At 41.8% G+C, this 72089-nt stretch overlaps 1 protein-coding gene across 1 annotated transcript; it reads right to left on the reverse strand.

Moving 5' to 3' along the window:
* Nucleotides 1-33191: 33191 nt before the first annotated feature.
* Nucleotides 33192-47759, reverse strand: SLC10A2 (solute carrier family 10 member 2). Its single transcript, XM_020795578.3, has 6 exons — nucleotides 44304-47759; nucleotides 41831-41949; nucleotides 38188-38276; nucleotides 37331-37506; nucleotides 34428-34585; nucleotides 33192-33615 (listed from the first exon to the last, which is right to left on the reverse strand). The coding sequence occupies exons 1-6, from the start codon at nucleotides 44744-44746 to the stop codon at nucleotides 33446-33448; spliced, it is 1155 nt and encodes a 384-aa protein (XP_020651237.3). The 5' UTR covers nucleotides 44747-47759; the 3' UTR covers nucleotides 33192-33445.
* Between the last annotated feature and the right edge of the window lie 24330 nt (nucleotides 47760-72089).

Below are 72089 nucleotides of genomic sequence, written 5' to 3' on the forward strand. Positions count from 1 at the left end.
GCAAAAACCATTGGCTGTTCTTGTCTGGCAGTGCCCATTTCTGCCGCAGGGAACAGAACAGAACTGAAAGGGCTATTCTGTTATCCTTCTATGAGCAGGGGAACTTGAATTATCCAGGTGCTTATCTCCTGGAGAATTTGCTTTCCATCTCAGGCAAGCAAGAAAGCAAAGCACCTCTTCAAAGTGTAAAAAAGCAAATCAAATGCAAATAGTGTAAACTGGGTGATTAAATGGTTGAGTCCAATTGATTGCACAGGCTTTTCACAGCCCCTACATCACTCTCTGTGCATTGAGGTCAACTTCCAGGAAGTTATTTTCAGGTCCATCATTATGAAAAGTTAAATGGGTAGGTACAAAGAACAGGGCAATACTAGTGGTGGTCTCAGATAAACTACTTCTGGATCATGCGGCTTTATTCTTATTACTTTCTAAGACATTTTATTTTACTTCAGTCTGCATTTTATTAATTTCTAATACTATTAATTTTAGGGATGTTAACTGAAATATTCTAAGGGTGGTAATTTATATTTCTTTTATTAGTGTGATCTTATATTTGTACTATATTGTTAGAGTTATTTTATTTATTTAGAATATTTTTACCCCGCTTTTCTCCTTGAAAAGGACCTAAGGTGGCTTACAACAATATTTAAAGTTGAAAACAACGAGTATACAATAGTGGTTAATGCCATTAAAAGACAATATTTGAAGCTAAGAACAACGAGTATAAAGAGGCATCCTAAATATTAAAAGGTAATATTAAAGCTAAGAACAATAAGTGTGTGTGTGTGTGTGTGTGTGTGTGTGTGTGTGTGTGTGTGTGTGTGTGTGTGTGTGTGTGTGTGTGTAAAATAAATGAAAAACACAAATAGTACTTAAAATCCTGTCAAAGCAGTAATGCATAGCAATCTATCTAAAAATCATGCACAGGTAGCTGGTTACTGAGGGAAGGCTTGCCTGAAGAGAAAGGTCTTTGCCTGCTTGCAGAAGGTACTGCTTTATGTTGCAGACTACTTATTATTATTTTTATTTCATGTACATTATCTCTTGAGGGCTAGACATTCTGAAAGGTAGCTTAGAAATCTATCTATCTATCTATCTATCTATCTATCTATCTATCTATCTATCTATCTATCTATCTATCTATCTATCTATCTATCTATCTATCTATCTATCTATCTATCTATTTATTTATTTGATTGATTGATTGATTGATTGATTGATTGATTGATTGATTGATTGATTGATTGATTGATTGATTGATTGATTGATTTTTACCCCGCCCCTCTAGACAACGTCTACTCGCGGCAGCTTACATCAGTTAAAACAAGTTAAAAAACATATAAAATGCATTTATACTAATTAGTTCTAAATAAAAGGTTTCCAAGATGGTGGTATACAAAAAAAAAAAAAAAGATAGAGAAAGAGAAAAGGAAAATGACTTAATTGATTGGGGGGGTAGGCCTGTTTAAACAACCAAGTTTTTAATTGGCTTTTGAAAACCCCCAGCGAGGGTGCCAGCCTGATTTCAGTGGGGAGTTTGTTCCACAGCCGAGGGGCAACCGCCGAGAAGGCCCGGTTTCTTGTTTTCTCCTTCCGGGCCTCCCTCGGCGTCAGTCCCCTCAGCCGTCCCTGCTGGCTATGTCGGGTGACTTGGGTAGATCTGGGTGGGAGGAGGCGATCTGCCAAATATTGAGGTCTCAAACCATTTAGGGCTTTATATGTAATCATTAATACTTTGAAGTCAATGCGGAAACGAATAGGTAACCAGTGCAGCGCAGCCAGAGTGGGGGAGATATGTTGGTATTTTCTCACCCTACTAATAAGCCTGGCTGCTGCATTCTGGACCATCTGGAGTTTCCGCATGAGCCTCAAAGGCAGCCCCACGTAGAGTGCGTTACAATGGTCTAGTCTCGAGATTATGAGCGCGTGGACTAGAGTAGTGAGGGCCCCCCGATCAAGATATGGCTGCAGCTGGGCAATCCGCCATAGATGAAAATAGGCAGAACGGACCACGGACGCCACCTGGGTTTCCATGGTTAGCGCCGGGTCCAGATGTATCCCCAAGCTGCGGACCTCACTCTTTGTGGCAAGGGTCGTCCCTCCAAAAGAAAGGGAGTCACCTATGCCACTGACGGGAGGGCCACCCACCCTCAAGACCTCCGTCTTGTCCGGGTTCAGCCTCAATCCATTTGACTGCATCCATTCCAGTACAGTGTCCGGGCAGCGCTGGAGGGACTGGACGGCATCCACTGAAGATGGAGTAAAAGAGATGTAGAGCTGTGTGTCATCAGCGTACTGGTGACACGATGCCCCACACCCTCTGATGACCCCGCCCAGCGGCCTCATGAAGATGTTAAACAGCATTGGGGAGATGATCGACCCCTGTGGAACCCCACAATTGAGACTCCACTGGGCCGAGTCATTCTCCCCAATCTGCACTCTCTGGGGGCGGTCCTCCAGGAAGGAGCGGAGCCAGGCAAGTGCCAGGCCACCAACTCCCAACTCGGAGAGCCTCCCCAGGAGGATACCGTGGTCGACGGTATCAAAGGCAGCTGAGATGTCGAGGAGGACCAACAAGGACACATTGCCCCCATCGGCCTCCCTCAACAGGTCATCCAGCAGTGCGACCAGTGCCGTCTCTGTACCATAGCGCGGCCTAAAGCCCGACTGAAATGGGTCCAGAGCATTGGTTTCGTCTAAGAGCGCCTGAAGCTGGTCTGCCACCACCCTCTCAACTACTTTGCTGAGGAAGGACACACTGGCGACGGGCCTATAATTGCCAATTTCATCCGCCGCCAGATTTGGTTTCTTCCTAATGGGCCTAATGAGTGTCTCCTTGAGGGCAAGGGGTACCTTGCCCTCCTGGAGAGACCCATTAATTATTGCAGTGGCCCATTCAGTTGTTACCGGCCTGGCTGCTTTGATTAGCCAGGCCGGGCAAGGGTCGAGAGAAGAAGTGGTGGCCCGACAGCGATCAAGCGCCTTGTCTACCAGCTCTGATGAAATCTATGAACAGGTAAGTAATATCTGGATATTTTGCAAAGTTCACTACCTGAAATTAGTTACTTGCACGGTTAGAAAGAAATCGTTGTTGTTTTTTTGGTTACCTATGAGAAATGATTTGTGCTCAGTCACTTGCACAGTAATAGTAAAAAGTAAACTCTCTTCATAGTCCTTCTGGATCTGTCCTGCTGTCTAACATCATATAGACTAGGATGAAGGCTGGTGGACCAAGGCCCTCATCAGTTTCAGCTAGCAGCATCAATGGTGAGGACGTTCTAGTTGCAGTCTGGATACATAGACAAGCCACAGATTCCCTTTTCCTTGTAGAGAGGCAGACATGATCCAAAGGCTGAATGAATGGAAACCAGGAGAGGTATAAGAGCGGGATGTGCACTTATGAGAGGAGACAAGCTTCCTTCCATACATAGAAGATGATGGTTCTTATTGACTTCAACAAACTTTCAGCCTCTCATAGTATCCCCCGCCCAAGTATTCGAAAGGTTGTAAAAAAATTCAGGGTGATAAAGCCATGTGGCCGAGGAAAATGTGTGCATTTGGGAATGGGAAAACTGTCAGTCTTCACTGTCTGTGAGCATTGGTTCTGAGCTCAAATAATTTCGCTCATGGGAACCTCATAAAGCTAATGTCTACAGAAAAGCGCCAAAGCTTGGCTCATGAATTATATGTCTGTCCTGACCCAGAGGCCAGGAAATAAATTCTGCCCCCTCTCCTCAGTGATTGCCCACTGCCACTTTTAAGAGCTAGCCAGGTAATACTGTCACATTCTGCACAGATCAAGGGGCAGGGCCATCTGGAAAAATGTTGTTTCATGCATTGTTCAGAAGTGAGGCCAAATAGAACTGAGAGGTTTCAGGTTTGGTTTTATTTTTATTTTCCTTTTTTTTTTTTTTTTTAAATAACTTTAATACCATGGAAATGGTACTGGCTGACCTAGTTCTTGAAAGTTACAGGGTGTGCTATCAAAGGGATTGCCTCTATTTAAGTGCTGAGGCCTTGAGCACTTCTTGGGGTGACCTTCTAAATTCCAATAAACGGTAGCACTCGGGAGTGGTTTATTGCATGCTTTGGTGCTCACAGCCCTCATTGATTCTTTTGAACTTTGGTCCCTTTCGTGTTTTTAGTAGATAATTGAAGTTGATGAACTCAGAAGGAAAGACTCTCTCAGGAACATTGCAGTAACATGGTCGTGAAGTCATTACCTTCACACAATTTCCTGGATATCAACAGTGAAACATAAATATCCCTACAGAACCTCTGTTTTGGATGTTTCACAATTGTTCTACCAAGTGAGATAAGTAAAATCATTTTTGCAAGTCTTGTTTATAACAGACTCTGAGTAGGGTGTTTTAAGAAATACACGTGAAGGCTCTACATTACCTTTGTATGGTCACCATGTAAATTTGGGGTAGATCACTGGTGTCCAGTGGCTGGACCTGGCTCCTCAAGGAACACAGTCTGCTTTCAGTGGCCCCAGGAATCAGATTTTAACCAAAAATCAGTAAAACAATTTATTCAAAAGTTAATTTGTGATGGGGAAAAGGCATTAGGTTTTGTGTACATTTATCATAATCTTTTCTCAGAACAATGTTAAGTGGCCAGTGGCAGACAAAATAAGGACGAGAAACTGCTGAAATTTAGTTGTTCTTCTATGTAAGAAAAAGTAAAGCCATTCCTTAATTTACACAGAAGTGGTTCTTGTCCACTCTGGAGCAGCTCAGGGAAAGAAGCTTCACCAGACATGAGCACTTATTTGATCTTGGGTGGGTCAAACGCATGGCCTTCTTAAAGGTTTAAAAATGCTTCCCTGAAGTTTATACACATTGAAATCATTGTATACTTTGGAAACTGGCTTCTGAGATTCTGGTGTTATTATGTTTGCCCAGATCTGCTTTCCAGACTAATGTATATTCTGGCATTCACTATGACATATCATAAGTAATCTGTTCTTGATGTATTGTAGAAGTAGGTTTCTTACTATTATTGCTTTCCTTTAGGGACACACAAGCTTTCTTCCAACCAATCTATGAGACAATTGATTCACGCACAGTTTGCATGTTATTTAGAAGCTCTACTGTGAAAATGTCTTTTTATTTATATTTGTTTTAGACGAAAGGAAACAGAAAAACTGTCTATGTCCCAGTGTGTATTCACAAGAAAGCATGATAGATTTGAAAATAAATGGGATTTGGAGGAGATACATACCAATGACCTTTCCCAGGTATTCTGCATTTTAGTGGTCATTTGTGACTGAATATAATCAAATCTGGAATGACCACTGAGCAGGAATCATATAGGAATTTGGGACAGCTGTCCATGCCTTCACAACAAATCACACCTGGGGAGCGGGTTCTTCTCAGTGATCTTGCTCTGGAGGACACCCATTTCCAGTCATCTCATGGACTACCTAGCAAGTGGGTTGAGGTATTATTGGCTGGCAAACAGGTGATCCAAAGTTTGGATCTGGTTCTTTGTGATCTGCAAAGGCTCTCCTGCTGTAATCAATAAAGTTGTGGCCATTATTCTGTGCCTCCTTCAGCAGACCTAGAAGTGTCCTTTCCCCCAAGGCTTGTTATCCTCCTGGTCATTCCTCCTAAGACACAAATACACTTACTGTATTATCATTTAATAGTGTTACCCTGTTTTGTTGTAGCAGGAAGCCTAATAGTGAAATCGAGGGGGCCATGCTGGGCAGGGCAGGCCAAATCAAGATGATCAGCTCAAGGCAAGCCAAGGCAAGCCATAGAGGTCTGAGGACAAGCCAGGGCAATGGCTAACTCTTTGTGAGTTCTTCCAGCTGACATGTGAAGCAGTGTTGTGTCAGCAGGTAGCTGGAGCCTTTTGTAAGCTGACCTAGGCTGTAGTGCAATTGGTTCAACCTCTCTGCAAGGCCAGCTGTGGTTTTCTAAGGACTATTTTTGTGTGTGTTTCTTCGCTCTTGTTAGGGCTGTAAATAAGGTGGAGAAACTACAAATGTGCCCCAAGGCATGATTTTTTTTCATGGTGTCCCTTCTTTAGCTATCCATGGTGAAAGCATCCCTAACTGGACCTATGGCATGGTCTATCGCCACAGGAAAAGATATCAGTACACCATGCTTTGCTCAAGATGTGGAGAACCCAGGGGAATGGCTGGTCTACCTGGGGCACAATAGACTAGGCCTCTCTTGTCAAGCAGTAGCCTAGCTGGGCCTTGGTAGGCAAGGCCTGTAAAGTAGATGGAGGATCAGGCATTGTTGTTCTGAAGGAGTATTGGTCTACTTGGATTATAATTGCACCAAGTGAAGAGCTGATCTACCCAAGACTCTGTAGATTGCACAGGAAGACATCTTTTTAATATATGTAGAATGCTAACTATGGAAAGTGACCAGCATGGAGAGACCCCGTGGCAGGAGGCAGGAGCCCAGTGGGGAGGCCATTTGAATTTCCTGGGCTTTGTCTGCCGGGAGCGCAGGGCAGTGGGGCAAGGCAAGGAGGGCTCCGTGCAGCCCTGACAGCCCCCCCCACTCTCCCTTGCGAGCCTGCCTCCCTCCCCCCCTGGGCTCATCCAAGAGGTGGGCGTGTCACACACGAGTGTGAGGGGTGTGCCACCCATGCGCACAAGCTTGACACACCCACCTGCAGGGGTGCCACGCCCACCCATGAGCGCAGGGGGTGCTCTGCCTCTGAACCGTTCCGCACATGGGGTCTGTACCCCTCAACTGGTCCGTGGTCCGAAAAAGGTTGGGGAACGCTGATCTAGAGGACACAATCCATTCACAAACTACAAATGTATTAGGCCAAAATCTGCCGGATATATTGCACCTTTATATGATGCCTTTGAGAACTTTTCACTGGGAGTTGCAATGAATGTTAATCAACTCAGTAGCAGCCAAGAACTGTAAGTGAACAGAAATATTTTATTCTTTTTAATTTACCAGAGTCTCTATCGAAACAAAGTACCAGTTGAGGTAAACTAACAAATAAGGGGTGGTCTACTAAGATTCAATCGGCTCTGTAGGTTCCTGACTGAAACATTTTATCCAGCTATAATCACAGGAAGTTTATTATTTTTCTTTAATTAAAGCAAGCACTCAATTTCCCCACAGTAACTCTGTCAAACAAATCTAACTGAATATTGTGGATGTGTTTAGCATGGAGTAAGTGGTTTGTCAATGACAGAGACTGTGTATAGAGTTGTCCGTCATCCTTACACAAGTGGCAAAGCTACTGGCATACATGTGTGATTTCTGCAATCTCCACTGGATTCTTCAAGATTACATGGACGCTCCGTAGGTGGACCTTTATGATGTATTACAGCGGAGGTTTCTGCCCTAGGCCTTATCTTAGCCTTGCTTCAGCTCAGGGTATCTTAGAACACATCCAGCATACCAAGACCATCCTGTGGCTTCACATTGCATAGGAAGATCAATTTTGGTAGGCAATCAATTTTTTTTTACAGAATCTCAGTTACTATTACTGCCTTTTTTTCAGAGAAAAATGTCCAATAATTTTTTAGTGCCACAATGGGGTAAACTGTAAACCTCTGTCCTACAGAGCTAGTGGTAAATAGTATTGATGTGAGATAGAATGCCTGTCCAGGTATTAATCTGCTTTTAAGGAAAGGACATGAGCAAGTAGGACCCATCCCTTCTGTTTTTTGTTTCTACACATGCAGAGTGATGGGCTAAAGAAGCGAATCTTCTCCATATCTCCATGAAGATTTCCATAATCTTCTTCAGAATGTCCATTCAGCAGGGGGATTTATGCATGATTTAGTATAATTAAGAAGAGACACACACAGAGAAAAGCCTGAATTCCAGTGCAATTCCATGCCAAAAGACTAGGTGCAGGATACCTCTTTGTAAAAAGCAAGAAAAACCTGTGCACAGACTTGGACCTTGTCATTCCCCCCACGTTTTGGCCGTATTTATTTTCAGAAGGTCAGCTCAGAAAGGTAAATTTCATTTCCACACCACCATTTGAAACAAATTCCAGGGATCAAAAGAAAGTAGCCAGACTAAACCAAAGCTCACTTCCTTATACCATTCAACAGAATAAGCCCCACATAACTTTACAGAAGTTCAGAAAAAAAAATATTGAAGATAGATAAATAAATAAATGAATATCAGAAGTAATACCGGTGAAAGTTTTTGTTAACTAGGCCACAGATTTTTCTGATTAAATAGTGACCACTGTTTTTCTTGTTACAGAACCAGAAAACAGATGAATGCATATTGCCATATTTGTTGTTGTCATGTGCTGTCAAGTTGGAACTGACTTATAGTGACACTAATAAGGCTTTCAAGGTAGGTGAGGTAAATTAGGGAGCTGTTTTACCACTCCCACACCCTCATGGGTGAGTTTCCATGGCTCTGTGGGGATTAAAACTCAGGCCTCCTGAGCGCTAGTCAGTCATTCTACCCAGGGCCGCAGCTACCACTAGGCAAACTAGGCGACCGCCTAGAGCGCAGACCTGAGAGGGGTGCAAAACTTACCTCAGGGGGTCGCACAACTGACCTGAGACAGGCACATTTTTTATACAGACTAGTTTCTTGAAAAAAATGCAACTGAATATTTATATTTTAAAAATTTAAGATAAAGACCACAACAGTGCTATGGAATATAATTATTTATAAAGTCTTATAAGATGTTTCTATATACTGCAACCCAGGGGTCATTTCATAGAAAAAGGGCTGCTGGTGCTCTCATTAGCATAACTCATTTGCATCTATCACCCCTGGCATCAATGGAAGTAAGCAAAAAACCACTGGGTAAGTAAAAATAAATAAATAAATAAATAAATAAGCACTTTCTTTTTTCAAAAAATTTATTTTAACTATAACATAAACATAAAATACATAAACCAAAATGCAAATTGACTGTTCCCCACCACCACAGATGGGACCTCTTGGAATAATCTTCTTTTTCCTCCATCTATTCTTCTTCTTTTATTGTCCTCTTCTCCAGAACTGCATTGATTCTTGATTTGGAGCTTTCCCCTTTCCTCTTGTTAACACATAGGGAAATAAACACTTTCAGAGTTGCCAATACTGCATACCCTTGACTCCCCCACACCTGAGGTGACACTTGCTGCAACCCCTATTTCTTACAAATGTCCCATTGTCACCAGGCACTGTGATCTACTTCCTGGGGTTATAAGTCATCAAACAGGACTAATGGACAGGCAGCATTGGGGGAGAAAATGTTGGTGAAGATCCTGCAGCTTCCTTCTCTCACTTAGCTTTTGGTTTCTTTTAAGCTGCATTCCCACAGTTATAACTGGAGACAGATTTCTAGTTTGAGAGGGGCTCCACCAGTGTTCCCTCTAAGCCAAGTCAGTTTGTGAGCAGAAATTCTTGTGACATCTCACCTGGAAGATCTACTAATCTCTTGCTCCTGCCTCTTCTTAAAAAAATCGCAGACCAACACCCCCTAGTGCAAGTTAGAGGGTACTATGGTTTCACTTTCAATGTGACAACTCTTACACTGCAACTGCAAGGCCTCTATTGAGCTGTACATACTCACTTGGATGGTGTTCCCAATGACATTTGGGGAAAAGTGAGTTTCTGTCTTCTTTTACTCAGTTTTTACTTTTCAGTTACTTACGTTATCATTACATTGTATTTGGGAAATGGAACACTGGGGGAGAGGTTATGATAGTGGGAGTAACATGAAAGGCAAAGAAAATGGCATACAAAAGAGATTCCTAGACATAAATCCATGTGCATTTTTTGTGCCCTGCAATGCACACTATTTAAATTTGGTAGTCAATGATACCACTAAATGTTATTTGGAAGCAACAAGTTTCTTCAGTTTGATCCAACAGATCTATAATTTTGCGAAGGCTTTCACGGCCGGGATCTAATGGTTATTCTGGGTTTTTCGGGCTCTCTGGCCGTGTCAGAGGACAGCAACCTGACAGCAACAGCCAACTACAGCAGAGTACAGGTTGCTGTTCTCTGAAGATGCTGGCCACAGAGACTGGGAAAACGTCAGGAAGAACAACCTTCAGAACACGGCCAAAGAGCCCGAAAAACCCAGAACAACCATTAGATCTATAATTATTTCTCTGCATCGACTTAGCATTGGCAAATTCTAACTAGCCATGTATCAGGCATAACTGTTAAGCCACTGAGTCAAACGAGATGGGAGAGTCGGATTGATGCTTTAATACCCATGACATATTTATCTGGAAGTACTTATCAAATTGAAGTTAAGGCCCTTGCTGATGCAATTTGTAAGTTCTAATTTGTGGTATCCCTTGTTACATGATACAACATTCCTTTTGAAATTATTCTTACAAGCAAGCTGTTACAAAATAAGGAAAATGATTTAAATTCAGCTACAAGTCATTTGCAAGTGACTTAGAATTACCTTGTGGGCTGTAGGTGTGATGTGGGTTTTCAACAAGTTTTGATGGATGCTACTGAGATTACAAAGGAGCTAGAAATACTACCAAACTTTGAGACAGAACAGGTTAGAAAAAGGAGAACACAAAAGCAGTTTGAATATGAAGCACGAGAGGAGGCACCACAAGATCCAAAGCAGAAATTCAAAATAAGTTTCTATTATGCTGTCTTAGACATGGCCATACAATCAGTTGAAGAGAGATTCCAACAGCTACAACATTATAATTCCTTGTTTGGCTTCCTGTATGATATATACAATATCAACAAAAATGTACTTAAAACCTGCAAGAATTTGGAAAAATAATTGATGCACAATAGAAACAAAGATATTGATGCTGAAGATCTGTGCTGTGAACTTATAGCAATAGCTCGAAGACTTCCAAAGTCTATGCCAACACAAGGAGTACTTCTGTTCATAGTGCAACAAAAACTCCTGGATAGTGTGTCTAATGGTTCTGTTGCTCTAAGGATCCTTCTCACTCTTCCAGTGTCAGTGGCTAGTGGTGAACAGTTTCTCAAAGCTCAAGCTTATAAAAACATATTTACGTTCAACAATGCATCAAAGTAGACTGGCTGATTTGGCAACTATATCAACTGAATGTGCCGAAGCATCAGCCATTGACCTGAAGGAATCAGTGACAAAATTTGCAAAAGAAAAGGCACACAAAATGAGATTTTGATGGGGCAAAAATAGAAACATTTAAGATACATTACAGTTCATACGATTATTCAAAATGATTTGTGTGCTAAAACTGTTTTGTATTTGAGAAAGAAAATTGAAGACTGTTCTATTACTTGTTCTCTCAGATTTTTAAAATAAAATGTTCACAATTTCAACTTTTGTACTTCCTGTTTTTCGTACAATTTGTCTGTTTTTGAAAATTGGTTGGGTGTGCGCGCAAGTAGTTAGTCTTGCCTAGGGTGCAAAATTTTTTTTGGCCCTGGTGCTGATTCTACCCATTACACCACACCAGATATCCATTGCTGTATCTGCTATGAATAAACCAAAAATATTAACCTGGCTATTTTGAGAATGTACTTGGGTGCTTTAAGTACTACTTCTGTTCCAAGTGACAATAATTTACTTAGCATGTGGCAGGCATTAATGATAGCACATGTGGCAAGTTTAGACATTGCAGCTTTTATTGTTTTTAATAATAATTGCATGCTGTCAAGTCAATTCTGCCTTATGGTGATACATTTCAGGGGTTTCTAGGTAGAGAATATTCAGAAGTGGTTTACCATTCCTTTCTTCTGGGACCATCCTTGGATTGTGCAGCTTGCCCAAAGCCACATAAGCTGGCTCTACTCACAGGAGGCGCAGTGGGGAATTGAACTCCCAACCCCTGGCTTCATAGCACCCAGCCAGCTGTTGTTGTTGTTGTTGTTGTTTTTATTGGTATGTAAACCTACAGAAAAGATTAAGAATAAAAATTGCAGCTATCCAGTAAAAACCTTGATAAGTAATAGAGACCATGCTAGAACTGAGTGCAGGGATTCTGAAAGTGCTTCCAGGCTGTAATTCTTCTAAAACATTGTGTCAGAATATAGAAATTTTGTAGGCCTGAACCTGAATAAATGTATCATTAACGAGCTGCCATTGTGCACAGATGTGAGAATGCTGAATCATTCTGAAGATGATGCAATGCCTGGAAATAAGAAGACCAGGTGCAAAGGATGAAGTCATCTGTCTTCTGATTGGGCTAGAAATGCCATGTACATGTATATAAGTGAACAGTGTCTGTGTATCTTTCTCTTACTTCTTCATCATTTGCTGCTGTGCACTATGTCCGTTTGTATAAAGAGCTCCTGCCATGCTGATGAGATGCCTGCCTGTAAATATCTGTAAATACTTGTAAATACAACCGTCTTGCAACAAAAGAAGAACTTGTAAGTGTCTTCAATAACTCTGCCTTTTTCCTGTCGCCAAAATCCGTGACACATTGAATCCATAGTGGAAACAGAATTGAAACCAGAGTTCCAGTTGCACTTCAAATAGTATTTTATCTCCTTTATCGCAGTGCTTTGCCCCATGGTGAAGACAAAAGAGGATGGCCATTTACTCAGCTGGAATTAGCTACCTCAAAGCTAGAATTTCAGTGTGTTTATTGAGAAGCTCACTCTGCCCAGGAGGACATACATGTTGGAAAGGGAATGAGCAAAGTCTCCCCTTTAACATATGCCAGAGGTGCTGGTAAGCACATTCAGGTGGCCACACTGCCAGCATTTGTGTTACTGGGGTTGGGTGAGGTGATAAAGCAAGGCTCCTGATCCCAGAAACTCTGTAAGCAAGCACGTTCAATATTTATAAGTGCCTCTGTTATACCTTCACAGCAGCTGGCGTGACCCGAGTGGGGTGAAGAGGTGTAGGACAGGCTTAACACCTGAACAGGCCTAGGTCATGAAGCAGGGAGTTGAGCAGAAGGGGAACAGAGGCAGGGTCCTGACTCTTGGGCAACAGGCAAGCGGAAGTGAACTGGTACAGAGATATGCTAACCTGAGAAGTTAGGCTATCTGCACCACTTTCCCCTAATACCCTAATAGACAAGACTCTACTCCTCCCGTCTTTTTTTTTCTGTTTCTATTTTTTTTAAAAAACCATCTAGCCTTATGGAACATTCTAGAGAATGTGAAAGCTTACACAGTTTGCGCATTCACACAGTTGATCCTAATAAATGTACAGCCTCCCTGTAAATTTTGGGGTTTATTTCATTTCTCTTCGTCTAACGTTTTTAAAAACTGCCAGACTCATCTGACCTACCAGGTTCTCCTTCCCCGTCTTCCAAGCTGAGAAAAATGCCAGCCAGCTTCCCTTTTTCTCTTCTTCTGTCTCCTCACTTTCTCTGCCTGGATCGGCACTATGTGTGTGTGTGTGTGTGTGTTTATTTCAGTGTTTGGAAGAATTCTGTTTTGGATTACAGCTCCCAGAATTCTTCCCTGACCATGCTACTTGAGGAATTCTGGGAGTTGCCAAAAAAGTAACTTTCTTAACCATGAGTTTAGTTACATTTCGGAACTAACTGGGTTGTGCCGACAAGTCCATTCCCTACTTCCCTCCTACAAGCAGATTTGCTTCTCTTCTATGACAATGAGACTGGAATTTAAATGGTGGTTCTGGCTGGGATTAAGTATTTTTATTCCAGTGTTGGAGCTGTTTCGAAAATGTTTGGGGTCGGTGAGAGGAGAAGAGTCACAGGCCGAGAGTCTTATTGTGAGAGCTGTACTCCTTTGCACTACTGCTTTCTCACTAAGGAAGCAAATAAAGGCTCCTCCACAGTCTTTTCTTCAGCCCGACTCAAGCCAGTTGTGCAAGCCAGAGGCACAGCACATATGGCCTGTTTGTTTTTATGATGGCTGTATTTGTTTTTTTTTTAAAATCCAAAATGTAGGGGAAGAAGTTAAAACAAGATTTAAGAGTCTGGCAGGGCTGGACTTTCTCATAATGGGCAGACCTCTCTTCTCCCTCAGCTGCCTTTTCACCAAACTGCAAAACGGAATTTGAAAACCAGCTGATTGTCAGTTTCTCTGCTTTTAAAAGAAATATCTTGAACTGACACAGTAATATCTTGTTCCTGCCTCTTCTCCTGACATAACCTCTGAAGTGTGTCGTAGTTTTTTTTTTTAAAGGTTGTTAGAATGTGCGAGGAAAGAGAATGTAGTGACAAAGATTAAAGTCCCCCATCCTCCAGGAAATGGTTCAATTTCCCAAAATAACACTGCCCACCTCAAAAAACACACCTCTTAAATAAGACAGATGTTGGAATGAAGTGCAAAAGCCATTTGCATTTACAGCAAGTACCCCACACTTCCATTTTTCCCCTCAAAAACACGAGCTCTTCCTCATGGAAGAACAACAAAGAAAACATTTGAGACTTGGATTCCATACTAGTATTTAAAAGTGAGTCAAGGGAGCACGTGTGCTTTTTTGGACTCCTAACATTTTTGTATATTGTATATTTTTGTAAATCAACAACCCATAATATACGTGTGTCATTGGGCCTTAGAAGTACCCAAGTTACACAACTCCACATAGTTACTCAAAACCCCTCACACCCCTATTTTGTAACTTCAGAAGATCCCTCTAAATAGCACTGGGGCATTTTTGTTATATTTTGGGGACCCTGCTGTATGTTTTAGGAACAAGGAGATGACAGCTAGAAGTGAATTACAGTGGGGTCTCGACTTACGAACTTAATCCGTATTGGAAGGCAGTTCTCAGGTCGAAAAGTTTGTAAGTCGAGTCTTCATTTCCCATAGGAATGCATTGAAAACCATTTAATCCATATCTGCTCTTTTTGTCCATAGAAACTAATGGGAAGCTGCTATTCTGTCTTCTGCCACTAGAGGGGGATATTTTTTCTTTTTTCCTTTTAACCTAAGATGACTTAGCTTTAAAAAAAGGGGGGGAAAGAGTTCGTAACTCGAATCTAAGTTCGTAAGTCGAGTCCATATATTCCTATGAGAGCGGTTCGTAAGTCGAAACGTTCGTATGTCGAGCTGTTCGTAAGTCGAGACCCCACTGTATAGATGTTTTTGCTTTTATGGAGGGAGGAAAACTCCCTGGGCAAAAAACATAGCACGTGTAAGTAGAAAAAATGAAGAGAGGCACAGGTGGCCCTCTGAAGCTTAGGTGGCATGGGATGCCACCACTTCTGAAGTTACAATGGTCTGTGTAAATCTGCATATATCTGTCTATATCTACAGTTACACACACACACAAACTCTTGTAAAGGCCATACGTATACTGTATATTTCTGTGTAAAATATGCCCCCACATATAATACGCCCCCCTTTTCTAACCCAGAATGTATTTTTTCGGAAGAAAGTGTGTGTGTGTGGCGAAAGCAGGAATAATTTTATTGCAGGGAAAGTGGAGGGGGAAAGCACTTTATTCGGAAGAAGGTGGAGGGGAAAAGCACTTTCCTCACAAGAAAGTGCTTTCTTGCAAGGAAAGTGGAGGGGGAAAGCACTTTCTTGAAAAGAAAGTGGAGGGGGAAAGCAGGAACCATTAAAGCTCTTTGATTCCTGCTTTCCTCCTCCACTTTCTAGCAAGGAAAGTGGTTTCCCTCTCCACTTTCCCTCAGAAGAAAGTGGAGAGGAAAAGCAGGAATTGCTTTGATGAATCGCTTTGATGATTCCTGCTTTCCCCTTCCACTTTGTTCCAAAGAAAGTGGAGGGGGAAAGCACTTTCTTCACAAGAAAGCACTTTCTTGTGAGGAAAGTGCTTTCCCCCTCCACTTTCTTAGCAAAAACTGTAGGGGGAAAGCAGGGATCAAAGTGCTTTGATCCCTCCCGCCTCCTTACCTCTGTGTATAAGATGACCCTAATTTTTTAATCTAAATAGTTTAGAGAAAAGTATCATCTTATACATGGAAAAATACGGTACCTGCACCATGAAGCAACTAGTAAGCTTATAGAAGCTGCTGCTGCTTTTAAGCCTCTTCTTTTAAGTAATGGGCTCTTACACTCACCCAAAGCCACATTTTGATGCAGAATCTACACACACAGAAATCCACAACATATTTATCTCCACATTTTCAAAAGAATTTTTCAGATTTTACCCACTTTCATGTACAGTTTTTCCATATGAACAAACATTTGCAGCAAGAAGTATCCAAATAGAGGTTTGACGCCAGGCTACATTTTCCTTCAGCTACTACATGGCAAAATTGGATTTAAATAAACAGTCCTATGCTGTTTTGGGGCAAATTGTGGTACTGCAAAACTCATGTAAAGTATTCTGTCAGTATCTCATTTGGTGGAAACCAAAATGGCTTCCATTGAGTGATTATTAGAATTCACTGGGGTGAAGAAACTGCCCACTATACAAAAAGTCTATTACCTGTATTACTATTACTACCGCTGCTACTACTACTACTATAAATGCACTTCTCATTTCTCAGCATTGCTTTTGCAGGGGGCAGACCTAGCTCAAGATTAGAAATTAGAAGGTATGCTCTGAACAATTAGCAAGTGAGATGACATGTTTGCAAAACCACTGATTTTTTTAAATTTCAAAATGGCAGCTATTAACAATTGTTTTACACTGGTAAGCAAAGATTTTGGGGTGACTTTGATTGCTGAAATTAGTATGGGAAGGAGAATGGCCTGATCTTGTTTCCATACTCTTTTAATTTCTTTCTTTAATGTTTGGTACTTCTCAGCATTTATTATTTCCACATTTTTGAGGTTGTTTGTTGATGGAACTTCAGCTTTTATGAGATATAATTTTCTTTCTTGTTTATCCGGAAGTTGAATTATTAAAATCAACAGTTTCACCTGTGATAAAACTTCTCCGACTATACTACTGCAGTTCCATTTTCTAAAACTGGAGGTGGGTGGAATTTACAACATGGAGGAAGAGATTTGAGTAATTATCAGATTTGAAAAGTGATATTTACTTGTTTACAACTTGGTTATGCCTTCACTTGTAATCCACCGAAGATGTAATGGACTGTTTCTTTAGATTTGTGACAGATCCTACCGATACTACTTACACCTTTCTTCCCTATTGTTTTCTATATTATCCAGAGGAAATAATGTGGTCTTAGATTGTAGATACGAATCCCTAATTTTCAGCCTGAATATCAGAGAGGAAAAAAGGAAATAAATAATAACGATCAAGAGAACAAGATTCTGTGGCACTTTAAAAACTAGCTCCTATATTTCAATGCAAGTACCCGAAAACTACTCCTTTGTCTGAAGCACACTGATGGACCTATGGTAAAGAAGCACTGAAAAATTCACTGGGACTTCAGTAGCTTTCATCCTAGCATCAGTCTCAGTCTGTACCAATCTATACAACAGGTGCACTTTCTGGACACCACTGTGAACCCACAACATGGGCATCATACAAGCATGCTGTGTGAAAAACCCATTGACAAATGCACAGACTTGCATGCCTCCAGCTTCCATCCTGAGCACAGCACAGCATCTATCGTGTGCAGCTAGGCTCTTAGACATAATCACATCAGCTTGGACTCACAAGATAGAGACTCTGAACTCACTGATCTACAAAAGGGCATTTCAAGATTGCGTAACTTAAGCCTTAGATTCAACTGTTGCTTATTAACATAATCATGCAGGAGATAACTGGAGTGTTCTCCATGTAATGGTTTCTCAAGCCTTGCATCTCTGCACTGCGAAACATTCATCAATGTAGAATGGTTCTCATTTGCAAGTTAGTTCTTTATTGTTTTCTTCTATCATCTGATGAAGTAGAACCATGCTCTAGTGGAAGTAGTTTCAAAGTTTAACCATTTGACCCATACGGAGAAAATTCTCCTCCTCTGGTTTTATCTAGAACACTCTTGGTTTTGGACACACAAATGCATCTGGGCAAGGAACATTTTTATATCTCACAATATTTCTCACTGAGGTCAAGAAATACCCCACAATTCCAACAGCACAAGTGGTTCTCCATTAAACACGGGCACTTCGTATTTGTGTCTCGGCTGAGTGGGGAGACTCCCCATACTGCCTCTTTGCCAAAGTGATCATCTGTGTGGAGGGAAAGGGAAGGGCCAGTCGGGCTCCTACCAGGATCGGTGTGCTGATGATGATGGACCCCAGCCCCTCATGGGGCCCGGTGACTGATCCAGCTGGTTCTGGGAGAGGGAATTGGGCCCGTCCAGCACCTGTGGTGCCACAGGTCATATTCATATCCCCAAGACACAAATACAAAGTGCCCATCTCTATTCTCTATCCCTGTGAAAGAAACCTAGTTATGGTACCAATTGAGATGATCTCCTGAGCAGACATGGCTACAGTGTTATATTGGACCCTGCCCCTCTTTTTTTTTTTTCAGATGTAGAAATCACCTGCTGATCCCAGGCTGTCAGATTGATCCTTTAAAAAGAAGCTTACATATGGCAGCTGCAGTCTACCAGATGGAATGCTCTTGAACTGGTGGCTAACATCAGGAATGAAGGACTCTAAAAGAACTGTAACTTGAAGTCGGAACAGCAGGGGAAACCTACTTTTCATTAACAGAGAGCAGAGAGAAGAGGAAGTACAAAAGAATGAGTGAAAGCAATTTGTTGAGGCTAATGTAGATGGCCAACATCAGCCAGCCTTTATCAGCATTTTAAGTGCTTTTTTGTGCAAAACATTCAACAATGGAGGAAACTAATCTGACCATACGTGTTCTGTACTCCAAATGGGTGGGTCACCCAGCAGTGGCGGGATGAGACCTCCCCTTAAATAAGACACGCCATCGGTGAATCAGGCCTTTCTAAAGCTGTATACCCTACAGAAAACAGTACGAGTGCTTGGCCTGCTGTGAAGGTGGAGTGAGGACGAAAGCTGCATCCATCCAGCGTACACCCATCACACAACTATTTAAACATTTGCTGTGTTCCTCTCCATAACAAAAGGAAGGAATTTCAACTCTGTAAAGCTCATCTTAATATGATCAGGCACTCAGTAAGCGAGTAAGTAAAGAACAAAGTGATGGAACTTGTACTTATCTGTAGAAGAAAAATGTTCCTTGTGAAGAGTTTTACTTGAAGAAAAATGCTTAGATTTGTAAACAAGATTATTATTTCTGGGAAGATGTAGTCAGTGAGTGTGTTTGTGCCTCTCAAATCAGTTTATGGAAAAAAGATTCAAGAATATTTATTTTGGGAGAAATTGACTTGCTAATGGATGTGCACAAATCAAAGGAACTATAATCATACAGCATCAGAAGCTGATATTACCATAATGCTAAAGATGGATGGAGTGAGATTATGACAAAATCAGTGATAGCAATGGCTGTTTTTGAAAAACAACAAAGTGTAAAAGATGACCAGCTGGGAAATGACTGAGGGAGACTTTGAAAGAAGATAATGTTGCGCTCTCTCTCTCTCTCTCTCTCTCTCTCTCTCTCTCTCTCTCTCTCTCTCTCTCTCTGAAGTCCTCCCATACTGGTGGAACTTTCTGGAAGAAAAGCTGGAACAATCTGCCACCTTCCAGTCTGAACCTAGCCTGAAAACCACTAGTCTCCAGGAGAATGGGGTATCTTCTAGGCCTTGCAGCTAAGGCCCCTCCTGTGAAGCCCAGTTCTAGAAAGACTTTTAAAGAGAAGGTATGGACGAAGAGAGTATCGACACTGCACAGCAATGACAGTTTTTCAGGACTCAACCCTATACAACTCTGGGACTTTTCAATTGGTTTGGGTACTCAGACCTCTCTACTAGAAAGCTCTACTGCATCTCCTATATTCCAGCAGAGAGTACTGCACAAAACCACAAATTCTAGGATTTTTTAAGGTGGAAGCATGGCAGTTAGAGTGGTATAAGTATGCAATATGGATACACCTATTTTCCTGACATCTGGAGGACACAAAATTCTCCCTATGCTTGAAAAGTATTCATAGAGCATTAATAGCAGTTTACTTAATAGCAAATAAATAATCTAACTTTGTGAATTACATCTTACCTGCCTGGTAACTGCAAGAAGCTCTTCATAAAGAGCTCCTTGCAGAAAAGAGGGTCAATAAAATTTATAATGACCTGAGTGTCGGTACGTCCAAAAACTTATGTCATCAGCTTCTGTGCTTCACTTATTTGTGGATCCTTCCACCAGTTGGTGCTCCTTCCCCTGAGCCCTTTCGTATTTTCTTCTTGGGGACCTTGTGGTAGAGTAGCAATGAAAACAAAGGCTGACTACGAGTTTCTCTGCTGCAAGAGACAGAAACACAGCAGAGAAACTTGTACACATCAAGGAAATGCTGAAATATCAATATAATGAAATTTATTTTTTTAAAAAAAGAGGAAAAAAGGGGCCCCAGACACATAAACAACCCAGAGGGAAACATTCCAGTACCAAAGTGTAGTTGGTCATATTACATTAAATTTAGGGAAATGTTGCAGTAATTCAAAAGCATGTCGAAACACACACCCTGGGATATATGTTACATGGCCTTAATGCGTGACTGCTCAGAGAGTAAAAGACATGAGAAAACAGGGACATTTTCCTGATGTGATCACGGCCTTACTTATTTTTAATTTTCATGGCAAAGGAAGTAGTAACAATATATCTCTTTTCCAATTTAATATCCTGTACATATATGAGGTTCATTACGGGAAGTGACAGCGTGTTTGGAAGGAAGAGGAACCCAGAGGTCTGCTCCTTGGTCCGATGGCCTTCCATATACATTGTGTTTCTTGTTTATTTTTCTTTTGGCTTGTCCATATTACTGGATTGTATTGAAGGCATCACCTTTTTGAGTCTCTTCATATCTGAAACATAGAAAAAAATAACATTTACGTGGCTTTGCAGGGTCAAGCAATGTGGCATCTTGACGGCTGATCTGTTGGCTGTCAAGATTGTCTTGAATGGCGTTACAGCAATGCAATGGCAGCACAAAAGCTAACATTTCCATTTTTAAAAAGATGCTGTGCTCCCTCTTTAGAGCATTTTAGAGGAAGCTGTGGCTTTTTATGTCAAAGTTTATCATTTATCTATTTATCTATTTATTTTATTTTAATTGTACCCTGCCCGTCTGGTCCTACGACCACTCTAAGCAGCTTCCAAGTTCAACAGCAAATTTTTCAGCAAGGGTGAGTGTTTATTTGAAAGTCATCAAAACAGGTTGCAACCCTTTATCTGCCTCCCCCTTTGTGTCGTCCAACCCCAGTTTAATGAGAATACCAGCCTGCAAAAGGTTAAGATAGCTCATTCAGTCAGATTCATTTCTTTTCTTTTTACTAAGTAAACACATTTCTTGGCAATAAATATGTACATTGTCTGATATCATAAAATAGGTTAGATGCTTTCACAGATTATTGAATTCTTGCCTGAAACAGCAGTACATTATGGAGGACTGACAGGAAGGACTGCTTAACAATTGCCAACAGAAAGCTTAATTACAGATATAATATTTGGATTGCAGAGCTGGAAGGGATCCTATGGATCATCAAGTCTGGCCCCTGCCAAGGAATCAAACTCCTAGATTTTGACTCCGCAAACAGATACCTAAACCACTGAGCTATCAGCAGTTCCACTGAGAGCTTTGTGGAGAAAGTGTCAGGTTTTTTTTTCTTTTGATAAGAGGGCTCATGTCCCAGCATAATGGAGTCTTTGAGGAGAAAAGTTTATGCCTCCTCTACTTGGAAATTAAAATTTAAATTGTAAGGTTATTGTGAGGTATAACAATTGTGTCACTATCCCAGCTACAGTCTGAGAGATAAGTTTCACATGTTTCTCCTGTTTGCGTGCCCATCAGACAAATCCTTTGAAGCATGCTTACTTTTTAAAATTGCTTGTTATCAACTTCGCCCATCTGGTGCCACCCCCACAACCCCTTCATACATGAATATTGACTTCTGTCAAAAAGAACTGAATGCTTTCCATTTTGGTCAGTTATTTTTTTATGTCTACATATTCTGTCCCTTTGGCACTTTTTCAAACTAATTGACCCAACATACATAAATCAATACCTGAGAACAGATGCCCATGCTAGAGAATGGAGGAAATGGAGAAATTTGGCCCTCTGGAGCTGTGAACTTTGCAATAAGAGCCAAGTTGCTAAAGGGCAAAACTTTTGCATGGCCAAGGTAAATAAGGTCTCAGTTGGTGCTAACTTGCTTCTAGATGGGCCCAAATTTCGACTTAAGTGTGCCTTGAGGGGCAAGCTGTTCTCAGCCATTACTGTTTTTGATTTCGTTGTTTTAATAGCCAGCTATTTTCTCCCTTGGCTCCTGTGCTAGACATCACACCTTTCTATAGCCAGACTCAGGGTTTTCTTTCTTTCTTTCTTTCTTTCTTTCTTTCTTTCTTTCTTTCTTTCTTTCTTTCTTTCTTTCTTTCTTTCTTTCTTTCTTTCTTTCTTTCTTTCTTTCTTTCTTTCTTTCTTTCTTTCTTTCTTTCTTTCTTTCTTTCTTCCTTCCTTCCTTCCTTCCTTCCTTCCTTCCTTCCTTCCTTCCTTCCTTCCTTCCTTCCTTCCTTCCTTCCTTCCTTCCTTCCTCCCTCCCTCCCTCCCTCCCTCCCTCCCTCCCTCCCTGAGAAGAAGGGGGTGGATAAGACACTCATGCTGTGGGACGATTTGTGCGATGAGGAGTCTCCCACCCCCTCAGCCGGTGTACAGGGGACCATATGGGGCACCACGCCGTTAACCGCTTGGGACTTTGACTTAAGTTTAAACAATGTTGAAGATGGCCAGTTGCCGATGTTAGAACCATTAATACCATTTAAGAATGTGCAGGTGGATGGAGAAGAGAATAAAGTTCACGACGTTAAAGTTATAAAGACTAAGCCTCTGTTATTTCCCACCGAAATTGAGGGGTCGCCTGAGGGAAATAAAGAACTCCTTTACAACACTATCCAGACCTGTCCTTGCCTGTGACTCCTCACTATTGGGTATGCAAACTTGGGCTGAAGGGCATTGTGGTCCAGCCACATCTGGAGGGCCATACATTCCCCACCGATGGACTAAAGATTGGTAAAGATTTTGTATCACATAACATTGGAAGTGCTGGCCGTTAACTATAAAGCCCTGCATGACTTGGGTCTAGGCTACCTTAAGGACCATATCTCCTCTTGGTCTTGTTACCAGCTCATTTGATGGAGACACTGGAGAAGGCCTTCTCTGTGGTTGCTCCCAGTTTATGGAATGCTCTCCCTGAAGATAACAGGTTGGCCCCCTCTCTTTTATTCTTCTGCTGACAGCTGATGACCTACTTTTTCAGGCAAGCTTCTAACAATCATGACTGAGCCCCTGAATGCTGTTTTTTTTTTAGTTACGATATTTTTAATCATTCAGTGTATTTGAATCATTTTGATAGTCTAATGGCTTTTTAATGTGTAACTTTTTTTGTGGTTTTAATTCTGTTCTTTTCAAATACTGTGAGCCGCCTTGAGTCCCCTTATAGGGAGAAAGGCAGCCAATAAATAAATAAAAACTATATATAAATAAATTAATCAATAAAAAAATGGAAGGGGTGCATTGAAATATGTGAAGGGGAATGGGAAAGAAGAAGCCCCTGATGGAACAAAACAGAGTGGGCAACAAAGTGGACTCAACAAGTTCTGCATAAGACAGAAAATGGCGGGTATCTGCCAAAGACAGATGGGGTGACAAACATGAGACACATACTTTGCGCAGTGGAAGAAAACAGTGTTGCCCCAATAATGTTCTGTATACTGTACAAAGAAGTATCTGCCAGTAAATCTGCTTGAAGCAAGAGATGTCTCTGCATTTCTTTTAAAAGTTATTTTGGTTGTTGAATAACTCTGGGGGAATAATTACTAGGAATATGCATTGCCTTACAATTGGAGAACAATAAGGAAGCACAGGGAGGCTACTTATCCTGACTGCCAGGCAGGCCATCATCCCAGGCAACCTGGCCCTGTCCTTTGATCTTGTTAGTTTGGCATGTAAGGCAGGAAGTCTCATAAGCGCCTCACCCACACGCTGGGAATCAAAAGACTAGAATACTTGTAGGTTTCTGGGGATCGTGAAAATATCCTTTTAAAAAAAGCCACCAACTTAGTCTATCTTTACATGGAATAGTAAATTATGTTCAATTTGTTGCCTATTATTATGCATTTACTGTAAATTCTCCCTTACAGGCATAACTTATGCAACAAGATTTTGGCCATAAATGGTTTTTACAGAAATTACACTCTTACCGTGAGCACACAGTTCATATGCAGAAGGTCCCAAGTTCAGACCTTGGCAACTGCATTTAAAAGGGGCAAGCCATGAGCCACAGTGGGTCTGAGGCCACTTGGGGAGCCAGCTGTAGCCCCAGAGGTAGCAGGACTCAACTGAAAGGACATTGGATGAATAGTCTGGCTTTGTGCAAAGCAGCTGCTTATACTACAAACCGAGGCAGACTAAAAGTAAGGCCAGTCCTGCCATTATGCAGACAATCATGCCAGGAAACATTGACAGCCTCCTGGCTGCTCCTTCCAAAACTCACAGGTGTTCCCCTGCACCACACAATGACCCTGTAGTCTCCTTCATGAACTTGAGGTTTCTATTATATTGCAAGACACTCTCCGAACAGCAGGACTGGAGTGTAATCAAACCACAAGTCCAGCTGGCTTCTGAAGACAGACTGACTGAGACAGCAAAAACTCTGAAGGTAGTTCTTAGTAAAAGAAAACCTGAGGTGAGGTGAGTATTGCACTTGCCTTGGGCAAGAAGGCTAAAATTTGGTTTAAGTGCACATTCATTGGGGTATCTTAGATTTTAATGGAATAAAGAAAGAAAAGATTTTAATGCAGGGAAAATATACAGTATTGCTTATGTCAGGCAATTAACAAGAAGGTATAAGGTTTTAGCATACTTTGGTTGAGTTCATTTTCCTAGACTAAACTTTTCAAATCTTCCTGAATCTTTTACAGCTGTGGACCTTGCTTTTAAAAAGTACTTAAACTCATATGTTAGTCCTGAATTTGAGGCCATAATCCGCAGCATTATTCCAAGGTGTCTTAAGAGGTTGCACAGGCTCTGCTGAGTTTTATTTTGTTTTAAGCTTAATTCATTGAGTAGGAGACATTTCTCAACACTGTTCCCAGTGCATTGAATGGACTGTTACTATAGCCAAAGGTTTCATTCACACACTTGTCCTATACAGACACAGTAGTTGTACTTTTTTGGAGTCAGCAAGATTTATTTAAATGATATGGGCTCAAGGGTTGGTTTGAGATTGAGCCAACGGAGTTTCTAATCCATTCTCTGCCCTGAAGCCCACCGGATGACCCTGTGCCAGCCACAACTAGAGTTGGGCACGAACCAAACTATGAGCTAGAAAAATTGATGAATCGGGAGTGTTTGTATTTTGGTTCACAATTCAGTTCAGGGATCCTGCTTTGCCAAAATGAAACAAAGTGCTGATTCCCCCCCCCCCCATGGTGCTTTGTTTTGCTTCAGCAAAATAGATCCTTGCCCACCCCCTTCCCACTGCTGTCCTTGCCTCCCTACCTGGGTCCTGACACTTCTGCTGTTGCTCCCACCTCCACTGTTGCCACCATTGCCACCCTCATCGGATACAGTCAGCCGGTTTCCCTTCCTCTAGCTCAGCTGATCTGTGCATCTGCCTGCATCTCAGCTGATCAGGGTGCATGTGTAGGAGTAGGCGAATGCGCAAAAAGCAGCAACCTGCTTCCCTTCCAGGAGCTTGGGAGCTGCCTGTGTGTATGTGCCTGACCCCCAGCTGATCATGGCAATCAGCATGGGAACTGGCCGCCTATGCAGAAGCAGTGGCCAGGCTGCTAGAAGGGAAGCCGTTGCTGCCTTCTGTGCATGCGCCCTCCTCCCAGCTGATTAGAGTGATCTGGTGCCTGTGCAGAGGCAATGCCTGGGCTCCTATGCCACAGTATATCAACTCTTCAAATAAATTGAATAATATAATAATCATGTGCTGTCAAGTCAGTTTTGGCTTACAGTAATCTTTTTCAGGGTTTTCCAGGTAGAGAATACTCAGAAGTGCTTTATCACTGCCTGCTTCTGGAGCGCCCTGGGACTGTACAGCTTGCCCAAGGCTGCACAGGCTGGCTCTACGCACAAGAGGCACAGTGAAGAATCCAACTTTTAACTTCTGGCTCCACAGACAGATACCTAAATGCCTGAGCTATCCAAGCAGCCTTAAATAAAGCTGGTAGAAGTTCTGTGTATGAGACCATGGAAGCTACTCTTGATGTTGCCTTAGATTTTTGTCATGTGAAGTGAAATTCCACCATTTCCCAAGGCCTCTCAAAAGCCTCTATAAGGAAGTATTTCAGATGTCCCTGACTCAGAGGTGTGGCATCTGCTTCACACCTTATATAACCATCCCACGCACACAGTTATTTTCCACTTTATAATGGTAATTCAATTATACCTGATCTGCTGAATCATTAATTGATACTAGAAAACCTTCATTTAGCATGAGATTCCATTCGCTTTTTAAATTCCTTCTGTTGGAATCATTTGTAGTCTCATAAAATGCAATTGTTCTTAGAATAAGTGTTCACGTCTTACTGGTTTATTGCCACTTGGCATACGTCTTGCAAAGCAAAGTAGCAAGGAATGAACCCCACAGTCCTGCTAGTTCTCTCTACATATTTTCCTTAGAGGTAGGATAAGTTAAACTGGAGAATGGCAGAGGTGGTAGTCATGGACGGTTCACAGCCCACTTCTCCTGTGTCTAACTTCCCATGTGCACCAAGTCTAACTCCTCAGTCCCCTCCAAGGTTGCTGTGTCGAAGTTCTACAGTGAGGTCTCCTTGTGTCCAGGGCTCCTGATCACACCCACATTTTGTTAACATTCAGTGAAATAGAAGTAGGACTTCTCTGCAGAAGTTGCCTTTCAACACAGCAAACCTGGGCAACAGAGGCCAACACCCATGTACTTTTCCTAACTAGAGTAGATTTATTGAAATTAACATCTAAATGGTAAGTCAATACTTATATAGATCCTATTGATTCAGTGAATCTCGTGTAGTTGGGACTAGTAATTGGATTCAACTCTAAGGGAGTGTGGTCAGCGCCCAAAGGGACATTTGTAAGACCAGTATGCATGAACATATCCTTGGTCCAAACATTCAGATGAATGGCTGAAAAAGGCTTCATTCTGAACTACTCACTAAGCATTACATTTTTGTATGTGGGTCTGTTCCGCAGTCAGCCCCTGCTGGTTGCAGAGGATAATTTATAGAGATGGCCATGAACTACTGTTTCGGTGGTTCATCTTTTGGACAAACCGGAGTTACATGGGTTCCCAGCCCTGCCTCCTCTGGCAGGCGCCCCCTCAGAGGCAGTGCCCTGGCTTCCCTGCCCCACTTTCTCTGGGTGCTGCCTCTGAGTGGGCACCTCCCAGAGGAGGCAGGGCTGGGAACCATGGAATACCTATTTGTCTGAAGAATGAGCCGGCATGAACTGCCAAACTGGTGATTTGTGTCTATCTCTGTAACCATCTCTCATTATAGATCCACCTGGCACCTTATTTTCTTTTCAACAGTAGGCAAAGGTGGTCCAGGCAAAGCTGATGCTTCCTTAACCTTTGTTTGGACTGATCTCTCACCAAGGGCCTATTCTGATTTGATTAACATGGTGCAACGGTGTTAAACAGTGTGACTTATTTTGTCTGCCATCTGTATTGTATCAACATCTTTCTTTGCATAGTTTTGCAGTGCAGTGTGGAGCTCTTACCTGGGCGCTTCTTTTAATTATTCATTATTCGCTGCTTTGACTGATTTCTGTAGGGAAAAGGTAGCACATACATGTCATAAATCCATGCACATTTAAAATCTCCACAAACGAAGTAAACTTTAGTTATTTTCTGCCTGATTAACTTCCCGTTCTTGGAGTACATGAAGGGCCTGGAGGACTCTTGGAAAACACCACTAGTCAGGGTTACGCTCAGGTAATGCAGGGTCCAAGCTTTTTTCAGGGAATATATATTAACCTATAAGCTTCCATTGCCACTAAATGTAACCTCCGGAATCTGGCCCCTTCTCTAGTACTTACATCAGGGATGAGGAATGTCTTTCAGCTGAGAGTCTCATTCTTTGGTAACTTAATCCTTCAGTACCTGCAAGTCAGTGAGGGTTGGAGCAAAGCCAAAAGGGACAGGCCGAGCTAACTCCCCCTTTCACAAAAATCTGTCCCCCCATACACTCCTCTTTTACCTACACTCATACACATGTTTTCTCCACCTCTCTCACAGGCTGGTTTGAGAAGAATGTTTTGTTTTGTTTTATTATTTAATTAATTTATTTAAAATATTTCTATCCCACCTTTCTCCCCAAAAGTACCCAAGGTTTTCTAGTAAACAGATTTTCGAGCTCACCTCTAGAGGCAGAAGTGATACAGTCTGGGAAAGGCAACCTCATGTGGCCTTTCCGGACAGGTAGTTAAATTTTTGTCCTTACATGTCTCCCTTTGAACACAAGATATGGTCCCAAAATTCTGAGATATTGGTTCAATTACAGTTTGTTCAGACAGAGTTGACTAGGCTATCGTTCATTCAGATCTATGAAGCTGAAAAGCATCTGAAAAGCAATTGCACTGACAGAACAATAAATGGCTGTACGTGTGACAGAACAAAAATTAGGGAAAGAGATGGCTTAGCTCAAGATGCTAATATTGAAGAAATACAATTGATTTTCCTGGTTAGGCTCCTGAGCACAAATGCTTTAAAATGTGCCTGTTTGTTTCTTTGGGCAAATAGTGGCATGTAAAAAACACAGTTGGGACAAGTAAGTTACTTCTACTGATGTTAAAAATGGCTGCAAATGTAATGGCTACTTTGAAGTAAATTGTTTGGCTAAGGACTCCAACTGTTAAACCAGTCAGTTTAGCTGGTGGTAGCTGCTTTTCAGCTTTCCAACAGCAAGTTGATAAAGAGAGCAGACATCAGTGGGTGATAAGGTTTATCTTACTGCTTCTGAAAGCTTTGTATGTAGATTTCTGTGATTCCTGCTAGAGTTCCACAGTATGTAAAAGAAGATCAGTGTTATTTTTATAGTCCAGAGGCCCTCTTCTGAATTCAGTCCTATGACACAATTCTAACATTCCCTTCATAAATGCCATAGGTTTGCAACATTTCTCTTCCCCAGTACAGTTTTCGGGCTGCATTAATTTGATGTTTCTAAAGGAGTGAATGGACTAAGTATTCTCCTTGTTAGTACAGCAGTTGTTTGGAATGGAACTTGGGAGGTCCAGGTTCTGATCCCCTCACAAGTCATGGGATGACCTTGGGAGAGTTATTCTGACTCAGCTGACTTACTTAGACAAAGTTGCAGCAATGATAAAGTGGAACAAGGAAAACCATGTGTACATCCTTGAATTTGCTAGGAGAAGGGTCCCCTATTAATTAATGAAGGGTTCTTCCAGATAGAGCATTCCCTGCTCCTTTTTTTACTACTTGGTGCTGGAGAAGCGTGCCATTTACTGGGATTCACATCCAAACAAATCCAATTCTCTTCTCTTTAACAAAGATGCTAATACGACACTTCTTTTTCAGATTTGTTTAAAGAAAAATGGATTAAAAGTTGCAGTTCAGCAATATCTGGAGAGCTCCTGTCATGTAGTCCAGTGGTCCCCAACCTTGGGCCTCCAGATGTTCTTGGACTTCAACTCCCAGAAATCCTCACCAGCAGATGTGGTGGTGAAGGCTTCTGGGAGTTGTAGTCCAAGAACATCTGGAGGCCCAAGGTTGGGGACCATTGATGCAGTCATCACACAAACAATCAAGACACGTTCTAAAGAGAAAGGCAACAGTAAAAACACTAGGGAAAAAAGATACAAAAAATCCAAAATAAAAATATGGACACAGTATTCATGACAAATGGGAAGGAAAGAGTGTACATCACTTGGATGGCTCTAATAAACACATGAAGATCTGTGCACAAGCAACCCCAGAGCCTAATATAACTTTATGGATTGCCTCTCAGTTTCTGATTGTCATTTAGTTGTACTGTACATAGTACAGGAATTTGGTGAATTAAGTTTGGGCACACAAATGAAAGTTCCCCTGCTACCCATTGCAAAAGAATTAAAATTGGTATTATACTGTGAGGGCACTGTAGGTCTCTCCAGGAGGAGACCCTCATTAGGCCCATTAGGAAGAAACCAAATTTGGCAGTGGATGACATTGGAAATTATAGGCCTGTCACCGATGTTTCTTTTCTCAGCACAGTGGTAGAAAGGATGGTGACTGATCAGCTCCAGGCCCCTTTGGATGAAACCAACACCCTGGATCCATTTCAGTTGGGCTTCAGGCTAAGCCACAGTATGGAAACAGCATTGATCACCCTGTTTGATGACCTGCTGAGGGAGGCAGACAGGAGCAAAATGTCTCTGTTGGTCTTTCTCGATATCTCAGCTGCCTTTGATACCGTCAACCACAGTATCCTCCTGGGAAGGCTCTCTGAGCTGGGAATCGGTGGTCTGGCACTGATCCTTCTTGGAGGACCGTTCCCAGAGAGTACAGCTTGGGGAGAGTGTATCGGCTCCATGGAATCTTAATTGTGGGGTTCCACAGGGCTTGATTATCTCCCAATTGCTGTTTAATATCTACATGAGGCTGCTGGGTCAGGTCATCAGGGGGTGTGGGGCTTTATGTCATCAGTACACGGATGACACCCAGCTCTACATCTCATTGTCTCCAACAACAGTGGATGCCGTTTCGTCCCTTCAGTGCTGTCTGGAAGCCATATTGAAATGGACGCAGGTGAACGTTCTGAGGCTGAAACCGGACAAGACGGAGGTCCTGAGGGTGGGTGATCATTATATCAGTGGTTTAGGGAACTCCGTCTCTTTTTTGGGGGGGGTGTTTGACTCTCACCACAAAGAATTTGGTTCGCAATCTGAGATTCCATCTTGACCCCATGCTTACCATGGAGACCCAGGTAGAGTCAGTGGTCTGTACTGCCTATTTCCATCTTTGGTGGGTTGCCCAGCTGCGTTCCTATCTTGATGTGGGGGCCCTCACCACTCTGGTCCATGTGCTTGTAGTCTCAAGATTAGACTACTGTAATGTGCTCTACATGGGGCTACCTTTGATGCGGTGCCCTGCATTGTCTGCCCATTTGTTTCCGCATTGATTTCATGATTTTATATGATGACATATAAAGCCCTAAATAGTTTAGGACCTTGATATCTGGTGGAACACCTCCTCCCACCTAGATCTACCTGCCTCACTCACTTTAGTCAAGATGGGTGGCTGAGGGCCTAACGCCGAGGGAGGCCCAAAGAGAAAGCAGGCCTTCTTGGCAGTGGCCCCTCATCTCTGGAACAATCTCCCCCCAGAAATTTGTCTGGCTCCCTTGCTGGGTATTTTTAAGAGCCAACTCAAGATCTGGCTCTTTAGGCAGGCCTTCCCTTCTGTCAATACCTAATTTATTTGCTCTTTTCAATTGTATTAATGTTGTTTTATTTTTTTATTATTCTTGACTGTTGTTAGCTGTCCAGAGTAGACTTTGGTCTAGAGGGGCGGGATATAAATTAAATAAATAAACAGATAAATTTGGTGCCTATAACTTGTCATAGACACCACTCCACCTGTCTTGACACTGTACAATTGCTTGGTAATTAAGAAAAAAAAAACTCTGAAGATGTTCTGTGCTATCAAGTCACTTCTGATGTGTGGTGACTATATGAGTTAATGATCTCCCAAGTGTCCTATCATTAACAGCTCTGCTCAGATCTTGCAGACCAATATAATCTTATATTAGATTGTTCTCTTTTCCTATTGCCCCCTTCCCCCGAATATTGTCGTTTCCAATAAATTTTGTTCAGGTTTTGTAAAATAACATCTGTTGGATTGATTCCTTTGTTCATTCAGCCCATCTCATGGTAGGTCCTCCTCTTTTCCTACTGTCCCTTCACACCACTTTTCTCAGCAATATTGTTTTTTTCCCCCTGGTTAGTTGTGTATTCTCATTATATGTTCAAAATGGGGTAGTCTCAATTTATTCTTTCTTGCTCTAATGAGAGGTCCAGCTTGAATTGATTGAGCACCCTTTTCCTGCCTTTCTGGTTGTCTGAGGTATGTGTAAGGCAATCTTCCAACACCACATTTCAGATGAGTTGATTTTTGTCCCTATCTTTCTTAGCTGACTTTCTTTCATATAGTATGGATTATTTTGATCCTGGAGTTAACAAAATGACAATCTTTGCTCATTCTGAGCTACCTCTTTCTTTTTTTATTTCGAAAGGCGAGGGGTCATCTTTCGGAAAACTTGCACACAACATATCGGTATATAGCTTTTGGTCCAATATAACTTTTCTTCCTCAGGATGCTTATCCCAAGGAAAGGGTTTAGAAATTGGTACATAACTTTCTAGTCTGCATTCTGTGGAGCAGGCAAAGCAGTATTAGTTTACCAGAGAGGTAAAAGGGTGTGTTTGTGTTTCCACTGTATGTGTTGCACATATTCACATCTTTGCATCACCATTTCATTAAATCCAAAAATTGCACTTCAAAATATTTTTATTTATTCATTTCTATTTAAAATATTTTTACCTTGCCTTTCTCCTTTAAAAGAATCTAACATGGCTTACATTAGTAGAAGATGATATTTTAAAGCTACAAACAGTAAATATACAAATATTACAAAAGAAATAAAATACCAAACAAAAACGGAACACAAAATCTACACCAGAAGTACATACAAAGCAACACGGCACAATAATTCATTCAAAAGCCCTCTCAGACAGCCAGTACTAAAGAAAAGCCTGTCTGAAGAGAAAGGTCTTCATCTGCTTGCAGAAGGACGGCAAAGATGGGGCCACCCTCGCCTCCCATGGGAGTGAGTTCCAGAGTCTGGGAGCAGCAGCAGAGAAGGCCCTTTTCCGTGTCCTTACCTAGTATTTTGGCAAAGAGGGACTATAGCCACACCCCAGCTGTTCTTGCTTATGTCCCCTCCCAGCAACTATAATATAGATAATGTGATCATCTTCTAGAATGCTCCGGCACTGGGTAATTCTACATGAGAGAGGATTCTGTTGGAATTTATGTGTAATGTATGTATACATAAACTTCTGTTTTAAAAAGCCAGGTCATTCAATTCTTAGAAAAACTTCCAGTTTATGCAAGTGGTATACTGTGCTTCTGTATCCAGAATTAAAAATGCCAGGAAATGGCCCAATATTGCTGCACAGTATCATGCTTGAATTGCCTGCAATTCACTCTTGAAAAACCAGGTATAGTATGGTTAATGGCTGGTGTCAGGCATGCGACTGGAAGGTGACAGGCTTGGTTTGGGGCTGGTCACATCCACATTCTCTCACACAAACACACTCCACTTTATTGGGCCATCACAAAACCAAATCCACAGAAACATAAAAAAGGAAAAACTTCCGATGTTTGAGTTAACTAGTTTATTGTATCTTGCATTTCTTTACTGGGCATCATACTAGGATCTTTAGAAAAATCAAAAGAACTGCCTGCGCACTGCCCAGGCGTTGTTCAGAAATAAGAGAAAATGCTGAAGACTCCTACTGTAACTTAATAATTTAAAACACAGTTTCTGTAGAAAAGCACAGTCTGATACGCAAAAAGTTTCCCTCTGAGCAAGATTTTTTTTTCAAATATAAAAGTTCAGTAAATTTTGCAATATTTATAATCTTCCATTAGGATGCACTGACACAGGGGATGGGGTCCCTTCTTCTGACGCAAATCCTCCATTCATTGTTGAGAATTTTGAGGCCGACATGGACTCAGGTTCATTTTCTGTCTGTGCGAAGTCTTTATTTCGATCAGCAAAATACTTTTTGTGCACCTGATAGACTAATAACATTGGCATAGGTCAGTGGCGGTAGGCAAAACTGAAGACACAACACACAGGGGAAAAAAATACTTTGCTTCCTGGCCTTAGCATAGCATGCATAAAGAAAGAAGGAAGGAAGGAACAAAAGCTATCCTGACATTTCAAGAAAGGGTTGGGCTGCAATCTTATGTTATTTTTGTTGTTGTTGTTGTTGTTGTTGTTGTTGTTGTTGTTGTTGTTGTTGTTGTTGTTGTTGTTGTTGTTATATGCCGTCAAGACGGAACTGATTTACAGCAGCCCAAATAGAAGTTCTAAGGGAAGTGAGATATCTAAGGACTGGTTTTATCTGTTTCACTCCCTCAGTGAGTTTCCATGGCTGAGTAGGGATTTGAACTCTGACCTTCAGAGTACTAGTCCGTCACTCTGTCCATTACACTTCACTGGGTATCTCAAAACTAGGTCTGCTTCTCTAGGAATAAGCCTCACTAATTGGAGTTATTTCAGATCTAATCTGCTATCTTTCTTCCTAAAATGCTCATTCTTTGGCAATAGTGAGGATATGGGTCTTGAACAGAGTGGCCAATACGAACCTATTGAGCAAGTGTGTCCACAGGCATTATTCCAGGGGAGGGCAATGCAAAGCTGCATATCTCTGTGTTAGCACAATCCATACACATGATCTGTATCACCACTATAACACTGTGCCTTTATAGTAAATAAAGTTAGGATTCTAGGGGGGAGCAAGTTCCCCTCTGTGCCCTCTCTGCAGATATCTGTGCTGTTGAGTGCTTTCTGAAGAAAAATATTGGAAAGGGACGAGAAAGTGTCTTACCTCCCAAAATGATTCCTGCAAACCCCAGCTGGAAAATACTGTAGATGAGTGGGAATGTAAACATCAGCTCCAGCTGCTCAGGGCTGAAGGAGAGCTGCACAATGGTTGTACAAAGCTGACTGTTCTGCATCCCTGTTTCCAAAGCCACTGTGCGGCATCTGAAAGTCACAACATGTTGCTTATAGAAATATTTACACATTGCTGGACATACCATGTAAGTAGAGAACTCATCCTTCTTACTATTTCATGTATAAATGGTCTAGTAGTGCCTTGTAGATAGTTATTGTTTGGATGTTGACCCCCTGAGATCCTGGGGGTTGCCTGCCGAAAGTGACTTCTCCAAGTTCAACATGAAATTCCCTGCCCACGAACGCCTAATTTAGGGTGGACGGATACAATAGGAAGGGCAGGGAAGAGATTGGAAGAGGCACTGGGTTGATTTCACAATACCTCTCTACTCACCAAACCAAGAACAAGGTGGCAATTGTTTGGAAGGCAGGTGGTAGACAGCATACTCTTTACAAATCCAAAGTAAGCTTCCGTGCTGGGCTCACCTGCATAGTGAATGCACTCCTTGAGGTTGGCCATGGGCGACTCTGTCAAGAGCCAATCTGGAGCCCATTCTACAATATTTGATTGCATCAATGTATTTTGTGCTGGCATACGTGGCAAAATAGAGAGGAAGACAGACACATTAAACTGCAAATAGGGCGGTTAAGTGACCTTCTTGGCTTTGCTGCCAAGTGCACCTTATGCTTCTATTCCATACATGCCCCTCGTGGGTGCTTTTGCCTGCATGCATATTGAAGCTGCTAACCTGGGTGAATCCATGTTGCCTGGAATTCAATCCCTGATGTACCTTGACCAGCTGATGTGCTTGACCAGCTTTTTGCAAACGTCCCTTTTATCATACAAACCAACAAAATGTCCTTGAGTAATCACAGAATGGCTTTCCAGTGACATTGGTGTGCAGATGTCATTAATTAGCATCCACAGGTAGGAAAGGTTTGTTTGTGCATGATAACAGACAGCTGGATAGGCATAACTTGCAAAATGTAGCTGCATGGGGGTTTTGTGGTAAGGGGCACTTGTCCTAATTAAAAGGTATTTTGATAGCTGGTTAGTTACAGAAGATTTGTGTTAGAAATTCTTAAAATTCATCATATAACATGCCTTATTTTGAGTGTTTTAAAGATGTGGTGTACACCTTGTTGCACAATCAGCACATGGCATGCACACATGCATGTACACATACCAGATCTAGAACAACTGAAGCCATTTTATGCCTCATTATTCTGTCTTCTCTGCCCCTGTTCACCTTGTCTGAATGCATGTTTCACATTTTTTATGTACTGTATTGTGCCCCACTGAAATTATTAAAAAGAACTAATTCTGAAACCTTTACTATAAGAGGTATGTTATAGTCAGCACATGCATTCAAACATAGTGGCCAAGGATAGAAATATAGACTGCCTTGTGTTTCTTAGGTTATAGTGTATATTCCATAATTGAGAGACTGCCTAGCAGTGTTTACAAACGGTAAGGCAACATAGACAGTAGCCCTACACTGAGACACATTCTTGGCCTAGTTTTGGCTGTCCAGTCCAGAGCTAGGGAACGTCTTGGCTTGTGGGTCTGCTATAGGGCCTCATTTTCTGACTCAACAGCCACTCCTTAGGACATCTTTCCCACATTGCTCAGCTGTAAACTCTGATCAGCTGAGCAGAAATGATGAAATGGGAGCAAAGCTGAGTTCCACCGCAGAGCAGCCCATGGATGGGTGTGCGTGCTTTAGTACTGTGCTTGCAGGTGGAAGGAATCATTGCTGAGCCATGATCTATTCCATGTGGGTAGCAGTAATGTTTCAAGATCTCAAGCCAAGCTCTTCCCCCCAATCATTTTCCTAGAGCCTTTCAGCAGGATATCCCAGGGATCAAACCTGGAACGTCTGTATGTAGGGCAAGTACTCTACCATTGAGCTGTGGCTCCTTTAAAGAAATTGTGCAAACAATGTGAAATCACATGTTGAGTAAACCATAATGGATGTAGGTATAGTGGCAAGACTTGACAGCTCCTACCCATTTATCCTCAGAGATAATCCTGAACTGATCTTGCATAAAAGATTTCAGCATGTTTTCATCGAAATCAGCCTTTCCTCACATAGGCTCACCAGATGTTCTTGGACTACAGCTGCTGCCACCTCTGGTTAGACATGGTGGGAGCTGTAATCCAGTAAGGTCTGGGTGTCCAAGGTTGGGAAAGGCTGATTAAAGGGTCACAACTTGCTTTGTGCTGCATCGTTGCAAGAGATGCCGCACGTTCCCTTCCCCCACCTTCCAGCTGGCTCCCTCCCTCACCAGCTTGCACGTGCTGCTCCTGTCTTGCTATTTGTGTGACTGTCCAGTTGCAGCAGGAGCATGGACTTCCCTTCTCTGCCTCCTCCAGTAGCTGCCCACTCAAAGGCAGTGCTACAGGAATCCCCTCCTTGCCTCCTCGTCTAAGCGAGCAACTTGCACCAGCTAGTGTGTGTGGGAACCAGCCTTGGGGTGAGGTGGGGGACAGGATGATTTGCGACAGCGTGGCATGAAGTGAGTCATGCCCATCTCTAGTTCAGGCTTCTGACTCAGGGTTGTGTGTGTTTTTTTAATGAACTTCATATAAGCCATTTGGGGTAATATGGGGGGGGTTAGGAATGGAGGTTTGTAAGAAGGAAAAATATCAGTTGTTTTCAAAGAAGATGGGAGGGTGAGCAGGGACTTTACATGAAAATGTTCTCTCTATACAGGAAAACAGCACATGACCTTTGGATAATTAATTGAGTTCTGGCATGTTTCTTGCAATTGGTTCATTTCTAAATTAAAGCAAAATGAATTGTAGACCTGATTTGTGGAAATGAGTGTTACCTGTGCCAGGGCTGGCCTGCTATACGAGCCAGAAGAAAGCCTAGTGAATAACCAGCAGCTGGAAAGATGGTGCCAATAATCCAGAGGTTAGGTGTGATAGTCCAGGAACCTTTGTACAATATCCCACCGACCACAGCGATGATCACTATGAGAACTGCGCCACTAATGGAACCAACCTGAGATATGGAAGAGAAGGGACAATGACCTCATTGTACAAATATTGTAAAAAGTTATTCATATAAAGGGTTCCACCAGCAGAAATGGTAAACTTCAAATTTCCATTGCACCTTGTACATGGTGGAGTCCAAGTGAGCCCTAATGTTTGGTGTACTGATACAGCCCAGCCTGTGGATCTTTTGGAGGTACCATTTAAAAGTAACTGACCAGCAATAGTTAACTTATTAAGTTTATTATATTTTTGCAAAATGCCCTGTCTCCCTCTGTGTGAATAGGGTGCTCTTTCTACTGCCATCTTTGGATTTATGGTGTTCTCTAACAATTACTTTATTATTCACCCAGAGCCCTCATGTTTGGACAGATGAGACATCCAAGGAACTGTCTAAGAACCAAAGCACAGCCTCACAGAAGTCTATTTTAGAAGGAGTACTCCCTTGAGTTGGTAAAAAGGTGCAATTGTAAAACACATTACAAGAAGAAGCACACAATCTATTGGAGTCATCTGTGGAGCACAAGCAATGTCTGCCATTGTATGTCTCATTCTGGAGTCATGCATAAGTAAGCAGATGACACTGCTGGGGAGAAAATGTGTGTTTTGGGCTCTGGTAACAAGCAGGCTCCATCCTTTGTGAGGCGGAGGGGAGGGGGAAGGTATGTTATTGAATGTTTTCAGGTCTTACCTTCAATATGATTTTAGCTTTTGTGGGCCACCGGTGCTTGAAAAATATCCCAAATGAAACAGGAACAACAAGTGCAACCAGCGAAATGCCTGGAAATACAAAAGCAGGATAAATTGGTCAGACAGCCCCAAGGCTGAGAAGAATGTACTCTGAACAATGAGATCCTTTACAAACACAGACTTGAGGAGATCAATTTCTTTACCCATTTTTCTCTCCTACTGAATTGTGCTTTATCTGTTATACAATAGGCTATTTATTTACCATATTTTTATTGAAGAAGCCTGGGGCTGCCTCTTTGGAGACTCTGACAACAAGGAGAGTGACTGGTTCAACAAGGTCACCCACCGAGCTTCCTCCCTGAGGAAGGCCTCCCTGATCACTGTCTTGCTGACTCTCCACTGCTATATGCTTGATAGCCTGGTTGCCTAATCATAGTGCTACACGCATCCATCCAGCTGGATAACAATTTCCCCGCAATGATAATCATTGTCATTCTGTAGCCTACCCATTCTTTTTATTGTCGTTCTGTACTCTACTTTTTCTTTTTATGATCCTACTAAACATTGATTTTTGCCTTTGGGTGCTTTTGTAATGGGTACCAGCTTATAGTGCCTTTTACTGTGTGGTGTTGTATAGTTCTTGGGGTTTTTTTTAAAAAAAGAAAAGAAAAGAAGAAGAAGAAGAAAAAAGTGGAGGGTGGGGAAACGGAGAGTTTCTTGCTCTTTGGAAGTGGAGACATAAAGTAATACCACTGTGGCGAACACTGCATGGGCACGGTGACATGTCTTACAAATAGAATGGTATTGATTTGAAGGCAATTTTGGATCCTAAGGCAAGTCAGGTTGACAAGAAACTGGTTGGCAAAGAACCGGCAGCTCTGTTTAAATCAATATATGAAATTACTTGGATTTCATTGCCTCTTTAGAGATACCCAATTACAAGGCTGTGGACAGGAAAAGCCACAACTTGTGCAGACCTTTTGTCACAGTCCAGATCAGCTGTCCTCCATGGGAGTCTCTCCAGAAATGTTGGGCTGCAGCTCCCATGAGGTTTAGCCAGCAGGGCAAATGGGCAGGGACGATTAGAGTTGTAGCATCCAGAATAGAGAGGAGAAAGCTGGTTGAATATCCTATGGCCCCTTGGCCACAAGATATCGAGCCCCCTAGAATTCTCCTGCTTCTCTGCTTTCTCCTCTGACACACTGAAGTTTCCTTCAGACCAAAATTCTACTCAGCTCTTCCCTTCTTTATTTCTCCACCACCCATTGTTTCCTCAGCTTTCAATTTTGAAATCCCCTACCTATTTTGCCCTCCTTGTTTAACGACTGCATTTCTTGAATAGTAACCCTAGTGCTTTTGTCTCCCATAGTGTCATACTATACAGCAGTGGTGCCCAGTCAGCCCGGATGTTCTGGAATTACCATATTTTTTTGTTTATAAGATGACCCGATGTATAAGAGGACTCCCACTTTTCTAACCCCAAATTAGAAAATTTGATTGCTGCTTTCCCCCTCCACCTCCTAAACCTGGGGCCTAGCAAAAGGAAAGGGAAAACAGCGGTCAAAGGGCTGCACGATCACTGAGTCCACAACCAGCGGTGGAGGCAGCAGCAGGAGGAGGCAGAGACTGAGGCAAAGAAGCAGTGTGCTCGGCTGCCTCTCATGGCTTCCCATTGACTGCTGCTGCCACCCGATCGTAAGGAGACTATTGCTAGAGGAGGCAATTGGGCAGCGGTGGCAGCAGTCAATGGGCAGCCGTGAGAGGCGACTGAGTGCGGTTGCTTCTTTGTCTCAATCTCCGCCTCCTGCTGCTGCCTTCCGTATAAAATGACCCTCAGTTTTTCCTCTAATTATTTTAGGGAAAAGAGTTGTTTTATACACAGAAAAATACGGTAAAATTCCACTAGCTGTGCTGTTATCTTATATGTTAATTGTTTTTATGTTCTTGGTTGTGAGCCGCCCAGAGTAGACTGTGTCTAGATGGGCGGCGTGTAAGTCCAATAAATAAATAAATAAATAAATAAATAAATAAATAAATAAATAAATAAATAAATAAATAAATAAATAAATAAATAAATAAATAAATAAATAAATAAATAAACAAACAAACAAACAAACAAACAAACAAACAAACAAACAAATAAATAAATAAATAAATAAATAAATAAATAAATGTATGTTCAGGATTTCTGGGAGTTGTTGTCCAAGAACATCTGGGACTCAAGTTTGGAAACCACTGCTATAGAGCCAAAAGGTTTTCTGCACTCTTTACCCTTCCTTCATGTTCAGCATGGATAGTCCACTGCCTCTGAAGTCTTTCTTCAACTTCCTTGCCTCTGGCTATGCCGCTCTTTACATCTTTACATCCTAAAATCAATCTTCTGCTTGATCTTAGGGAAGCTTTTTATTCCATCACATTAACACATTTTCTCTTTCCTCATAGAAACAACTGAACATTCCACAACAACCCACCAGTTCTGATGATGAAAAATGTCAGAAGCTTTCTATCACACACAGAGTAGGTCAATAGATCTCCGGTTTTTTTCCAAGATCCATACTGACTTACAAGATGGATGGGCTGCTATGCCAAAGTTGGTGTAGACTTCTGTATTCTTCAGGAACATGTTCCCATTTTAGTTTCTTTATCTAAGGAGACTAATGAACAAACCAAATCTTTCTATATTGCTGAACATGCTGCCATCCTGTTTGGACCTGCTACTGGGGTAACTATGAGCACAGAAATGGACCTTAGAGAAGTCTTCTGTATATGGTATAAAGGCTTTAAGATATGTTTTAAGCACATGAAATTCTCATTGTCCACAAACTGTGCATACCATTCTATTGGCAACAACCCTGTGCTTCTTATCGGTTAAGGGGGAATGAAAAATAGAGCTTTCCTTGCGGATTCAAGGGCTAATGGATGTCAGTGTAGCTTCACTCACTCACTCACTCACTCACTCACTCACTCACTCACTCACTCACTCACTCACTCACTCACTCACTCACTCACTCACTCACACAAATAGATATATTGACACTCAGTGACGTACCCATATATTCTGCCTTCAGTGAAAATCTGATGGAAAGCCTGTGTCACACTAGTTTCTCTTACTTCCATAGCCTGGCACAGTGTTCCCAAACTTTGGCTTCACAGATTTTGGGTTTCCCAAGATTCTCAGTCTGCATAATCCATTGATCAGAAATTCTAGGACTTGTAACCAATGAACACTTGAGGATTCCGCCACAGGGCTAGAAAGAGACCCCTTTGGTCATTCATTGAGACTAGAAGAGCAAGAACTGCTGAAGCAGCATACCTACCAGTCCCCACCTTAGAAACAAAGGTGCTGTTATGTAGTCATTCAATAGATTAGGCCTCCTTCAGTCTCGAGAGACTATGGTAACATACTCTGTATGGAGGACTTGGAACAGCATCTAGTGTGGCTGAGAAGGCCAATTCGAGAGTGACAATCCCACACTGAAGACAAATACAATCTGTACCCCATCCAGCTCCCTGATTTTGCTGCTTTCGTGACTGCACACGGAGCAATGTAGATGGTTGTTGAGCAGAAAGAAAGAACATGCATGCTTGTGTTTTATTCACATCCCGTCTTTTTCCCAACAAAGGGGCCCAAGGATATAACTTACCAATGCTATCATAGGGGATTAAAATGGAATTGTAGTCTGTCCAGATTTTGGTATAAATCAAGAGACAAAGTGGCATCATTCCCAAGGCCAACAAGGTTGAACATGTTGTCATACTGATGCTGCAAGAGAATCATTCATGGTTACTGATAACAACAAACTAGCTATAAAGCCATTTTCATCAATAAGTCAAATGAGTAGAGGATCAGCACAGATACACGCTGCCCCGCATCCTATGGCTCTTTGAAATATGACTGAAGGGACTATAGGATGTCACATAAACTGGTTGGATAAGGTTTTGCCCTCTCCTCTTCCCCTATGTTACCAGAAGACTGTTGGGAAGCATTGCACAACTGCAGCCAGTGGCATCTGATTAGTACAGGAACCTAGAGAACTCCAGAACTCTTCGTATTATTTTTGCCCTGTGGATTTTTAATGTTCAATTTTAGGATAACAGGGAACAGAATGCTGACTCAAAGAAACCTGTCAGTTACATGACAGTGCTAGGAACAGTAAGCCAAGGGAGCTGAAAACTGGATGCAGAGAAGTCAGCACTGCGAAATCCATAGCTGAAGCCGGATTGTAGATGTATTCTTATATACACTTGCCTGGAAGTAAGATCAGCTTTAAAGAATGGAATTTACTGAGTATATATGTAGAGGATTATATTGTCATGTTGCAATCACAGCCACACGTACTTGTGACAAAGCTCTGTGCACTCGGATTAGCCATCTCTGAGTAAATGCAGGGATTGGGCTGATAATGGTGCAGAAGAGTTCCAGATTGTTCTCCCGTGCTACAGAATGTTGCCAATCTGCATGGCAAAGCATCCCCTTCTCTTTTTGAAAGAAAGAAACTGGCTTAATGTTGTGTGGCCACCACCTATTTTTAGGAGAACAATTGGCAGCATTTGGCATTAGATGCAAAGGGGGCAGTGGGGCCTGTAAAAACAGGCTTTCTCTCTCTCTCTCTCTCTCTCTCTCTCTCTCTCTCTCTCTCTGTGTGTGTGTGTGTGTATGACCACACATGCCCATGTACTCATCACTCCCGCTTTAAAGCCAGTAATCTGCTTTTATACAGAGTTGGAGCACCTATTTGTCTGTCTGTCTGTCTCATGGGATATACATGCACAGAGCAATCCTATATTTACTTCCTTGGAAGTGAGTCTCATATAATTTAATGGGGCTTACTTCTGGAAAAAAAATCTTGCTCATGAATAAATTTAACTGAATTCCATCAGACTTCTTAGAAAGCATGTGTAATATATGTTCCCCCCCCCTTTACAGAGAGTATCACTATAAACTTCCATACTGTCACACTCAGCTAAAGACACACTAGGATCATGTAATGTATAAACAATGGCTTAAATGTCATCCTTTTGAAATCGGTCAATTACATATTTTCTCAAACTTTTAAAAAAAGTGTTCCTTTTAAAAATCCATTTTGGAACTTGATATTCCTGTCATTAACAGTAGTGCCCACAATTGAGGAAAATTCCTTTGCCCTAGTATAGAAAAGACAGTTGGCATGTGGTGCGTCAGCAATGTGTTATTGTAGGCTCTATACGTTACTCCAAATACATCTCTGTTTGGAAATCCACACCCAGGCTGTTAATCTTCACAGTGCTGGTGAAGCTGCAGAACAGCTTTCAGCAGTAGGATGCATATGTGTACAAGAGAGGTTTTGGAAACATCCCTTCTAAGCAGAGGAGATGTTCACATGAGTGAATGAAGGAAAAAAATCAGGAATGAAGTCAACTAAATCTTCTGGGCATCAGGATGGGTCCATCAGCTATCCAGAGCAGAACAGAACAAAAGCTGTGCTTGATCAGATCAGGCTAGCTCCCCTGGCAGCAAACGAGCAGGTGATAAATACAGGGGATGATGATATGCCCTGTGATTGGTCTGTAGAACCTTTTGCTCTGGGTATATTCACCTGCACCTGTGGTCTTGCATAGGATACTGACTGCATTATGGGTGACATCTGTAGTTCTGCAGGGAACAGCAAACTGAATAGATGTCACCCATCAAAGTGTGCTTAGTGATGAGAAAGTGATCAGTCATTTGATACCACCCACAGCCATCCTCAGAATCTCATTAGTGGCTCTATGCACCCAACAGAGTTTCCATATGCATTTTAAAAATAGTAATTGACTTCTAGAGGTTCCAAAAAAAGTAGTTTCTAACACAACATTGTGGTGTGCTCTCCCATAGAAAACAACAACATTGCTATTATTATGTGTTGTCAAGTCAGTTCTGACTTATGACAACCCTTTCTAGGGTTTTCTAAGTAGAGAGTATCCTGTCTCACCATGGAAGTTGATGCCTTTCTCTTCAGTCCTTATCAAGAGGAAAGCCTCTTCATTGGGGCTCACCTCCAGATCAGGATTGCAGCTTTAATTGCCGTTTCTATTCCAATTAGCTTAACATCTAGAATGTTACAATGTGAACTCTGCCACAAACAGGATATTTCTTACCTTAGGTCCATGTCGCCATCCACCCAGTAGGCTAAAATATTGGAAGACGTTCCTCCAGGACAGCATCCCATGATGATCACCACAATAGCTTGTATTGGAAGGATACCAAAAGCATACGACAGCACAAAACCGGTGAGAGGCATAATTCCAAACTGGCAAAGAAAACCCACAATTATGCCCCATGGCCTTCTGATGTGTCCTAAAAATTTCTTAAGCTCCACATTGCAGCCCATGGAGAACATCACCAGTGCCAACATGATTGTTAGGACAGTACTCAAAACTGTGTTCAAAATTTGGTTAAACTCGTCATCAGTAGGAACCAAACATGATGTGCCATTGCAGACAGTGGCATTTTCAGGACAGTATGACAGATTGAAACCTTGCCGTGCTGTCAAAAACTCAGAGGTCGAAATACCCAGTGCTTCTGAATGGTTCTCTTGCATGTTTAAGTTGAGGAGACACTCAACTGAGCACTTGAGCTCTATAAGGATCTAGTCTGTCTAGGTATCTCACGTTTTAAATGACAAGGGGCAATAAAGAGCAAGATAAGGTTTGAACTTGGCAACTGCTAAGGTTTAGAGTTAAGGACACTTGCTGAGTCACAACATTTCACTGATATAAATGCGTGCACACACTTTGAATCAATCATTTATTCTCCAGAAAAGGCGAAGTTTCACACCAAATTAATATTTAAACCCAAGAAGATAAATATTTAAACACAAGCAAAGAACAACTAATATATTAAAATGAGAATCACAAGAGTTATCTTTTCAGTCAGGGAGTACTCTTTTATATTTATCATTTTGCCTCTCTTCAGTTCTCCGCCAGATAATTTAATGGTATCTACCAACGCTTAAGTAGCCTACAGAGCCAGGAATAGCCTCAAAGCCCAGGCCAAATATTTCATTTTTTCAAAAAAGTGTTTGTGTGTGTGTGTGTGTGTGTGTGTGTGTGTGCGCGCGTGCGCGTGTACACTTTGACTGGTAGCTACAGATTTATACTCAAATGTTAAACTGTGAGGGTTACTTTATTCTTCCTTATTTTTAAAAGCAGTTTGTGAGTCTTTTGTACATAATGTTTATTAGTGCAATTATCTTATCTGAAAAACCATACCATTTTGTTATGGTGCATAAAGGCTAGGATAAGATATTGGAATTAATGATAGTTTTCTTGGCTACTGCTAACCTAGCAATTCAAATGCATGTAAATGCGAGTATATAAATAGGTACCACCACAGTGGGAAGGTAATGGCGTTCCATGTCTAGTTGCGCTGGCCACGTGACCATGGAAACTCTATGGACAAACGCTGGCTCTACGGCTTGGAGACAGGGATGAGCACCGCCCCCTAGAGTCGGACATGACTGGACTAAAGGTCAAGGGGAACCTTTACCTTTTCTTGACTACTAGAGAAAATGGATGATGTCATTTGACTTTCAAGGAAAGCCCAGACGTACTTTTAGACCAATGGTTCCCATCCTTGGGTCCCCAGATTTTCATGGACTACAACTTCCTGAAATCTTGGCCTGCACAACTAGTGATAAATGCTCCTGGGGGCAGCAGTCCAAGAACATCTGGGGACCCAAGATTGGGAATCACTGTTTTAGTAGTCCAACAACTTTCTTGATCACTTTTGTACTGGGGATGCTGGGAGTACATCTTCAGGGGGCAATAGAGGTTGAGACAGGTACAGTAGTTTGTAATGCATTCTGCTCTTTGCATTGTCTGCTGTGTTGCCCCCTCACCTACAGCTTGGCATTCTGAGGCTTGGCTTCATTTCCTTCCATGCATCTCCTCTCTCTCTCTCTCTCTCTTTCTCTGTTAGCTGCATAGCAGGTGGTAGCAGACTCCATCTTTTCTCTCTCCAAAATATGTGTGTGTGTGTGTGTGTGTGTGTGTGTGTGTGTGAGAGAGAGAGAGAGAGAGGGGGGGGGGGTCGGGGAAGAAATGCCATCAAGTCACATGTGACTTACGGTGTTTTCAAGGTATGTGAGAGACTTAAGCAACCGTTTTATCATTGCTGCCCCACCCAAGAGAGTCTCCATGGTCAAGTTAAGTATTTGAATCCAGGCCTCCTGAGGGCTACCTCATCTCTCTCTCCACTGGCTGATAAATATATAGTTCATAGAGACCTTTTTACTAAAAGCGGTAATTCTAAGCACCAGCTTCTGTACAGCAAAGAGGAGGCTGCTGGAATCAGTTTCCTTTCCTGGATGGCTTTGTTCTAGAGTTCTCTCCCTTGGTTCTACCACCTCCCCACTTCTGCCCCTTGAGACCTCAGCTCCACCTGCTGTCTCATCTATTTCCTTACTTCATTTGCCTTCTGTTCTTCTCCTAGGTCTTATTCAGCTACAATCTACAATTGCAACTGTGTTAGAAAAATGTGCATTAGTTCCTCTTTGCCTCTGGGTCTGAGACCTAGTTACTAGGCAAGCAAACAGCCCCCAGATGAGCAATGGGGATGAGAGGAATGGGTAAGAGTTTCAAAAAGGTGTGTCTGTTAATGTGTAAACTAAAGAGAACTGGTAAGCCAGTAGAGACTGGTGCATTTGGAAGTCAACTCTTAGCATTCCCCAATAATTCCCAGTGCAGAATTATGGGAGCTGCAGTCCGAAAACACAAATCAGCACACCTTCATACAAGCTCTCACACTGGCATGCTTATGGGAGAGAGAAAGCAAAAGAAGGGGAGAGCTTGCTGGCACAAGATGTGAGTGGGCCTTTTTGCGCAGAAGCCTCTTCCTGCCCCAACTTGTCTGCCTTTGTGTGGAAATGGTGTGTGTGTGTGTGTGTGTGTGTGTGCGTGCGTGCGTGCGTGCGTGCGTGCATGTGCATGCATGTACGCTTGCAGGTGTAAACAGAAAAGATGGCAGCAGCAGTTCTAGCAGTGTGAAACACTGAGGTAGTCACTAAGTACAAGTGTGCAGATTTGTAGTTTCAGACCACATGGGGAATTCTTGGAGGATTCTGAGATTTGCAGACCAATTCTAGAATGTGCTGCCAGGGGAATTCCAGGAGCTGATGTCCAAGAACATAAATCTGCACATAGCTAGATCCAGTACTATTTCGCCATTCATTTCCAAGTTAGAAGAAGCACTGCTGGCAGGGTCATTTCCAACAGGTTCAGTAGGCCTTTGGGTGGAGGCTAACACATTGTCCTTTCTCCTATTAATTGGGTTTGCATATTATTATATTAATGGGAAGTGTTAGGGCTTGCCTTAATTGTACTGGTATTAGCAGCTCCTGATAACATCCATGTTATTTTCCACAGTGCCATGGACTTGAATCAACATCTGGAATACTATGTGGAAAAAGAAGATGGCTGTCAACATGGCAACCTCCATGTTTATATGAAGAGTGCTGCATTTTTTTTCATTCAGGGCCCCTGAAGTTATCTCAGCTCTCATTGCATTGGTAAAAGCAGAATTTAGAAAAGTTTTTTTTTTAAAAAATAAATCTATGACTCCCATAATCCCCCAGACAATATGGCCACTAGAGCTGAAAAGAATTTAAAAATTAAAGAATAAGGGCCCAGGGCCAACTCTTCCATAAGTTTCATAGTTTCAAATGGATTAACATTAGTACAGCTTACTATGTTAAGCAACATAATTTCATCCACTGTACAGTATGTACAAGGATATATTATTGTATTGTTATTAAAAAAAAGAGAATGACTAGTTTTAATAGATCACTGCTTCCTCAAAAAAGCCTCCTTTAATCTTTGTAAAAAAATTGTTTTCTGTTGCCCTTTCTTTTTAAAGAATAGAGTTTCTTATGCTTTCAGTTCACATTCTTGCAATGCAATGGGCCATTTTGTTCCTCCAGCGGTTTTTTTAAATAGATGTATGCTGTTTTAATAAGCAGAACATTTTAAAAATGTACATTTCGGTCCCCAACAAACTAGCAGATTGGGACAAAAAAGGTCCAGGCCATTTTTCAGGCATGTGTGAACTCTAACGTAGCAAAGCAAAAGTTATTTATTTATTTATTTATTTATTTAATTTATATCCCGCCTATCTAGTCCAAGTTATGTTCTTTGGTTGTTAGTAAGTTGGTACTATTCTGAAATAATCGAAAATCTTTTGAGGGGGAGACACTGGAATTTATTTGGATTTGGAAACATCCAATAATACAAGAAGTGTGCATTGAATTTTATTTTATTTTTGTTCCAACATGCATTTTCTGGTCCTGGGGAGAAAAAACTTCAGTCTGCAAACATTCATTGGACATGGGGTGCTTTTATACCTACAGTACACTGAATGTGTGTTCATTTGTGTGTGAGTGCATGTGTGAAAATACTCTTCAATTCAAACATGACATTAAAAACAAATGAAAAATCATTTTTATCCTTGTGCATGAGGGGATTAAAATAGATGGCAGATTGTACGGAAAGGCCAAGCTTCACATTCAACAATAGATTCAATGTTGATTGATGAAAACCACGTTATCTGTCCTCAAATCAACCATGTGATGAAGTTAGCATGCTGTAAGCATCATGTTATGAGGGGGTAACCCCCCCCCAAATGCTTTTAAGGGGAAGCACTGGTATGGACTTTGGAGAGGGACATGTTTGTTTTTCTCAAATGGCAGGTGTAAAGTGGAACAATTTCATAACGGTGAACCAAATGTGAAGGTGATAGCAGCACTTTTGTAGAGAACTGAGAATATGAATACTATGCAAGATAAGCAAATGGAGGGGTGCCAAGGAAAATAAGGCAAGTGGAAACTATTCTGACTTGGAAACTATCTGACAAAATGATGGCAGCAGAGATGCAATGTATTGAAACAACCTTCTTTCTTTCTTTCTTTCTTTCTTTCTTTCTTTCTTTCTTTCTTTCTTTCTTTCTTTCTTTCTTTCTTTCTTTCTTTCTTTCTTTCTTTCTTTCTTTCTTTCTTTCTTTCTTTCTTTCTTTCTTTCTTTCTTTTTGGAGGACCAAATATAGAATTAGTGTTCATCAAATAAGAGATGTAGTAGAAGTTTTTTTTTTTAAAAAAAAACTGGAAAATGAATTAACATACCATAATGTATATACCGTACTCTTCAGATAACTTTGTCTGCAAACATGGAAATAAAATGTTTGGTCGGAAAGGTACAATAGTCTGATGTACTGTAGGCTTAAATAAACTTCAGGGTCCTGGCTCACTAATGTGTTACTGCAAAGTATTGCAAACCATGTCTATCAAGGAGTATCAACCATTGCTTTCTGTCTAAGGCAAATTGGGTCTGAGCTGCTCAGTTTATCCCTCCAGTTTGTGGTTATATGTATTTTTAGATAAAGCCAGCGCAGAGCAACACCAAGGTCCCTGGTGGCTCTAAATACATTGATGAACAAGCTTTCCTCACAGTATTACTACTTCTAATACAGCTGGCTTTACACAGAGTGAAACAGTGGCTTTGGGTGGCAGATTTTTAGGGATCATGAAAGGGCAGCAAATGGCTGGCAATATGTTATTCTTCCATTTTGACTGCCAAGGAGGGGAAGAGATATTTGTTGGATTTTCTGCCTATTAGAATAAAATAACTTGGCCAACTTTGCCTACTTGTAGCCTTTCTTAGGTGAATGGATGGATGGCAGGTGCCTTTTGCTGTTCTGTCACAGGCAATAAAGCGTCTTGGGCAGAGCTGGCCTTCAGATATCAAACATGTGACAAATGCTTTCAAGACCACAATAAAAACTGTCACTGGGAAAAAAAGGAGGTGTATTGACATGTGCCAATAGTGTAGAGTTCTGACTAAATGCAATCCACCAGGAGCAGGAACTGGCAAGTCACTCCAGTATCTTTGCCAAGAAAATTCCATGACCAGAAACAAAAGGCTAAAAGAAATGAGGCTGGAAGATGAGTCCCTCAGGTCGGAAGGCATCCAGCATGCTACTGAGGAAGAACGGAGGACAAGGACAAGTAGCTCCAGAGCTAATGAAGTGATTGGGCCAAAGCCGAAAGGATGCTCAGCTGCGGACGTGTGTGGAAGTGAAAGGAAAGTCCGATGCTGCAAAGAAAAATACTGCATAGGAACCTGGAATGTAAGATCTATGAACTTTGGTAAGCTGGATGTGTTCAAACAGGAGATGGCAAGAATAAACATTGATATCCTGGGAGTCAGTGAACTAAAATGGACAGGAATGGGCGAATTCAATTCAGACAATTATCATATCTACTACTGTGGGCAAGAATCCCATAGAAGAAATGGAGTAGCCCTCATAGTCAACAAAAGAGTGGGAAAAGCTGTACTGGGATACAGTCTCAAAAATGATACAGTGGTGCCTCGCATAGCGAGGTTAATCCGTTCCGGATTAACCTTCGCTATGCTGAAGCATCGCTGAACGGGGGCAGCGATTTCTATTGGAACGCATTAAACATCGTTTAATGCGTTCCAAATAGGCCAAATACTCACCGTTCAGCGAAGCTTCAGGATGGCCGGCAGCCATTTTCGCGCCCTCGCCTCGCTTAACGAGGGCGCGAAAACGCTGCGCGCGGCCATTTTAGGCCATTTCCCGGCTTCCGGCGGCCATTTTGGCCGCCGAACAGCTGATCGGCGGGGGTCGTTTTGCGAAGATCGGTAAGCGAAACGCTTACCGGTCTTCGCAAAGCAAATTTTTCCCTATGGGAACAACGTTGTGCGATCGCATTAGCGATCCGAAAAAACGGATCGCTATGGGATTTAATCGTTATACGGTGCGCTCGTTAAGCGAGGCACCACTGTATAATGATTTCAATATGAATCCAAGGCAGACCTTTCAACATCACAATAATCCAAGTTTATGCACCAACCACCAATGCTGAAGAGGCTGAAATTCATCAATTCTATGAAGACTTGCAACACCTTCTAGAACTGACACCAAAGAAATATGTTTTTGTCAGTATAGGGGACTGGAATGGTAAGGTAGGGGGTCAAGAGATAAAAGAAACAACAGGTAAGTTTCGCTTTGTCTCAGACAACCCAGATAGTGTGGTTGCTGACCTTGAGCCAGACATCCTGGAGAGTGAAGTCAAGTGGGCCTTAGAAAGCATGGCTAACAACAAGGCCAGTGGAGGCGATGGCATTCCAGTTGAACTATTGAAAATCTTGAAAGATGACGCTGTTAAGGTGCTACACTCAATATGCCAGCAAGTATGGAAAACTCAGCAGTGGCCAGAAGATTGGAATAGATCAGTCTACGTCCCAATCTCAAAGAAGGGCAGTGCCAAAGAATGCTCCAAATACCGTACAATTGCACTCATTTCACACGCTAGCAAGGTTATGCTCAAAATCCTACAAGGTAGGCTTCAGCAGTATGTGGACCAAGAACTCCCAGAAGAACAAGCTGGATATCAAAGGGGCAGAGGAACTAGACACCAAATTGCTAAAATGTGCTGGATTATGGAGAAAGCCAGAGCGTTCCAGAAAAACATCTACTTCTGCTTCATTGACTATGCAAAAGCCTTTGACTGTGTGGACCACAACAAACTATGGCAAGTTCTTAAAGAAATGGTAGTGCCTGTCCACCTTTACCTCCTAAGAAATCTATATTTGGGACAGGAAGCAATAGTTAGAACTGGATATGGAACAACTAATTTGTTCAAAATTGGAAAAGGAGTACGACAAGGCTGTATATTGTCCCCCTGCTTATTTAACTTATATGAAGAATACATCATGCAAAAGCCTGGACTGGATGAATCCCAAGCCAGAATTATGATTGCCAAAAGAAATATCAACAACCTTAGATATGCAGATGCTACCACTCTGATGGTAGAAAGTGCTGACAAAGGTCTGCATAGCGATGTATGGAAGTGAGAGCTGGACCATAAAGCAGACTGACTGCCGAAGAATTTATGCTTTTTAACTGTGTTGCTGGAGAAGACTCTTGAGAATCCCCTGGACTGCAAAGAGAACAAACCTATCCATTTTGAAGGAAATCAACCCTGAGTGCTCACTGGAAGGACAGATCCTGAAGCTGAGGCTCCAATACTTTGGCCATCTCATGAGAAGAGAAGATCCCTGGAAAACACCCTGCTGTTGGGAAAGAGAGAGGGCAAGAGGAGAAGGGGAGAACAGAGGATGAGATGGTTGGACAGTGTCATCGAAGCTACCAACATGAATTTGACCCAACTCTGGGAGGCAATGGAAGACAGGAGTGCCTGGCATGCTCTGGTCCATGGGGTCACAAAGAGTTGGACACAACTTAATGGCTAAACAACAATTATTGACATGTGTGTTACCCAGTGTAGTGTAGTGGATAGAGTGATGGACTAGGACTTAGAGGAGGCCTGGGTTTGAATCCCTATTCAGCCATGGTAGCTCACTGGAGTATGGAACTGGTGAAACGAATCCTAAAATATCTCCTGAAAACACCAGTAGGGGTGCTAGAAGTTGGTTTGAACTTGACAGTACGTGACACATAAGATTGAATGCTTGGGGAGGGAGACCCTGAAATTTACTGAAATGCCCTTTTAAAAAGCGTAAAGACCCTGCCACCAAGCAGCCCAGTGAGAATGGAGCCCGACAGATGAGAGACAGATATTCTAATACAAGAATTTTGTCTGCTCTTACAGATTTTTTTATCTCCAGCAGCCTTACCCTTGTTGTGATGTGTGAATATGGAATTAGATGCACAAAGGAAGCCTGTGTTTACATTTCATTGATCAATTATTTGTGTGCTGGTAATGTCCCAATTCCTGTGAGTCAATTCTTTTTGGTGCCTCTGTCTTTATCCTTCTCTACTGCTATCTGAGAGTGCTTTACATTATAATAGAGTGATCTGCCCCAAAATGTGTGGGCGGCTGTGTGAGGGAAAGGAGGTGAAATCTGGGTTTACCGGTTCTTTCTTTCCAGCATTCTCTGCAAAGCACACTTCTATTCTTTCTGGAATAATTTTCTGTCGATTTATAAAATATAATCCAGTGTAAAACAAGGGATAGAGGGGTTTATATAAGTACAGCGATCCTTTCCAATATTTCTTTCTATAGTGAAAAACTAAGATGTGCAACAGAAGGGAAGGATATTAATTTTCAATAAACCTAGCCGGTAGCTATGTTAGTCTAGTAGCACCAGAGAATCCAGAAGTCTTGTAACAACTTTAAGGCTCGCTAGCTTTTATTTCTGGTAAGTTTTTGTGTGTCTCAGTACATTTCTCATTAAAAATAAAAACAAGTGAGTCTAAAAGGTGCTCCAAGACCTCCGGTGTCTCTGGTTTGAAGCATGTTGGTGTCTCTTCAGACTGTGTCAATCATTTTCTACAAATTTTAACAAGGTACAGTGAGCTAGTTCCACCTACTTGAGAGGCATGGCAACCCAGAGACATGATCTGTAGTGTTCTCTCTCCTGGCCGCTTGAGTGCTGTTTTTGCTCCCAGCTCCCTGTCCATATACAGGGCCACTGTTGATCTCAGCAAGGTCTTTTCTACCAGGCTTATCCAAGAGCAGGAGTGCATCCTCCTGCAAGGTTCTCCGCCCTACCCCTCATCTCTCTGACCCTTTTCCACAGTCAGAAATGACTTTGCTGGAGTGCTCTGTTGAGGCGATGTTAATATTAAGAGGAGAAGAACAACATTGTAAAGGTCTCCCAGCAGCAGTGCTGTCAAGCAAAGAAGGCGAAATGAAGCAGTTCAGAAGCAATGCAGGACGGCCCCCAATGTGTATCAAGCAACTGAAGGCTCTTCTGGAGTAAAATTGCTCAAGAGCTGGGCTCAGGCAAAGAGTCAGGCCTGGGTATAACACCACCTTCATGAATAGAACATGATAACAGTGTTACTGTATCTGTTTGACTGTCGAGCAATTTCCTCCAAAGGAAAGCCTACTGAGATTCAGCTTGGCACTGTTCATTAACCAAAGCAAGTCTGTGTAACATTGAAGTTCACTCCCACCCAAATTCAATACAGCTCCCCTCTCTCTCTCACACACACCGAAGCATGCACATTAAGACTGCCACGTCTTTATTGCTTTCACCCCTTTTGTTTTCCTCTGTGGTCTGTGTACCCTTTTGCTTTGTCTTTTAGAAGAAAGGCAGCAAATAGACCACAGTATCTATTGCAAATTGTAATAAGCTAATTTGCCCTGTGTCCAGCTATTTATTTTCACATGCATTGTCTTTTGTGAAATGTATTGGAATTTAGTAACCTTTGTGTATTGCCTTTCAGAGGTTTTGGCTAGGAGGGACCTTTCCGGACTGAGGTGAATGTTAATCAATCCAGCAGCAATCAACTGTTCCCTCTCTGTTGCAGCGTTTGAAGAGAGCCACATCTCTCTCCCCACTCTTTTCAGTCAGGTGTCAGTGGACTGTCAGAGTGAGAGTTCTTTTAGAGTCAGTTCTGCAGTCAGTCTGTTAAATTCAGCAGTGTTGGTATGCAACTATGAATCAGTTAACTAACTTCCAACTATGAATCATGGTGTACCCTGGATCAGAAATTCCCACCCACCTATGTACCTTGGGATCACAAATTGTCCCTTAATACAGTTATCTCCAGAAATGTTGTCGTGTCCCCCACCCATCTCAACTGAAAGTGATTAACATCGACCCCCAGCAATCATGTAGTGAAACCCCAAACCAGGACTCTTCTGATTGGCTAAAGAGTATCATATAAGCTCTCCACAAATTTATGATAGAGTTGAGGACCAATAGGGAGAGACTTCAGATCGCCAAGAGTCCTGTGGACCACTCCGAGGAGAACCATCTCTCGACAGAAATTCCAACAGCTCCCCCACTTAGCGCAGAGGATCACATTTGGGAGCAACACTTTATAAACTCTATGAATAAAAAAGAAGAGTTTTTGATAGAGATTTGGCACGGGCAATGTTTTTTCTTATCTAGACAGGTTCTGAAGAGAAAATATGGAAGCTCCTAGCACCTGTCCGGACCAGTAGACCTTTCCTTACTGCATGAACACTTAACTGTTAAATCCAGAAATATGGAGATAAAAGAACAATCACAGTCAAGTAATGTTTAGGAGGTAACAATTTTTCCCCCAGCCACTCTTCAGAACGTAAGGAAAAAAGAATTTTTCTATAACAGAGAGTTGCCTATTGTTGAAGTGGACAATTTTCTGCAGAATTTCATGCACTGATATATCTCAAAAAATATCCCTTTGTCCCATCTTTCACAAACATCTAGAAGTCCACAATGTAAGATCCAAACGAAATTGTAACTGTACAATTGGTGACATGATTGAGCACATGATGGTAATGTGACCACATTTTGCCAGGTGGTAGTTGTTAAGGATGTGCATTTAGGATTGTTTGACCTACAAATCCCATAAATCCTAATCCTCCTTTCTGTGAGTTCTACCTGCAGGACCTAGACCTTAGGTAAAGTTAAAGGTTCCCCATGACATTTACCGGTAGTCCAGTCATATCCGACTCTAGGGGGCAGTACTCATCCCCATTTCCAAGCCGTGGAGCCAGCGTTTGCCTGTATACAGCTTCCATGGTCACCTGGCCAATGCGACTAGACATGGAACACTGTTACCTTCCCACCATGGTGGTACATATCTATCTAGTTGCATTTTTACATGCTTTCAAACTGCTAGGCTGGCAGGAGCTGGAACAAGCGACAGGAGTTCACTCCATTGCGTGGATTTGATCTTACGACTGCTGGTCTTCTGACCTTGCAGCACAGAGGCTTCTGTGGTTTAAACCTCAGTGCCACCACGTCCCTGACCTAGACCTTACAGGCACCTAAACTGTGTGATTGCCTGAAGTGGGAGAGCTTTATATGTAAATTCCTATAGATGAGGGCTTTCCTCCATTCCCTCTGGAATGCTGGTTTTGAAGAGCTAAGAATCCTTGGAAGCTTCCACGTAGAGAGAAGTCTGCAGACAAAGCATAGCCTGCCTCAGACTGCCATGGGGACACATGCATGGTAGACCCAGATGAAGACACATAATTTGGGATGTGTGCCTGCACATCCTTTGAGCAGAGTTTATCCTTTCAAATGAATGAAGGGAAGGGATAATTTACTTGCTATTAAACTGATACCAAGAAATTTAGTTTTATTCCTTTGGCTGCTGAAGTGACCTCAAATCTTGCTGGTCAAATTAAGCTGTTAAGGTACATAGTTCCATGTTACTGAAGTGAACAAAAGATGAGTCATAAGTGTCAACTTTTGATGGCATTTTATTAGAGCAGAATATTTAAATAAAAGTACTGTGTGCGTTTTCCTTTTCCCCAACAAGTATCAACCTTGGACTTTGACTAGTAATAGACTATGCAAATTAACCCAGTCTTTACATGAAAGGTTACAGTTTTACTTCTAGAGAAGATTCCTCTCAGCCTGCTGGGCCCTCAGAACTTTTCATGTGATGTCCAGGAAATGTGTGCAATCTTCTTGTATTTCTTTTTGCTTTTTGGTGGGTTTTTTTTCCAGAAGAACATCCAAACATCTTAAATTTTGAAGCTGGTTTTTAGCAGAGTAAGATATGAGTGAGTTAGAGTGCATAGCTCTCTAGAATATGTCTTATATAACTCTTGTTCTTGCTAAATAACCTACCAGCTAGGATGCTCCATCGTAATTGGCAGAGTTGATCACCTGCTTCACATGAGCATGTGCTGCCACATGATAACTCAGTACTCTACCCCTCTTCCAGTATTATGCCTGTTAACCATGGAGATGTAGTCAGGAATGTATGCTTGAACTCTGTGCACTTTCTACATGAGGCTGCTTTTAAGGACACTGTGGAAGCTGGAACTATTGCAAATTGTGACAGCTGGACTGCTGTCAAAAACATTTATTTATTTAAAATATTTTTACCTTGTTTCCTCCTTAAGAAGATCCCAACGTGGCTCATTACAAGATAATATTTAAAGCTAAAAACTGTAAGTATACAAATGCTGAAATGGGTCAAACAAACACCATACTAAAAGACACTAAACAAAAGGAACACCAAAGATACACTCAAAGCTGTAAGACACAACCCCACTCCGGCAGCCAGTCACTAGAGGAAAGCTTGCATGAAGAGAAAGGTCTTCACCCACTTGTGGAAGGACAGCAAAGATGGAGCCACCCTTGCTTCCTGTGGGAGAGAGTTTTGAAGTCTGGGAGCAGCAAGAGAGATGGCCCTTTCCTGTGTCCCCACCAAATGCACCTGTGAGGATGACAAGGCCAAGAGAAAAGCCTCTCCTGATTATCTTAACTCCTGAGCTGGCTCATGAAGAAAGATATGATTTTTGAGATAGCTTGGACCCAGGCCATTTAGGGCTTTACAGGTTAGAACCAGCACTTTGAATTGTGCCCGTAAATGGATCAGTAGCCAGTGAAGCTGTTCTAACAAAGGTTATATTATCTCTGTGAACAGCCCCATTTAGCAACCTGGCAGTCGCATTTTGGACCTCTGAAGTTTTTGAACACCTTCCAGAGGCAGCCCCGCACAGAGTGTGTTACAGTAATCTAGCTGATATCCTAAGAAACGAGCACATGTGGTGCACTAGTTATAATTGTGCAAAGGCACTCCTGGCCACCACCAAAACCTGGGCATCCAGGTTCAGAGAAGAATCCTGGAGCAGCCTCAAGTTGTGCACCTGTGTTTTTAGAAGGAGTGCAACCCCACCTAGCACAAGTTGCATCCCTGTTCCCTAATCTGTCTTTGACTGACCAGTAGCACCTCTGTCTTGTCTGGATCAAGTTTCAGGTTATTGACCCTCATCCAGTCCCTTGTTGACATCAGACACTGGTCTAGAGCTGAAACAACTTCCTCAGATTTAGATGACAAGAAGAGATAGTGTTGGGTGTCATTTGCATACTGGTTCCACCAAACTCCAAATCTCTGGACAATCTTTCCCAGCACTTTCATGTAGATGTTAAATAACATAGGAGACAAAACAGAACCCTGAGGGACCCCACAGGCCATTATATAGAAATCGTATTTACCAGTTGAAAAAAAAAATTGCACTGGCTGCAAAAATACTTCTGATCGAGAAAATATATTATATATATTATATATTATACATATATAATATATATGTATGTATATGCTTAGTCTTCATAAGTATTAAGATATCCAGAGGAGAAGGTTTTCCTGTTTCAGAAGCAACACACTATGTGGCTCCTTGGCAGTAGAATGCCCTCCCTTTGGGAACTCACTGGCATTAGCTTCCTTTTGTCACAATATTAAAACACTGCAGTTGAACCCACCATTTGAGAACAGGTGTTCATGGTTTACTTAGAGTGCAGGTTCTATTATGATTTTGTTTGTGTTGAACTAATTTATGTTGCTTCCAATTATTTTATAGTGTTTGAATCTGCACTATTGATTCTAGCCCAAGAACTCCAAATATAAGGGGGAAATAAATAGTGGTTGTTGTGGGTTTTTCAGGCTCTTCGGCCATGTTCTGAAGGTTGTTCTTCCTAACATTTCGCCAGTCTCTGTGGCCGGCATCTTCAGAGGACAGGGGCAGCAGGGGTAATTTTGGACAATTTTGGAGTGATGGAAAGGAAATAAATATTTTAATAATAAATGGAATAAAAAACAGTTTGAAAGCGGTCCAATGTCACCCAGTGAGTTTTGTGGATCAGTGATGACTTAAACCTGGATCTCCCAAGTCCCAGACCAACATTCTAGCTGCCATCTCACAAAAGGAACTCATATGTTCCTGGTATTTTACTTTCCTGGTCTGTTGTGCTGGCGCACAGAGACAGAAGAAGTAGAGAAACCAAAATAATATGCTATTTTCCCGAAAATTTTTGCTCCAAAAATGCATTAGGGCTTATTTTCAGGGGATGTTTTATTTTTTTTCATGTACAACAATCTATGTTATTCAAATAGTCATGCCATCTTATTCTGGTTTCTGCACAGTGGTGGAGGGCGGGGCTTCACTTAACTGGGGCTTATTTTTGGGGGGTAGGGCTTATATTATGATCATTCTGAAAAATCATACTAGGGCTTATTTTCAGGTGAGGTCATTTTAGGGGAAACAGGGTAATGATGCATATAATTTGAGAAAAACCACAAACACACAAGCACATGTAACAGCTTAAGTTGCTATCATTCATTAAAATAAATCCATTACACTAGCTCCCAGATACCACTGCCAATTAAATTGAGTCACGCGCTCCAATTAGATCTTATTGATGCACTTTATTTCACCAGCCAAATTGGCTTGTATAGTGGCTTTTTGTGTACTCCAAACACACAGTCATTTGATGCTAAGACCTTGATTTTGTTATTTCACAAAGTAGCCTGAAACTAATTGTGTGTAATCTCTCCACAATTCAATTAGAGCCAACTCTCCTTCATTCAGATCTTTAACCACAAAGACAATAATTAATTCTGGACAAGTGGGAGTGATGGATAGGAACATGAGAGGAATAGAGAAGCAGCCCAACCACTGATAAGGTAGAGAGAGAGAGAGAGAGAGAGAGAGAGTTCTTCAAGAGGGTTTCTTCAGGGCAGTGATGGGCAAAATGAGGCCCTGTTTTTGTTCATTTTCTGCAGATCTCAGCTGTCTTGGGTCTTCTCTTTGTTCTAGCACAAAAGTGATGTGCAGCTCCTCAAAGCTGTCAGGAATGGTGATTCACTTTTTAAATCATGTTCCCTATCCTCACGCTCCTTAGAAAACCCAAACACTGAAAGTTACTTCTAGCCATTTTCTAGTTTCATTTCATTTCATTTCATTTCATTTTCTTTCTTTCTTTCTTTCTTTCTTTCTTTCTTTCTTTCTTTCTTTCTTTCTTTCTTTCTTTCTTTCTTTCTTTCTTTCTTTCTTTCTTTCTTTCTTTCTTTCTTTCTTTCTTTCTTTCTTTCTTTCTTTCTGCATTTTGTATGGTTTGTGTTACCCTAAAAGTCCCGGAGCAGAAAACATGTCCTCAGATGCCCCAAAGTCGCTTCTTTCCGCTTTAGGGAAATCAGCATGCCTTGCCTTCAGGTGATTCTGAGATTCTGGTCACTATCCAGCAATGTCATTCTGCATCTGCTGCTGCTTTGTACCTGCATCCATTCTAGATGATGCAAGTACAAATCCATTTCTAGTTGCTAAACCAGTTGAAAAGCCAGTAGTATAACTGTTCCCACAACTGGTGGAACAGCTGGTTATAAATACCTATAGCATGCCTAGGACTGCAGGAAAATGTGCTACTAGTTACAAGGTGGAATGTGTTGAAATTTTTGAGAGCTTAGACACACAATGGATCAAGCATGACTATAACGCCCCCCCACAAATTATAATTAATTTTCTCCCTTGATACTGTATATGTGAGCGCCAACAGTTGAAAGAATAATTATTTAGCCATAATAAATTTTAAGAATGTTTATTGTATAGCACATAGAAGAATAAACTAACAATACATGAACATTTGGCTTGGTATAGACTTGGTTTATGCTTGGCAGATGTACAACAGTCTTCATAACATCCTCTTTTAGTAGCATACTAAGACACTTAGCAGCAGACAGTCCTAATTGAACCCCTACATGTCAACAGTGTCATTAACAGAAAAGCTAACAGATAAGTTATCAGATACTAAAAGAACAAGCCTTCCTTTCACTTTTTCTTATATCTGGCTGACACTACACAGAATCTGATTGGTTAAATATATTCTCCTATGAAAAATCATTCATTCATTCTTATATATACATACATGCTGGATTACATGATTATATATTCCAATAGAATGCCCAACACAAAGTATGTTTTTTGGCTTTTTTAGCCTTACACTGGATTTAGGTTTAAGTCCATCAAAGGCTCTATTTTATATACATGCCAGACAGATATATAAGTGAGGATGGCCTTTTAAGTATGATGTTACAACTGGACTTTTCAATCTTATTATATTTCCTTTCCCCCCTAGATTACTTCTTATGCATTTTGAGTTTAACAATAAAGCATCAAGCAGAAACATGGAAAAGTTCTTTGGCCGTGTTCTGAAGGTTGTTCTTCCTAATGTTTCGCCAGTCTCTGTGGAGTTTGAAACTCAACAAAAACTCAACAAAACTTGGCTCCCAGCACTCAAAAATACAGCAGGCAAAAGGTCAAGGAACTCTACCCAGCCAGAAGGACAGGGGATCACTACACACAAAAGACCAGCTAATGACACCCATCAATCACAGTGACAGATAATCTCTGCTCCTTATCACAACAATACACCCACAACAAGACACACTAATCACCCATCTCCAGAAAAGGACAAAAGCCTATCTCACAGCCATAAATGCTCCACTCCCAAGCAAACTACACCAGAGCACAGAGTGCTGTCCTCTGAAGATGCCGGCCACAGAGACTGGTGAAACGTTAGGAAGAACAACCTTCAGAACACGTCCAAAGAGCCCAAAAAACCCACAACAACCATTAGATCCTGGCTTTGAAAGCCTCCGCAAATACATTGGAAAAGTTCCTCAGCTGATACACCTTTAATCATCTGCTGGGACTCTGTCTTCCAGAAGGTGAGAAGCACCCAGTTACAAATTTTCCACACTTTTGTGGAATTTCAATTGGTCCTAATAAAGATATTGTGTGCCTGTGGCTTTAGGTTTGATAAAATTGTGCATTCAATCCTGGTTCTCAGCACCTCAAATTTGTTAGAAATGACAAGAGTACACTCTTTTATGGTAGCAATTTCTTAGGACAGGAGAGAGCCATAGATGCGTCAAAACCTACAAAGATCCTTACAGTACCTTAAAGACCACAGAGTTTTATTCTGCATAAGGCTTCATGGATTTTAGTTTGCTTCTTCTGATGAAGAATCAATTTTCTTGACTTTTATAGTAAAATCTTAGATGGCTTGACTCACAGAGTAGGCTTCCTTTATATTAAAATTAGGCACACTAACAGGGGAGAGAAGATTCTATGGATTAAACATAGACTGGCCAAACATCAGGAAGAACAACCTTCAGAACACGGCCAAAGAGCCTGAAAAACCCACAACAACCATCAGATCCCGGCTGTGAAAGCCTTCACGAATACATTAAATCCAAAACGTCTGCAACGCACTAAGTTGGGAAGGGCTGCCCTTCAGCAAAAAGCCTACATGCCCTATATTAACCTAACAGTACTGAAACAAACAAGAGTTAAAACATTGAGAAACAAGTTATCCAATTCATCCAATTCATCATCATCTTTATTGAGAGGGTTCTTTCTGAAAAAAGTCAATCCACATGTATTGGCTGAAATCCTGTTGCTTAGGATAGTAAGCAGACCTATTGGAATTAATGGAACTTACAGAGGAGTTGCCTCACAAATTCCCAGTGATTCAATGGGCCTCCTTGAGTGCAACTTACTACACTAAGCAACAGAACTTCAGCCATAAGCTTGTGAGGTACCAATTTATATTTTGGATTAAATTTTATTATCAGGTAAAGGTAAAGGTAAAGGTTCCCCTTGACAATTTTTGTCCAGTCGTGTCCGACTCTAGGGGGCGGCGCTCATCCCGCTCTTCAAGCCATAGAGCCAGCGTTTGTCCGAAGACAATCTTTCCGTGATCACATGGCCAGTGTGATTTAGACACGGAACGCTGTTTACCTTCCCTCCAAGGTGGTCCCTATTTATCTACTCGCATTTGCACACTTTCGAACCGCTAGGTTGGCGGGAGCTGGGACAAGCGACGGGCACTCACTCCGTTGCGTGGATTCGATCTTACGACTGCTGGTCTTTTGACCCTGCAGCACAGGCTTCTGCGGTTTAGCCCACAGCGCCACCACTCCCACTTTATTATCAGATTACATGTTAAATTTACATCTGTGAACCTTCATTAACAGTCAGTTTAGGAGCAATGAGAACTCTCCCAGTAAGGCAGTTATGTCTGGGATGATTTCTCTGAGTGCATGGTGATTTCACTTAAAATGTTTTTTTTTCTAACTGTGCATCTAGCATCTAATGAGAAAGAGCTCAGCACTTTAAAAAAAAGGTTGAGTATATTCTTGAGCAGCCTTACCCAATGTGGTGCCCACATTGTTGAAGTATAACTTCAGGTATTCCTTCTTATTGCCAATGTTGGAGATGCTGATGGGAAATTAAATCCAAAATCCTATCTCCTGAAAAGGATAAAAGCTGTTCCCACAGCTATAAATACTCAACTATCCAACAAACAGCAACAGAGCATGGACAGAGTTCCTACTCCAGTCCTCTGAAGATGCCGGCCACAGAGACTGGCGAAATATCAGGAAGAACAACCTTCAGAACACAACCAAAGAGCCTGAAAAACCCACAACAACCATTAGATCCCAGCCGTGAAAGCCTTCGCGAATACATTAAATCCAAAATGTCTGCAATGCACTAAGTTGGGAAGGGCTGCCCTTCAGCAAAAAGCCTACATGCCCTATATTAACCTAACAGTACTGAAACACACAAGAGTTAAAACATTGAGAAACAAGTTATCCAATTCATCCTGTCAACGATAACTACTAAATTAGCTTCCTAGAAAACATTAATTTTCTAACCATGATTGTGCCAGCAGCATGTAGGCTAATAGCTTTTTAAAATAATGGCTAGAATATTAGCCCTTAAGCAGAGAGTAAAATCTTGTTTACTTGATGTAGCCTACAACTTGAAACAAATTTGGGTTTTGGCAGACAATAGATCTTGTGTTCCTGACAGAAATTTTTGGCATCTTATGATCATTTCAGCAAACAGGACTAGAAACCTCTGGCTTTAGTTCAGAGTAAATTCTTGAGGGATGAGTTCTTTAATATAAAATGTAATCTGATCATATGGGAACCGAAAGTAAGTCTTGCACTGTAGTCAAAACTGAAAATGTAATCTTCCCCATAATCTTCCAAATAATTCCTAACGCAGGGCAAGAAAAAAAAAACGTTGCCTGAGATCTTAGCTAGGTGAGTTAGACAATCCCATCAGACAAAAGTGACAGACATAGTCATAGGTTGCATGAGTATTGTGACTCCCTTAACTTGTCTGAAAAAATTTAAGAGATATTGCAGATATGGCCTAGAGTTTGACCATACTGCCTTGAAGAGGAAGCCCCTAGAAGCAAAACAGCAAGTGGCTCCCCTATCTTTCCAAGTATAGAAGCATGGTGCTTACTGCTAGTTAAGTTGAAACCTGACCCACTAAATCCTAGAAAACCTTTCCCTCTTTTCCGACATAAAATTTTTGAAAGACTATCAGATTCATGAACAGGAGACTGTGATGGTTCAAACTTTGATTTAGATGTGTCTCCATATTTTAATCCTATTAAAAATACACACAGGGCCTGGTTACGCTAGTGATATACCTCTCAATATGCATCAGTGTTATTTAATTTGATTTATAATCATGCAATAGTTACATGAATATAAATTGCTGTTAGTGTTTCCTTTGCTGCTCGGCTGAAGGGTGGTAAAGCTCGCCTGCTGCAGTGACCCACAGGTTGATTGTCAGCCATTGACATTGGTAATTTGTCAGCTTAAACAGAGGAAGGTGTTGGTGCTCCTCATCCACCAGGACTCTCAATGCCAAGAATCCCAGCTTCCTTTCCTGCCAGGCCAGGGCAGTTGGAAAGCCACTTCCCTGTTCTTCTGTACTTCCAACCTGCTTTGCCTTTCTTCATTCTCCACCTCCTTCGTTCCCGCACCACTGGGACTACCCAGCTCAATGATAATACCGCCCTCAACCTTCCTGAAGTCGCAAAGAGCTGGAGATTCCTGAAAATCGCTTGCTGCAATATAAAACACAGCAGTTGCCTGGAAGCTGTGGTGCGGCCCCAGGCACCAGCCTAGAGGAACGGCATCATGCTCCAGGATGCGATGGCCCAGCTTCACCACCCATCCGCTGCATGGTGCATTCAGGAGCAGCAGGCCAGCTTCAATGCCCCTGCCCCTCTTGGCTGGCTCCTGGGGGCTGTGCCACAGCTTCCAGACACTGAAACCAGCTGCTGCATTCTATCACAGTGAAGCTGGGTTGCAGTGGCTGAGTAGGTGATGCAATGCCCAACACAACAGCCTGATAATTCAGCCATATGAATGTCTTACAGGAGCAATGTACTTCGGCAGAGGAGTTCACAATGGGGAAATTGATTGAAATTATAGTGACATGACATCAGGCGTAAAATAAAATCATGGCGGCATTCCATCAGGCCCATGGTGGAAGAGTTAAAGTAACTCGATGCTGAGCAGAATAATGTAAGACTTTGGCAAAAAAAAAATTGGGCTCCCTTGTGCATTGTATAGCCCTCTTTTAAAAAAAAATCAAATGAATCAAATCCCGGTTCTTTCAGTAATGCAATTGCCTTCATAGTTTAATAGAAAAGCCTTCTTGTCATACAGCAGATGATCATGGTATGGAATGTGTTGTGGGTATATTTGTGTCTTCTAAGAGGTAAAAATTAGAAGATACTTTATTCTTGTATTCAGAAGACTCCAAAGAACTGCTTCTTAGTAAGATTTTGTATATGGATAAGCAGTTCTGCCAGGTAGCCAGTTTCTTCATCCCACAAGTATATTCACCTGCAATTTCCTCTACAGCAAATGTTTCCCTGCATGTCTAAAATATTTTACCCAACCATTCCCTGTGAAAAGGAGCCAAGGCAGCTCGCATCCTTTAAAAGATAATATTTAAAACTAAAAACAATTAAGTATTGTTGTTCTTGTTTAGTCATTTATTCGTGTCTGACTCTTTGTGACCCCATGGACCAGAGCACGCCAGGCCCTCCTATCTTCCACTGCCTCCCGGAGTTGTGTCGGATTCATGTTGGTTGCTTCGCAGACACTGTCCAGCCATCTCATCCTCTGTCATCCCCTTCTTCTCTTGCCTTCACACTTTCCCAATATCAGGGTCCTTTCCAGAGAGTCTTCTCTTCTCATGAGGTGGCCAAAGTACTGGACCCTCAGCTTCAGGATCTGCCCTTCCCGTGAGGACTCAGGGTTGATTTCCTTGAGAATGGAAAATTTGTTCTCCTTGCAGTCCAGGGGACTCTCAAGAGTCTCCTCCAGCACCACAATTCAAAAGCATCAATTCTTTGGTGGTCGGCCTTGTTTATGGTCCAGCTCTCACTTCCATACATCACTACAGGAAAAACCATATCTTTGACTATGTGGACTTTTGTCAGCAAGGTGATGTCTCTGCTTTTTAAGATGCTGTCAAGGTTTGTCATCGCTTTCCTCCCAAGAAGCAGGCGTCTTTTATTTTTTGTGGCTGCTGTCACCATTTGCAGTGACCATGGAGCCCAAGAAAGTAAAATCTGTCACCGCCTCCATATCTTCCCCTTCTATTTGCCAGGAGGTGATGGGACCAGTGGCCATGATCTTAGTTTTTTTGATGTTGAGCTTCAAACCTTTTTTTGCATTCTCCTCTTTCACCCTCATTAAGAGGTTCTTTAATTCCTCCTCACTTTCTGCCATCAGTTTGGTGTCATCTGTATACAGTGGTGCCTCACTTGACGACATGAATTTGTTCCAACAAAATCGATATAGAGTGAAAATGTTGTCAAATGAAATAAAAAAAAAAACCATTGAAATGCATTGAAAACTGTTCAGTGTGTTCCGGTGGGCTGAATACCTGCTCGTCCAGCGAAGATCATGTGGCGGACATTTTTGGTGCCTGTAAAGCGAGGAATCCGTCCTAGAAAACAGCATTTTCTTCAGCCGGCGGCCATGTTGAAACCCGACAATCAGCTGTTTGCTGATCGTCGTAAAGCAAAAATCGGTTCCCGAAGCAGGGAACCGACCATCGCAAAGCGGAAAAACCCCATTTAAACCATCATTTTGCTATTGCAAAAGCGATCACAAAAACCTAATCGTACAGCGATTTCCTCATTAAGCAAGGCAATCATTAAGCGAGGCACCACTGTATCTGTGGTTGTTGATATTTCTTCCGGCAATATTAATTCTGGTTTGGAATTCCTCCAGTCCAGCCTTCCGCATGATGTATTCTGCGTATAAGTTAAATAAGCTGGGGAACAGTATGTTGTACTTGTACTCTTTCCCCAGTTTTGAACCAATCAGTAGTTCCATATCCAGTTCTAACTGTTGCTTCCTGTCCCACATATAGATTTATCTGGAGATGGATAAGGTGGTCAGGCATTCCCATTTCTTTAAGGACTTGCCATAGTTTGCTGTGGTCCACACAGTCAAAGGCTTATGTGTACCCAATGAAGCAGAAGCATATGTTTTTCTGTAACTTTCTGGCTTTCTCCAGAATGTAGCGCATGTTAGCAATTTGGTCTCTAGTTCCTCTGCCCCTTTGAAATCCAGCTTGTACTTCTGGGAGTTCTCGATTCACATACTGCTGAAGCCTTCCTTGTAGGATTTTGAGCATAACCTTGCTAGTGTGAGAAATGAGTGCAATTGTATGGTAGTTGGAACATTCTTTGGCATTGCCCTTCTTTGGGATTGGGATGTAGACTGATCTTTTCCAATCCTCCACCCAGAGTTCTTCAGGCACTCTGTCCACCAAATCGAGTTCCTTAAATCTGTTCTTCACTTCCACTGCATATTCATAAGGGATTTGTTTTAGATTATACCTGACAAGCCCAGTGGTTTTTCCTACTTTCTTCAGTTTAAGCTTGAATTTTGCTATAAGAAGCTGATGATCAGAGCCACAATCAGCTCCAAGTCTTGTTTTTGCTGACTGTATAGAGCTTCTCCATCTTTGGCTGCAGAGAATATAATCAATCTGATTTCGATATTGCCCATCTGGTAATGTCACTTCCAGGTGCGTCTGCAGCTGAACGTCCTTTCGGCTTTGGCCCAACCACTTCATTAGCTCTGGAGCTACTTGTACTTGTCCTCTGCTCTTCCTCAGTAGCATGTTGGACGCCTTCTAACCTGAAGGGCCCATATTCCAGCCTCATATCTTTTAGCCTTTTGTTTCTGGTCATGGGGTTTTCTTGGCAAAGATACTGGAATGGCTTGCAAGTTCCTTCTCCAAGTGGATCACGTTTAGTCAGAACTCACCAGTATGAGAAGCCGTCTTGGGTGTCCCGGCATGGCATAGCCCATAGCTTCTCTGAGTTACTCAAGTCCCTTTGCGGCGACAAGGCAGCAATCCGTCAAGGGGTTTAAAAAGCCAAAAATGGTCTTTTTCTCATTCCTGTTAAACTGATGACAGACCTACAAGAAGGGCCTATGATGCTGATCTAAGGGTCAAAGTAATTTCATTTGCATACTGGCATCCCTTCAAATAACCATACTAGCGGCATTTCTGTCAGAGCTGGGACATTCTGGTTCAAAATGAAAGAGTGCTGTTGAGTGTTTCCTATGTACTTAATGTACTCATATTATCTATGTAATGCAAGAAAGATCCACATTGCCAGGGTGTTCTAAAAAGTGGTGTGGTGTGTGTGTGTGTATGGTTCAGACTTGTGCGTTTTTGTTGTGCATGTGTAGGCAGTTAGGAAAATTTAAGCCTTTCCTCTCCCACTGTGGGTCTGATGAAAATCCCAACCCCCTGCAGCACTGCTACCATCAGTTCTGTAAAAATTGAGTCATTTGTCTGCAAAATCTTAAAACTCATTTAATATTGTCATCTGATTAAGAAAACCTAGTTGATTAATCACAAGATAAATGTATTTATATCTGGCCAACGGGCTGGTTAGGGAGCCCCGCTGGTGAGTAGCTCATGTCACTTTGACAGTCTGGGAACCCATTTTGCATAGCTTGGTTTGTTTATTTATATTGGTAGTCGGATAGGTTTGAAATAGCATTTGCTGGAAAAAAAGGACATTCTGTTGGAAATTGATTTCCTTGTTCTTGTTTCAGTGTGTGATCACACAGCTGCAAAGGCATGTGCCCGATCTTACCAGAAAGGATTGCTTTTACACGAGTGCTCTCCCTTAAAGTGACCCTTCCATCTGCTGGGAAATCACTCCAGCCCAGACCCCAAAAGTAGAAGCCGTACAGTTTGACTAAAAAGGTCCAGCTTGGGTATGGATCAGGGTTGGGCTGGCACGTTTCCCCATGTGTTGTGTGATTAAGAAATAGAGTGTATTGCACCACTCCCACAAGCAGATGAAATTGTGATTTATTTTCTTGTGTGATCACACCCTCAGTCCCTATTTTTTTTAAAAAAATTGTCTGTTCTCACAATATTCTATAAATCCACATGAATTCCATGGTTTAATTCTTCTCCTGCTCATTTTCTTTTCTTCTGAAGACAGATTGCTCATTAGTCAGAGGAATCTTTTTTTAAAAAAAACAACACTGGCAGTTAATAGCTGTTTTTTGCACACATATTAAGATGTACAAATAATTGAACATTAAAAACCACCATTTCTTGAGAATTATCAGTTCAAAATAATATATGAGTGTGGCAGGAATTCACAGATGGTGATGACTCTGGGAATGTCTAAAAAAGAGATTTGTAAGAAGTGTTGTTCAGTCGTTAAGTTGTGTCCGACTCTTCGTGACCCCATGGACCAGAGCACACCAGACCCTCCTGTCTTCCACTGCTTCCCAGATTTGGGTCAAATTCATGTTGGTCGCTTCGATGACACTGTCCAACCATCTCATCCTCTGTCATCCCCTTCTCCTCTTGCCTTCACACTTTCCCAGCATCAGGGTCTTTTCCAGGGATTGTAAACTATAAACTCATACCAAAAATGCGTTTGAGGCCTCAGAAGATACTTGTATACAAACTATAGAAGGTACATTTTCTTCTGGAAAATTAAAGTCAAGTGAAAAGTGTGATAGAATGCAACAAATCTATGCTGAGTTTATGTCAAACATCTGTGTTGGGATTGCTTAGTTACTTTTCTGTTCTTATCAACGTGGCTCTTAGACCTTAAATCCATGGGAAAATGTGGAACTATCAATCACTGCAGCAATAACTGATTGTAGAAAGTGTGATTTCAGAATCAATTTGTCATAGTCCAATATGGATTTCCTGCTTGATTTGTTCTGGCATTTCTCATTTGCTAAATGCAGGTATGCCACGGCAATCTCTCAGTGCTTCATTTATGAAACTAGACATAGGTATGCAGATGTTTTTTTAAGTTTGCAATAGATATGGAATTCCCTGCCAATGGTTTTACCCCCATCATTTATCTCATCCTAACGACGAAATGGATACGCTCTCTGATTGTAGCAAGGAGACTTTCAGAATGATGTTTTCACACAGCAAAATCCCAGGAGGCAGCTGTAAAAACATAGATATGTCCTTGTAAACACAGGCGAGAGGAAAAAGCAGAAAGTTCTATTTGGACAGCCAGCTCTGGCAGTTTTGTTTTTTGCTTTTGTAATTATTCCAGGGAGAGAGAAGGGTTTGGTTCTGATGCCCTCTGTAGGTCTCTTCTCTGGATAAAATCATGTCCTGCCCATTTAGAGTGGTCAAATGTCTTTGTTCCTATAAAGCAGCCCTCTATGTGAAGGCCTGTCAGAGGATGCTCCAGTGCATGAAGGAGGGCATGTTTTCTACCCCAGCAAAATGGGCTGGCATAGTTAGGTGTTCCTAAAAAGTAGCTAACTATGTAAACAAGAGTAACTATTATTTCTATAAGTATGTGTTCCCCCATGCAATCAATATCTTTTTGACTAAGCAATGTCTGCTTTCATCAGTGTGTGAGTGTTGGCCTTTGCTTTCGAGGATCTATCCATGTCACAGTCCAGATGGAAAGTGCAAAGAAAGTGGAAGATCCTGTTTTAGTATCGGAACGAATCTCTCGTTCTCATGGTTTCTTCAGCTCCTTGCTTTCCTTAATAATAATCACTTATGGCAACCCTTTCCAGAATTTTCCAGGTAGAGAATACCCAGAAGTAGATTCCCCTACCCTCTTTCTGGGGGCAACCTGGGACTACACAACTTGCCCAAGGCCACACGGGCTGGCTCTTTTCCCAGGAGGCACAGTGGGGAATTGAACTTCCAGCCTCTGGCTCTGCAGCTGTGTACCAAAGCCACTGAGCTATCCAGTTGGTTGCTTGCTTTCTTTGGTGCTGTTCATTTTCCCTCAATGAGGTTTTATTGCTATGTGCTTGCTGAGTGAGGACAGGGAAGATGGCGGCGAAGACAGCAAGGAGAAAGTGCCACAGGCATTAGGAAGTTCGTCTTGATGTCTACCATGTATGCTGACTCCACACACTGTCATTGGTCTCTCTCTCTCTCTCTCTTTTAAAAAAGTCTTAATTGAATTGAGTAGAAGAGCAGTGGCACGCCACCTTTCACTGTACAGATGAGGTAAGAAGCTTGTTCGACCCCTGCAGTATTGTGAGATGACAGGAACACATTGACAGGAATCCAGTAGTAAGTCACAACTGGAGCAGGCCCATTGAATCAGTGGGGTTTACAGAGGAGTTGATTCACCAAACCTGCACTGATTCAGTGGGTTTACTTTTATTACTACTTGATTTCAGGCACAGTGTTATTTCCCTCTCTGAGCAAGGTGGGTTGACATTACAGGCTACGCAACTCACATCTTCAACAGAGAGCAATGACCAGAGAGCTCAGGAAGAATTGCTGATTGCCTTCTGCTGGCCGCACTCCCAGCATCTGCTGACTTGAGGCGGTTGCTTCACTGTGTCTAACAACGGGGCTGACCCTGAAGATCCTGCAGGTGGCAGGAACGCAAGCCGGCGGACCGAATAGAGCAATGTCTGGCTACATTTCATTGTATTGTCAAAATGAAAGAAATGAAGCATTTTAACACCTTGTCTGCAGACAAAATGGAAACTGTGAATATAAGAAATGCTATTAAAAACATCATGGCTCAAATGCAATTGCTAGAGTAACTCCAGTGGATCAGATTTATGGAAGTGATTCAATGGATCTACTCTAGGTGGGAACTAAAAATTGAATTTAGTGCCATACATTTATGGTGTACGTTAGGGATCTGCTTCAGGTTTGAAAATCATTACCCCACAAAGCAAAGCAGAGGTATTTGTCCATTTCCAAACTGATCTGAAGCAAGGAAAGGAAGCCCCAGTTTCACTTGAATTGAATTGGGACTCTGAATATTGCTTTGATGCTCCAG

The sequence above is a fragment of the Pogona vitticeps genome, chromosome 3, assembly GCF_051106095.1.
Source record: "Pogona vitticeps strain Pit_001003342236 chromosome 3, PviZW2.1, whole genome shotgun sequence".
NCBI classification, from domain to species: domain Eukaryota; kingdom Metazoa; phylum Chordata; class Lepidosauria; order Squamata; family Agamidae; genus Pogona; species Pogona vitticeps.

Coding starts and splice junctions, on each gene's coding strand:
- SLC10A2 (XM_020795578.3), bottom strand. CDS start 44,746: ATGCAAGAGAACCATTCAGAAGCACTGGGTATTTCGACCTCTGAGTTT. Junction 34,586..37,330: donor GCAGGCCAGCCCTGGCACAG/GTAACACTCATT, acceptor TGTGACTTTCAG/ATGCCGCACAGTGGCTTTGG. Junction 33,616..34,427: donor TGCAGGAATCATTTTGGGAG/GTAAGACACTTT, acceptor CAATGTTATTAG/TCTATCAGGTGCACAAAAAG.